The sequence below is a fragment of the Emydura macquarii genome, unplaced genomic scaffold (assembly GCF_026122565.2).
Source record: "Emydura macquarii macquarii isolate MOO-44397 ecotype Brisbane River unplaced genomic scaffold, CSIRO-AGI_Emac_v2 contig_1363, whole genome shotgun sequence".
Lineage (NCBI taxonomy): Eukaryota > Metazoa > Chordata > Testudines > Chelidae > Emydura > Emydura macquarii.
In genome coordinates this window covers 10291053-10363141 of record NW_027131500.1, presented here as the reverse complement: position 1 = coordinate 10363141, position 72089 = coordinate 10291053, and the positions used below count along the sequence as shown (strand labels likewise).

Below are 72089 nucleotides of genomic sequence, written 5' to 3'. Positions count from 1 at the left end.
TACAGTAGTAATACATTAACAAGGGAGTGTTCTCAGGATGAGGCCTATAACCTGTTATGAATAAGTTAGTTGCTTTAAATGAGAATATCTTGCAGTCTGCATTTAGTCTAATCATGTCTTATACAAAGAAAAGACTATTTTTACTATTACATCTTACTTACTAAATGAAAATGATGCCATATCAGTTCTTCCTTGAATGAAACATACACATCATGTACACTTACTAGGACTGAACATTCTCCATCAAAATATTTTTCAGTGAAAAAATGCAGTTTCTGCAAAATTGAAATTTTCTTCAGGAAAATGTTGATTTTGCTGAAATTTTTCAATTTTCCACCAGGAAAACTGAAATAGAATATTTTATTTGGGGTTGGGTTTACTTTAATGGAAACACTTTGGTGTGCTGAATTGAATCAAAACATTTCATTTCAGGTCACTTTGACATTAATTTGTTTGACTGGGTTGCCACAGTGCCTGATGGGAATTGTAGTCTAGGTGGCTCATCCTCCTTTACGAGGCTGTCTTCCCAGCTGGCCTACATCCTCCATGATGCACTGTGGTCTCCTCCTGATTGAACCAATGTGGCACATAATGGACGTCATATGATTATTGGTCATGTAGTCCATCTGGAGGGACTGCCTGCCCTCTAGAGGAGAACGGAGTCATGACTTAGACCCTGTCTGCACTTACCTCCGAGATTCGGCAGCAGTCAACGGGAGTTACGCAAGCTACGAAAAAAACTTCTGTAACTCCCATTGACTTCTCTGCTTCTCTTCTGCACGCCATCTTCACTGCACTGTGCCGACGGGAACCGCGTTCCCATTGACGCAGTGCTACGCCACTTCTGAAAGTGATCTTAGTACGTCGATCTCTGGATCGACTGAGCGGGTCTTCACTGACCGCTTAGTTGATCTAGAGAAATTGATCTGATGGTGGTAACTTTGCCGCCATTAGTGTAGCCATAGTCTTAGTATTGTAGCACTGGAAGGGACCTCAAGAAGTCTTCTATTCCAGTCCCTTTCACTCAAGGCAGGACTAAGTATTATCTAGACTATCTCTGACAGGTCTAACCTGCTCTTAACAATTTCCAGTGATGGAGATTCCACAAACTCCTTAAGTAATTTATTCCAGTGCTTAACCACACTGACAGTTAGGAAGTTTTTCCAAAAGTCCAACCTAAACTGCCCCTTCTGCAATTTAAGCCCATTGCTTCTTGTCTTACAGGTTAATGAGAACAATTTTTCTCCCTTCTCCTTGTAATAATCTTTTATGTATTTGAAAACTTATCATGTTCCCCCTCAGTTTTATCTTCTCCAGATTAAACAAACCCAATTTCGTCAATCTTCCCTCATAGGTCATGTTTTCTAGACCTTTAATAATTTTTATTGCTCTTCTCTGGACTTTTTCCACATCTTTCCTGAAATGTGGCACCCAGAACTGGACACAATACTCCACTTGAGACCTAATCAGCAGAGCAGAAGAATTACTTCTTGTGTCTTGATTACAACATTTCAACATTTCTGATCTGAATTTTTTTGGAACTTTCAGTTCTGGGGAAAAAAATTGATGTTTGTTCTTTTGTGCTGATTCAAGCTGAAAACAAATGTCAGAATATTAGAATTTTCTCATTTTTTAATCAGCTTTAGTACCTTCTATAACATTGTTGTGTGTTTGCACCGTGTCTCGCACAATGGGATCCTGGTGTATAGTTGGGTTCTTAATTAATTAATAATAACAACATAACATTTATGTGAATGTGCATTAAATTGTCTGGTTTTGTTTGTTTTTTTGTGAATCTTATTCTTATTCTCTTACTGTAATGTTGGTAACCAAACAGACCTTTGGAGGAGAGCTAGTGGTCCAGACTGTAAAAATAAGAACAACTACTTTTCCCAACTTTAACAGAAATTTTGATATAGCTATTTTTATGTTATCAAAATTAAACAAAGTTAAGTTTAAGCTATTTTTCTTGCAGTCCACGTGACCCAAATAGCTTAATATTTTCAAGATTTGTAATGGACTAATCTAAACCCATTTATTGTTCAGAAATATTTTAAACTGACAAATATTTATCACTGAAAAGGATTTGCTGAGCAGGTACTGTTCCCTATCGTACTTTCAGAGCATTTAAAGTGGCACTGAAATCCACTGTCAACAAACCATGTGGATCTCCAAATATCCAGTGGACAATCAGTCACACGCATTTTGGTCTGCATATTCTTCAGCTGATCATATATTAAAATCATGGAAAAAACATTTTAAAATCATGTGACCAGTGGAAGGAATTTTTTTCATTCATGCTAATGGATTTACATGGATAAATGGAGACATTTTTCACCTTTCTCATTATTTTAAGAAAGAGGAAAAAAGACAGGAATTGTTATGCTTAGAAAAGAGATGACTAAGGAGGGGTATGAGAGAGGTCTATAAAATCAAAAGTGGTACAGAGAAAGTGAATAGATAAATGCTATTTACCCCATCCCATAACGCAAGAACAGGGGTCACCAAATGAAATAATAGTCAGCAGGTTTAAAACAAAAGAAAGTACTTTTTCACACAATGCACAGTCAACCTATGGAACTTGTTGCCATAGGATGTGGTAAAGGCCAAAAGTATAGCTAGGTTAAAAAAAAATTAAATAAACTCATGGAGAAGTCCGTCAATGGCTATTAGCCAAGATGGGGAGGGATGCAACTCCATGCTCTGGGTGTCCCTAAACCTTCAACTGCTAGAAGCTGGGACTGGATGATGGGATGGATCACTTGAAATGTCTCTGTTCTGTTCATTCCCTCTGAAGCACCTGGCTTTGGCCACTGTCGGAAGACAGGATACTGGGCTAGATGGACCATTGGTCTGACACAGTATGGCTGTTCTTACGTTCTCATGAGACTTTTCTAAATATGCTACAGCACACTAAAAATGTTCTACAGAGCATAGCACTGCTCAGTTGCCTTGTCCAATGATATTAATGCTCCTTTTGATCTGTATTGATGCAGTATGTAAAACTGAAATGAACCAAAAAAGCAATCAAAAGAAATGCATTAAAAATGTATGTGAAATTTATCCTAGAATAATATATTTTGAAAGTCGGAGTGATTTACAAGAGGTAATGGTGTTTCCTTATGGTGGTTGGCAGCTTGAAAGAAGATTTCAGTGTTGTTAGTGACAGCTGGTGGAGCTGCTTCTTTATTAGTATTAATGATAAAGCAGAAGCCATTAAAAAGTCAATAGGCATTGAACAGTATCATACAAAATGAAGTCGTTTCTTCCATCATTATTCAGATTGGGTGAAATTCACCCTGTGCGATTGCCTTCACCTAAGGGTTTTTAAGACCTCAAAATCTGGATTAAGTGGTACCCCCACCATGTTCTTAGTCTAGGAATAGGCATCTCTTTTCCCCATAGGCAGTTTTGTCAGACTCAAGTGTTCAATAATTATGAGTCAGGCCCCCCAGATCATTTGACTGATTTAAAATCATGAGATTTTAGAAAGTAGTGATTTCGGCATTCTTCAAATTTGCCTTCTGGATTTTGAACCTTAAAGATAGACTTGGGTCACTTTTTTCAAGTTTTTCTCTGCAGCCATGTGTTCTATAAACTCTTTTTTCTTTTAAAGAAAAGATGAGATTCTCAGCTAATCACAAGATTCTGGAAGCTGGGGCTTTAAGAAACCCCCCCCAAATTTCATAAGACTTGAGATAAAATCACAAGTGTTGGCGTAGCATTTTTACTTCATAAGTAGGCCCCATAAAACCAATGTAACTGCTCATAGAGTAAGATCCTATTTAACTTGAGAAAGGATAGCAGAATCTAGCCAGCTTTGCCAAATTTGAAAACAATAGTTTAGCAATCCTGTGCCCGCTATCAAAGGGTTTAGAGATGTTATTGCAATACGTGTTATTTTCCTCATAAATACTTTATAGATCTTAAAGTAAGAATGAAAGTGAATGGGGGAGGGGAGGAAATTCAGTGGTCTGAAATGCATAATTTGCAGATCAATATGTTAGTGAGGCTATCATTTTTGTGTTCTTAATGTATTTATGAAAGCCAGGTATTGAGGTAAGTGCTCCAACTAACAAAGCAAATTACATTAAAAATGCAGTCTTGTTCAGTTTTGAGCTTTTCAATTGGAAATAATTGTTCACCTTCACAAAGGAACAAAAACTGATTTCAGAGACAGGCAATCTGTTGGATTACATCCAGTAATTTATTTTGGAAGCTTTTGAAATGCTATTGGCATTGAAATTACGATGAGCACTATATTCCTTAACTCTAATTACAATAAGCTTGATTGTATAATCCTCCTCCTCCTAGTAACTGCATTTCCAGAAGTAGATATTGGCCTTACCAAAATCCAAGCAACTTTAAATTTTCTGATTACATTATTAAAGCCCTAGTGTAAATTGTAAAGAAAGTAGATTTGCAATGCATCTTTATGGGCATAGTTTGAGTTGTCCAGGGAATGTGAAAATGTGAGATGTAAAATTTTATTAAAAAGTGATTGAAAAAAACATAGTATGACCTATAAACAGCACACTTGCCAGTGACAGCTTTGCTTGCATGGATTTTAAGAGCTTAAAAAACCCATCTTTTTAGAATGTTGACGTGTGTTCACAAAATGTTTATGGTTAAACTGCAGCCAAACCTTTCCCCTCTTCTATTTTCCACTTCCACTTGATTGCTGTCAAAGACTGTAAAATCCACTCAGCCTGAATAAATCATGAGTATTCAGGCTGATCAGGAGGAGTTGAGGAAGCAAAATCTACCACAAACCTTAAGTCAGGGCTAGGACTGTGTGCCCCAACCCTGAAGCTTCTATTCCATGAAGGCATTGTAGTCTAATGGAGAAAGCACTGGATTGGGATTCAGGAGACATGGATTTGATTTCTGGTGCTGCTACTGGTTGCTGGGTGACACTGAGCATTTCACTTAATTTCCCTGTGCCTCCATTTACCCATGTATAAAATGGGGATAATAATACTTAACTCCTTTGAGATGTGTGCATGAAAAGTGCAGAATGGAATAACAGCTGCAGCCAATTTTGTGGGCTATTGGGGCATTGGATCCATATAAATAAGGATCTAAGGCTCTAAGTACTCTGGCTCACACTCAGCTCACCTCCAATATATCTTTCTGCACTGGCCTATGCAGGGTCAGCATGCATATACCTTTTCCCAGCATATAATGGGTGCACAGGCATGCTGGTTTGGCTGCTCATCTAACAGATCCTCATGTAAGGTTTAGGGGATGCAAAAGGCCTTGTGTTTGCCCTAGAACCAGAAGAATTTCACTGCTTCAGATTAGGTACAACATTTTGTGGCTATCCATTGCTACAATTTAAAATAGTCCATACTACAAGCTACTTTTTTATTTGTACAGATACATATAAGGCTGTTTTTGTTGCTAAAGTGTTTAGTAATGTGTGTTCTGTACTGTTCAAACAATTATGTAAATATACACAATATATTATACCATTTTTCAGAAAATGGTATAGTGAGGATATGTCCTTGTAACTCTAGTTCATACTACTACTTTACTATAGAAGGTTATCTTTCTAATGGAATAGATTTGATGGAAGGCTTGCTGACTTCTGAATATGTCATTGTTACATTTCACTGGCTTTCTCAGCTTAACTATATATAGATATAGATAAAAAAAAATGTCACAATGACCAACCAACAGTGGGTCTACCAATATTTCTTGCATTTTGTAGTTGTGATCCATATTGATCTGATCTCTGCATTACTCTGAATGCTCTTTCAACCACCATGCTTTATTTCAGTTTCCCTAATTAACTCTAGTACCCTCTTTTATCTATTTTAGGATGTACCAGACTTCACTCAAATGTTTATTTTGGAACCTCTTGTGCATTTTTTTTTTTTTTTTTTTTTTTTTTTGCTGTTACCTCTGACTACAAATACCTGGACCTTTCATTGCTTTCTAAAATGACTTTGGGGGCAATTCCTATTCTTTCTTATTAGATTCATAATTCTCCCACTCTGACCCAAGACGCTCATTCCTTTTTTCGTCTAAGATATTCTCTCTGGCTTTTAGTATATTAAGGGTTATAACAATGCTTGAACCATTTCCAAACATGGTTATGTTCAAACATGGTGATTGTCATAGCTTCAGGGTAACTGCACCTTTATTCCCCCTTCTCTGGTCTGGTCAAAGTACATCCTCTATGTCTCAGGCCTCTAGCTTTCACGTCTCTGTGCAGGGTCTTTTCCCTCCTGACTAGAGGTTTAGGCTGCTGCTCCCCAAAACACATTATTGCCATCCCAGCAGGTGTGATTCAGAGTTGAGCCTCTGTGCTTTGCGTTCTCATCAAGGGCTTGAGCAGTATGGACCAGTGGTTATGAATAACCAAATAGCTTTTTCAAACCAGAGTATAGTTAATTTAATTATAAAATGTAACAGCAGAAACACTATCCAGGAAATAAGCCTGTTGGCTCCCCTAGGATGCCAGCTGGGCACCTTAGTTAAATCCGCTCCTCTATGAGGGGAATATGACAGTTGTAACTAGAACTGGTTGATAAAAGAAAAAATGGTTTTATAAAAGGTTTCACAACGTCAAAGTCATTTTTGTTCAAAATTAGATTTTTTTTGTTTTGTGAAATATTTTTTGAAAAAAAAATGAAATTTCTTTTTGTTGTTGTTTATTCCCCCCCCCCTTTTTTTAAATTTTTTTTTTGCTTTCAGTAGAATTAATGCTGTCCATGTTTTCAATTTAAGAAACTGAGGAAGTTGTGAAAAGTTACAGATTGTCAAAAGGAAAAATGAAAAGAGAAAGAAAGAAAGAAATTGGAAAGTGAAAGAAACAAACTAACTCTAGACATAATTCATTCTGCTGTACACAGTGGGGAACATGAATGGAAACCCCACTCCCAGAAATCTGAAAACCAAATGTCAAAATATTTAAAAAAATTGAAAATGTTGAAAAACTGGGAGTTTTTTGCAAAAGTTTACAGTTGGGGAGGGCGGAAGAGGGGAGCCAATTATTATCAAAAGAAGTTTTGAATGAAGAAATGCAAGCAGTTCTAGATGTAACATAGCTTCAGTCCACACACAGTTGTAAACCATGGGCCTGATCCTGCAAGTACTCCACTTCCAGACTCCCATTGAAGAAGTTGGGAATTTTGTACCCTGAACAATTGCAAGAAATTATGTTCAGAAACTCTACCAGAATCTGATAGCTGACTGTCTTTAGTTCTGTTTCTGTTAGGATTGGCAGTTTTATATCCTCCACTCTAGGCATTGCATTCAAAAAAGTTGTTTTAAAAAAATTATATTTAATACAGTTCTGTTCCTAGATCAAGACTTCTCACTCTTTCCTTTTCCTCTGTGTTTTCTTCCTCAGCTTCTTTGATAATTTGGATATGTTTCCCCAACTTCCCCTTTGAACTTTCTGTTATGTTTTGAGCATGCATTCTTATTCCGACAGAACTTCAAAAAAGGGTACTTTCCAAAATCCAGGAAGGACACCAACGTATAAACAAGTGTATGTGATCTGGTCTGAGAAGGCAAATTCAGATCATTGTCAAGGGCTGCAAAATATGTAACAAGAGAAAAAAACAAAAAAAATCATCATTACGTCTACCAAACTATCTGACAGAACTTGGCACTGGCAATGGTTAGCCACAAATTTGATTTTTTTTCCAGAAAGGACACACATACATTATTTTAGTGAATTACTTCTCCAAATATATATATATCCAGAAACTTAAGTCAATATTTGCAATATATGGAGTTCCTGAAGTCCTCATACCTGATAATGGGCCTTAATTTACCTCTAAAACATTCCTAGCATTTGTAAAAAACTTTAATTTTAAACATCGTACTAGTGGTCCACATTATCTCCAAAACAAAGGGGAGATAGATAGAGTGAGGAAGACTATAAAAAGACTTCTGCAAAAATCAGTGGGCCCATGAAAAGCACACCTGCCATACTGATTGATACCATTTGCGTCTGGATTATGTTCATCAGAACTTCTGATGGGAAGATTGACTAAGGATGCCTTTACCTGTGGCACCGATACAACTTAACCCTAAGAGGCATAATTTGCAGGAATTTAAAAAATGGGATATCAAAATAAAAATTTGCCAACAACAAAACTTCAATTTTCAGAACAGAAAGAAAGCACTACCTGACCTGAGAGCAGGGATCACAGCTTGGCTCAAAAGATCCCAGACATTTGGAACTATTTAGAACTTGGTAGAAACTCCAAGGTTCTATCTATTGGACACGCCGAAAGGACTTATCCATAGGAATCTGGTTAATCTTCAGTATTTTCCAATGTGATGAACAAAGAGTACCTGCAGATCCCAGATCTTATCAGGAAGTGAGCCCTTTCCACAGGGAACTCCATGCACAAACACAATGGAAATGAGAACACAGTCTGGAAGACTGATCAGACCCCATCAAAGACATGATCTTTAGAATATTGCTCAGAACTATTTAAATCCAATTGAAAAAGGGACATAGTGTAAGTAGTTTTAAGGAATTTGAAGTTTATTTTGAACTGTTGCATGTACGTATCCATTGGTTTATAATTTGTTTTAATCTTTCATTATAAAGAGAGGTTATAGGAGTTCCTGGTCCTCCACAGTTACCAGGGAGGACCAGGATGTGCTGCAGTGGAGATCTTAATTCCCTGGTTAGACGGTTCTCTAGATGCTTTTTAAAGCATGGCTCTGTGTCTGTCTCACACTAGATTTTGTCTTGGTTTCCTGTTGCTGATCTGTCTATCTATACCATCCCTGTGCTATCTAATCACTGACAGTATCTAGTGCTTTCAGGGTACTAGTGCCATAGCATCAAATGTGCTCTCTCCAACTGCTCACAATCTGATATTTCCACAGCCATAACTAGACCTAATTCATGCTCTAGTCAACTCTCATCTTCACCTTCCTTTGTGTTTTGTGGCTCCTTTACATTTTTGTTCATAGAGAAATCAGCAGCAGCTGCTGTAGCAAACTTTCAATACAAGAGCCCTCCTGACACCTGCAATTATTGACCATGGCAGAACAAACAAGTGCCCAGGAAATCTTTAACTTCAATTTTCTTGCCTTGAAGGAAAACCTATTTAAAGAAAACCTCTTGCATGGCTCATCATGATATGTAAACCTGAGGCATGTTACATTGTTATATTTCCCAGGCCAGCTCACAGAAGGGAAAAAAAACCCCAACAATTTACATTAATCCACAAAGTCCATTTCAGACTCTCTAATCTCTTTTGGACCAAAACTACTTCCAAAATCATCTTAACTGAGCTCTGGCTGTATGAGATAAGCAATAGTGCTGAGACAATCCTATTTCTTCCTTTCAACCTAAACATCTATACCTAAGAGCAAGTGCTCTGCCTGGCAAGATGAAATTTAGAATAACTTGAACAGTTTAGTAGAACTGGAGATGGGGGAAGGGCGTGAATGGCAGTACACAGACATTTACTATGGTATATAATACACTCTGGAAGATATATGGCAATAACTGTTTTATTAAAACACAACAACATTTTTTAAGTCAAAACTTAAAAGTAAAAAACCATGAGGTGAAAACTCACTCACACTCTGGGTCTTTTTACCCTCTACCTCTCTTGCCTATTTCTGAGTATTTATATCTTAGACTAACTTAACAGTGTTCTTAAAATTAATGTGAATCTTTTAAAGGGAGTGAAGTCCTTTGGCCACAAACCAGATGCAGCATACAGGAACGGTCAATGCAAGTTTTCTCACTAATACTGCTACTGTCAATGCTGTTGTGCTGGAAGCACTTCTATTAGATTTAATCTCCATGCTTTTGGCCTTTCTGATACTAGATATTGAAGATGGTTCATGAGATGTGGTGATATGGAAACCACCAATTCAGTTCATTGGGGCCACCTACCTGTCTTTTCTCAGCTTTTTCACAGAAGAGTGTTACTATTATAGGCAGCATATGTTAAGTTCTTTATGTTGTTTCAATGAGATTAAAGCAGGAGGAAATTCTTTAATGCATTTAATAATGTACATGCAAATTGGTTGTGTGTGTATTTGGGGATTCAGTCTCTCCTTCTTTAACACACTTCTCATAAACATTAAAATGAGAGATCTCCTTGAGCAAGAAGGAGACAATCTACCCCTATTAGTCACATTTTAACAATAGCATGTTGGTCAGCAACAGAGGTAAGAATAAAGGCTCATATCACCTCCTTCCATGGAGAAACTCATTCAAGGGAGCTCTGAGGAGAAAATTTTTGTGAGGATTTCTCTGTGGAGACCCCATCACATTCTCCCCATGGAAAGGAGGAGGAAGGTTGAGCCAGGCTTTGGCCTCAATGAATGAGGTAGAAGGTCCCTCCCCCAAGCCATCTCCCCAGCATTGTCTCACTCCTTTTCCCTATACTCAGCACTATGGTGAACAATGTATGGCAAGACTTGCTGAATTCATTAGTTAAAATGTATAAACCACTGCTCATTTCTCAAACAGAATCTTCCTGAGGTTTAAAATGTTTGTATAACTCTTTCCCCATTTTTGTGCTGGTTCAAACTATGTTGTTCAAACTATGTTGTCTATGCTGCAATGTAAGCCTGAGCTCCAGCTCCAGCTCAAGCCTAACCCACTTTGTGCCTACACTGCAATTGCACAATCCCCGGGGCTTGGATCCTGGGTCCCAGGATCCTGCAGGGCTGGAGGGGACAAATTTGAGTTAAGTCAGGACCCAGAGTGCAAGCCCTATTGCTTTGCATTGTAGACACAGCCTCATTTGACTCCGGTCCCAGGAGTCAGAAGTATCGCACAATTCCATCTGACAACTACTTTAAGCATTTCTACACGAACAATTTGCAACTCATTGTATTGAAAATGGAAGCCACCCCTACTTTGCAAACAGCAGCATCTTAGGTCAAAGTAAGCAAAATAAGTAGTCATAGGATAAGAGAGAAGGTCCTCTTCTGGATCAAGTAACTGGTTAAAATATAGGAAACAAAGGATAGGAATAAATGGTCAGTTTTCAGAATGGAGAAAGGTAAATAGTTGTGTCCCTCAGGGGTCTGCACTGGGACCAGTACTGTTCAACATAATCATAAATGATCAGGAAAAAGGGGTAAATTGTGAGGTGGCAAAATTTGCAGATGATACAAAGCTACTCAAGTTAGTTAAGTTCAAAGCAGACTGTGAAGAGTTACAAAGGGATCTCACAAAACTGGGTGATTGGGCAACAAAATGACAGATGAAATTCAATGTTGATAAATGCAAAGTAATGCACATTGGAAAACATAATCCCAACTATATATATAAAATTATGGGGTGTAAATTAACTGTTACCACTCAAGAAAGAGATCTTGAAGTCATTGTGGATAGTTCTCTGAAAACATCCACTCAATGTGCAGCAGCAGTCAAAAAAGCTAACAGAATGTTGGGGATCATTAGGAAAGGGATAATGAGACAGAAAATATCATATTGCCCTCAAGTAGATCATTCAATATGCCTTTTCTATCTTTAGATTCTGTGGATCTCTTCTATCGGCAACTATGAGGCTTTATCCTGTTTCTGTTCTGCTTTGTGCAGAAATACAAGAAGATTATATCATTTAAGAGGTGAAGCTAGAAATTATTATTTCTGTCTTTAAAATGAGGTCATTCAGATTATCTAAACACACTTTAGGGAGTCAATTCAGACCTCAGATGGGAGCTAACCTGAGGAGAACTGATCAGCACATTATTGTAATTAGAAAACAGAAAGCAAGATCCTAATGAAAATACTGCCTTTAATCCTACTGGAAATAAATTATCATTTTTCACCCTGACAGGTTGAATTGTCTACAACATGTGTATGTGCCAAATCTAAGTTTGCCTCAGAGCCTGATATATTGAATGGCTCCGATTAATCTAGGATTGTGATCACGTTTTGCATGGATAAAGCTCAGTCTGTTACATGCATTTGTTTAATGAAATGGTGAACAGACAATAGTTTCTGTTCACCTCTTCTACCCTGGTGTGAACCCAACATGACGTCAAAACCAAAATTAGTTTGAGTTCTCAAATGAGTATTTATAGTTTTTATATATATTAAATCCTCTTTAACAATTGGAAAAGTCAGTTCTTTAAGTCACCATATCAGATGCTGGGTAGTTATTCTGTACCAGAGTATAGAACTCTGCACAGAAAGACACTTTATTAGGTAGACTACTATTATATTAATGTGTGTTTCTTTAGTGGAAATAAAAATAATTTACTAATAAGACATGTTCTCCTTTTATTCATTAGGATTTCTAATTCACAATAATGAAGTTTACTATCCAACATAAATGACGTTTGTTAGTCTGTTTTTTACTGCTTAAATAGTGTAATAAATGTCAACAAATGACATTGAAAACATGAAGAAGCTATCTAGAGTGCCCTCATATTACTGCTTCAGCATCTGATGCAACACTTTTCAAAAATTTACTTTGCTGTCGGGGCCTATTTCAGAGACAGTGATTTCAAAAGCAGTGTGCAGTTCGCTACAGTTTACAGTTGTGAACAGAATTCTCACAGCATAATCTGTCAGATGTTAACTGGCAGATAATGTAAAACTTTTTTATTTTTCATGATTATTCCCTTTAACAGCAACACAGGAATGTGGAATATGCACCTCTGCTTCCTTCCCCCTGAATCTTTTAAAGTATGCTTTCTTTTTGGTTAACTAGACCATGGGTTTTTGAGTATTCTCATTCTGTTTTGAATATGGTTTTACATAACAAAAGGGGTGTGAGGAAGGAAAAGAAATTTCTTTTCTAATATGTTCCCCCCCTGAACTCTCTAGATAAGGCCAAACTTGCCTGTACAAACATTTCTTACGAAATGCAAGGCAAGCTGAGTTGCATTGAGAAAAAACCAACTTTTAAATAACTCTGCAGAGAAACGGACAAGAAGACGTGTATGAAAACTGCAGATGCAGGGACTTTGGTATAATATGCTAGGCAGATAGTCTGCTTTTTAAACAGTGAGACTAAACAGTGAGACATAACAGATGCCAGATTTTCTTAATAAAGTGAGTGAGTTTTTGTAATCTTTAGGATGGTGAGTATCCAGGTAGACAGACTGGCCAATGTGAAAGAAAGGATCAACAAGAAGCAAACTTCAACAGTCAGATAAAAGAGAACAGATGAGGTAAGTGATGTTATCATGGACTCAGGATGCAAGATAATAAGGACCCATGTTGTGTATATATATTGGTATTCAAAAAGCAGATTGAACTGTCAAATAGTAAATGAAGTAGTCATGAATATTAATATGTTATTAAAATCTACATGAATTCCCCAAAGACAGCTGAATGAAATGCCTTCACCCTTTTGCTTATTATTATGTGTAGGATGTGTACTAAATTCATTGGAATGAGTATTCCTTTTGTTCTTTGAACTTTGCTAACTCAGAGATACCCATTTATGCATTATGACAAAAAGAAGCAATTTTCTCTTGTCAAGTATGCTAGGCAAAAAGCAAACTCAATAATGTGAAACAAAAATTACATGTAAGGAACATCTACGCCAGTGACTGTACCTACGCTTGTTTGTGCTATAACCCCGCTATTGTCCACACCTAAACCTCTGTAGCATGTGGCTGAAGATGAATAGATGGCAAATAAGCTAGCATGTCTGAGGGGTGTGGGTAAGTGCATGCCTTAGTCTGTGTCATGGCCGTGTACTCATGGCAGTGTGGAGAGGGGTAAGGGTCATGTACCATGTCTTGAGTTTCAGTAGTCTTCTGCTCCCATTTCCACAGTGTACTGAACTCTTTTCTTTCTGAACCCTTACACAATTTATAAAGGTCCCTGTTCCTCCTTTTCACCAGAGTACTGAGCTGCACTGACCACATTAGAATAGCCTTCTGGAAAACTCTTTACATATCAATATAGGTGACCACGGATCCTGTTCCAAGAAGAGCTGCCTGACTTGCCAGCCACACCTGTGTGTTGATCAATGTGTGGTTGGAGTACACTGTCCTTCATGACTCCAGCCCAGTGATGGGAATGCATCAAGCACATAATAGCCATAGTCTTTGTTTACTTTATTCTTAAATTTATTTATATTTATTTGTTTTATATTTTATTAAATGAAAATTTTGTAAGATATATATTAGTTACTACTTGACCATCATTTAAGAGGTTCTCAAATATGAAAGTGATGGATACAGTATAAGACTCTCAATAGAAAACATCTTTCAGTATATTTCTCTTCAAATATAATTTAGGGGTGTTTTTAGCACCAAGGGTAGATAGATAAAAATAAAATCCTACTCTTTATCATATGCAGGGAAAGTCATTTTTTTCTTCTCAGATTTTTATTCCAAATAACATTTCATAGTCAATTTTTTTTATAATTTCTACTGATGCTTTCTTAATTTTTTGATAAAGCAGAGTTTTTTCTCTGCCCATTCATATATTTACTATTTCACAAAAAGGATTCCCATTTAAATGCATGAGTTTTATAACCAAGAAAAAGTGCTTATATGATATTTTACAAGATTACTGTTCAGATATGACTTATTACAACAACCTTTTTTGTTTTGATCAATAGTCGCATGTGTTATGAAATATGACATGATACAAAATTTGCTAGAAGGCTAATTTACACATGCTAATTATGTGTATTTTAATACTTGCTTCTACTTGCCACCTCCAATTTTTTTTTAAAGTTTTCTCATTGTATGAGCAAGATTTTGCTGTCATTGTTACTGTGGTGAAGTATAGCACCATTACGATACTCATTTCCACAGACTATGAAAAGTCTTGTGATGGCTGGAGTTAGAACCTTTTAACAGGGAGAGGAACTCATGTCAGTCTTAGCTCACAGACTTTATACTGCCCTATAAAATAATGTTGCCATATAATGATCCTCCATTGTGTTACAGAACTCTATCAGGACCATGCCAAAACTGGTATTAATAATGACTTCAGTGGAGTTCTCTGATTTGCACAGTGCTTTAATAAGTAGGTCAGAGGCTTTTTAACAGAAAACCAGAGGATTATGACAGTCATACGCTTCAATGAAAAAACTGGGGACAACTTCAGGCACTCATCAAAATTCAGCTTGCTGATAAACTCATTCAAGACATGGTTGGAGTGACACATTATATGGTGGAGGACATCCTTCACTGAAGTTAAGCAGTCAGTTACATAAAGGACCATGATATTACTTATGGCATTGATTTGCAGGCTGTTATGGGCCTTGTGTGCTGCTTATTAAAGCCATTTGCAACTTGTGTAGAGACTAGAAAATGATCCAGTCTTATCCCACAAATCCATTTTTTTTTAATGTCTCAAAAATCTTTGGAGTGAGAGTACAAAGGGAGGCAGTTATGCAGGAGACATCAGTTGGTCTTGCCACAGACATGGGAGGCAAACACAAGGATGATGCACTTGTAAACTGCTTGCTTGCACTGAGCGGAAACATCCTGCTGGTTCTACAGTTTAACCCAGTCACACTGGGCCAAATTTTACTCATAAATACTGTCAAAAATGCTGGTCAGTTCCATTAACATTAGTCAAATTACTTCTTATTTACACTAGTGGTCTGTTTTGTTTGCGTATTGTTGCATGTAGGACATAGCACTCTCTGGAGTGTCCTTTGTTACCTAGGCACAGTGGAATGAATTTGTAAAGCTGGGCCTAATCTGGCTAGGTGCCCCTATAAAATGCAGAATATTCTAATCTGCCACTGACTTAAATGGGAGTTAAGGGCACTTAGAAGAAGGAACTCAGCACCTTGGAGAATCATTCCTGCTTTTTTTACCTTATCTTTGATTCCCTTGTTTGGTGGGTTTAACTTAGAGCTTAATGTTATTTGCTTAAGTTACAGCACTTGATTCTCCACTATTCCCACAGGCACAGTGGCATACCGTGGGTCTCCGTCGCCCGAGGAGTCATACTTACATTGGTGCCTCCCCTTCCCCCCTCGTCGGCGCAGTGCCCTGTGGGAAGCAGTGGTGGTCTGTGGGCCTGTTTCCTGTTCTCGTGGGGGCTGCCCAGTGGTGTGGGGGGGTCGTGATGGGTTCTGGTCCCCGCGGCTCCCTCCTTGTGCCCCGCTCGCCTCTTGGTACGCCAGTGAAAGGGGGTTTCATTGCCCTTCTATATCCCTGACATACCCCCTCTCTTCCCTTATGCCAGGTGAGAAGGTTTCAGTTACAGGAGAATTCTCCAGTAGCAATATTTAGCCACTTTAGGTTTACTTTGATGCACATAAAAGTGAACTTGGTGAACAAGAGGATTTGGCCCATTGTATATAAGGGAGGTGTATCTGATGTAGGTTTATGTTTCTAGTCCTTGTTGCAGTACTGAAATATTATTCTCATCTATAGTTACTAATTTACACGTGTAGTCTATGTTATGATTAGCATATTGTCTAGCTATCATAGGTGTTTCTAAAGCACCTATAAACATAGCAATCTAGGACCATGTATGACAATTAAAGGGCCCAGTCTTGCAGCCCAATTAATCATGGGAGTAAGTATTAGCAGAACTGGGAAAAAGGAAGTACTGAAGCAAAGTAGGAATAAATTACAAATTAACCAAATATATCCATAAAATGTTCACTTCCTGCTGCTGCCTTACTTTGTTGTTCTTATCCATCCTCCTTTACTTATATCGATTTAGCATGTGCCCAGGAAGGACTATGGGATTTTTATGTGACCACACAATTTCCTAATTGATGGGTTAGCACAAATAGCCAGCATCCCTGGAATAACGAGTTCAGTAAACAATGGAACCACATGTATTTATCACTGAAGCAGGTACAGAGGCAGCTCTGCTCTACTGTTTCTGGCCCTGCTGTTACAAATGAGTCCTGCTTTAGCCCAAAAACAGAAAGCACAGATACACTTTCTGAATTTCCTTTCAGGCTTAGTTTCTGAGACCTGGCTTCTTTCCATCTGGGAGGAGGCCTACCTTTTAAGGACTGAATGTGTGTTTGTCAGGTACTCATACCCTCTCTGCACAGTAACTCTGTTACAGTATGGTTGAAGTCACTGTTACTGTACATATGGAAAGACTTTCAGTAGTATTTTTCTTTAAAAATGGCTAACTGAAAGGTACTCTGAAGTAGTGCTCTATGGTCATATCCCAAGGACAGCTTCCCAGCTTGCTGGTTATGCTATACTGCTTTTTTAGACACCTGTTTAAACATTTCTTTATGAACTCATCTTTCATTGTGAAGAATTCTATCTTACATTAAGCTGTTGTCATTTTATGGGAGTTGAAGTACAGTATCTATAATTTTTGTGATGAGTAATAGTAATTCTACATCTCTGAGAATATATCATCAGAGAGAAAAGCATTCTGGAATCAAAATAGCTTTCTCAACCAACATAATGGGGTTTCTTATATTTTTTTATTCATTTTCTAAAATGAATAAAAAAATCTTATTTCTTCTATGTAAAAAGGAGATCTCCTATTTGATATAAGAAAATTATCTCTGATTCACATCTAAGTGTAGATAGCTGGTGTATTATGAATGGACAATATGCACAAATTTACTATTGAGGACACATTAAATATACCTGGAAAATATACCTATGCATCTTTTACAAACACACAAACCACACACATGCAAATTGGTTAGCTCTGTGTGTGACTGGGTACTTAGGGATGGACTTACTGAATATGCCACACAAGGGCATTGTTTTTGGTATAGATATGCTCATTGCTTCTTCCTTTGAAAAGATGGTTCTAGGGGTTGCTAGTTAATATTCTTGCTGTTTGTGGAAAATTATTTCAAAGATGGCAAAGTTTGATTTCCTTATTTAAATGTATGTTATATTAATTTCTAGAAAAGCTAGTTTCAGCCCCCTCAGGTTCTGACATTGGGCAAGGTTGAATATTCTCAGGCCCTGGCTCATTCCTCCCTCTCCTCCTGGCTACAGAACGGAAGTGCTTCCTGTTCCCAGGCAACCTGTGCAAGACTGAAATCAGGAAGACGGGTGGCTTTTGAGAAACTGCTTTGGGGTGCTGGCGAAGGGAGGAGCAACTAGAGGTGGGATAGCTGAGGAATTATCTGCTCACCATTCACGTTTCAGATCAAAGGGCTAAAGAAATCCCTGAGATCTACAATTGGGGTTCTCATCACAGTTGCAAAGCTGGCCATCCTGTAGAGCTACATCTGATATGGTGCCTGCTGACATGAATGCTAGCAGTTTAAGTGTTTCATGGGTCCCAAACACCTACTCACATCCCACTTTCCTATGAGTAAGGCAGACCAAACTGGTGTAATCTCCACTGTAAATTGCTGCAAGAAGGTGCATATTAAAGTAGGGGTAACTTACATCCACCTATTTTCTTCTTTTATTACTACATTTTTCTCATCGCTCTGTGTGTGATTTAAAACACAGTCTGGTTATACTCAATGGGACAAATTAAAATATTGCTTTGAAAGTCTAGATGTCTTTAAGTAAATAAATTTCAGTGAATCTATAAAGAGTATGATTTGCTGTAAGGGTAGAGTTGGGTAAAATTTTTCAACAGAAACATTTTTAGTAAAGAATACAGATTTGGTGACACTAAAACATTTAGTGAATTCATTGTTGTATGCAATGTAGTTGTAGCCCTGTTGGCCCTAGGATATTAGAAAGACAAGATGGGTGAGGTGATATCTTGTTGTCCTATGATTGCAGAGGTGTTAACGGGCCACTCTACCTTGAATGGTCCTTTGCAATGTGCTAACTAGTTATGCTAAACAATCTGTTCCACCTGGCATTTTGCTTTGATGCTGGGAATAACCTTTCCCAGACTTGAAGAAGAGCTCTGTGTGGCTCAAAAGCTTGTTTCCGTGGCCAGCAGAAGTTGGTCCAATAAAAGATATTACCTCATCCACCTTGTCTCTGTTGTGAATTCATGTCAGTTTTGCTGAATTGTTCATTTAACCCTTCTCCCCCCAAAAATAATTCTGATAAAAATCGAAATGCTTTGTTTTGACATTTTTTAAAGGAAACATTGCAATTTTTTAATTTGAAATTAGTTTTTATTTCAAAACTTCCTTTTGTTTTATTTTAAAAGTTCAAAAATGTTTAATGGTCAAAATCAAAAAGAACATACAGTTTGACCAAAAAAAAATGTTTTTTTAACTTTTTGAAATTGCCCTCTGTTTCCATCAACTTATATGAAATAAACAGCTTATTCAAAAATATTTAAACTATTTTTTTTAACTGAACAGAACAAGTGATCTCCAAGCAAAATAAAATCTCTCATATCTCTGGCTCTTCTGCTTCCTTTTTTTTAAAGGGAAGAATGGAAGACTCCAGAGATCTGAACATGCATTTTAAGCTCTCTTGCTCAGTTCACTTGTCAAAAGCATATGCTAAGGTGGCAGTCCTCTCTCCGGTTGGGACCCTTGACTACTTATTCATCTCTCCATTTCCTGCATTAGATTCACACTTTTGCTTTCTGCATTCATTAACAAGTACATCACAGCATTCACCTTATGACTGAGAAGGCTGGCAATTTCTTCCAGGACTACAATACCACTCTTTAGCGAGGATATTGGAGACACAATCTGCAATGTATTCCCTCAGCCTAAGATTGCAAACCATTGCTCTTCCATGATCCTCATAGGTTCTGACAGCAAAAATTGCTTCAGAATCTAGATCTTCCTTGTGGCAGCATGGCAAACAACCAGACATAGAACTCAATCCTACAGCTCTTATTCATATGAGTAGTCCTTACTTTCACAAGATGTCTCATTCACTTCAGTGGCATTGATCGTGTAAGGGTAATAGGATTGGGACTGAGGGCTATAGGGCTAGCTTTTTTTTCTTCTTGGTTCTTTAGATATTCATGTAATACAGAAACTGACACGTTCCTCATTAAAAATCAAAATAAATCCATGAAATGCTGACAAAACAAAATGATTATGGTTATATCCAGTGAACAGAAAGGATATTACATCTTTACATATGCTTTTGAATTTAAAATACTTCATAATTTATGAATGACTATTATAACCTTCACCACATGCAGCACCCTCTGAAATTCACAGAAATCTAAGGAAAGCTATCACACCAAAATAGAACATAATTTTAACCTTTCTCTAACCCTCAATTTATACTTTTGTAGATTTAAAGCTAACCGTTAACTTTCTGATTTAAAATTGTAGGTATGAATTTTAATCCTAAAGCGATCTTTACAATAACTGCTTCAGAACAACAGATTTATAGATATAGTTTTCCAATATGCTAAAACATCAATTAACTCACAACTACTTGGCTCCTTCAGATTTCTTACAGCTGTCCTGGAAATCGTTTACTGCCCTGAGTGTCTACATGCACCATCTATGCATGCTCACAACAGCAGAGTGGGTCAAATTATTCGCTGAACTTTGTTATCCTTTGAAACTAAAGTTAGTCATTTGCTATACAGGTGAGATGTAATAAAGCAAAGGAAGAGCAGTGATTGGCTAGTACATGACTTATTCAGGGCTAGATTGTGAGTTGGACTACTCACCTTAAAGGGGGGAGTAAAATCCTTCTTACACGCTTACTTGGCCTACCCACTTATTCCTCCCCCAGAGCAAGTGGGTATGTAGTGATTAAGAGGAGTCGGGGAGTGAATAAAGCTTGGTTAATCTCCCCCAACATGCCTGCCAGAACAACTGAGCTGGTGCAGAGGGTGTTGTAATACCTGATGGTATCAGCCATCAGTAAATTTCTATCCTTCTTGAGAAAGGGGATAATAACTGAACTAGGCTTCACAGATGTATCTAAGGCACAATGCCTTTGGACTATTCTTGGGGTGGTGCTGTTTAGGAATCAGAAGTGTTTAAAAGTTCTCTAATTTCTCAAAATATATTTTAAATAGCTCCTTTCCTTACATTGTACTGCTTTGACTTTTTGGGTCATATCATTCCATTCTGAAGAGAAAAATTTATGAGGGGAATTTTGAGCAGTTCATCATGCAGCCTCCCTGACTCAACAACCCCTTGAAGGAAGTCCTGCACAGGGATCAAGGCACACAGCATTGCAACCATATGGCTATCTTAAGATCTGTGGGAAAGGGATAATTAATTCTTTCTCCCCCACTGCCTTGGAGGTTAGGAGAGGGAAAGTGCAGGAGGCACTACCTGAGCTAGTGAATGGCTAGGGCTCAGAAGTCATTGAACTCTGCAAACTTGGGGAATGGTATATGAGTATGAGCCCTGTTGCTCTGGCCTGAACCCTCTCTTGCACTTGGCTTAGCAGTTCACACTAGCAGTTGAAATGCCACCACAAAGATAGTGCTGCAGATGCTTGGTGCCTCCCCAGCATGGTGGGGTGGTTTTTTCCCCTCTCCTTTCCACAGCAGCTCTAGGACCTGGTGGGATAGGTCAAGAGGAAAGGTGTCCAGAGCATGTATGCATTCTGTAAGGGGTTGAGTTCCTTAATAAATCAGAGATGGAAGTGGTCTTAGGGGAAAGCATCCCCTAAAGAAGCTGGGAAATGGGGTTTGAGCACCTAATATCAAGTACAGCAAGAAGACAGTCGCCTTTCCCCAGCTCCTTGCTCCTCGTATGGTGGGGTCCCAGGAGTGGACTGGATCCAGTTGTGGAGGGGTGAGGGGCTGATGGCAGCCCTCTAACAGGTGGAAATGATTAAGGAAGGAACCATGGACTGGACTGTACAAGATATTGCTAGATAGTTCCCTGGTGAGTTACTTTAACAAAGTTGTGACCTAGTTAAACCACAGCCCTTGCATGTTGCCTTTCTTCCTGTGTATCCGGGACAACAGTCAAACCATTAGAACACTAGCAGACACTTGCAACAGTAGGAGGTAATTCAGCCTTCCCAGTGATAGCAATTTGCTTTTGGAAGGCTATTTGGAAAAAAAGTATGATAAAAAAACCCAGGGTAATCTCAGTAATATGACCATATATATTAATGCTACTCCAGCAGCTTGCAGGCATTCCCAGTGCAGTGACGGCTGCAGGTGCTGCTACTTTGGCAACAGTGGAGGAGAGGTCTTAGAATTTTCATGATCAGTTATAATTTTGATTTACTGCAGAAATTTTCCTGAGCAAAACAAATAGGAGAAAGGAAATGATGATTTATAGAAGTTTATCTCAGTCAAACCTGAAAGGCGTTTTATGGGACAAAGAAAAGGCATATGCTGGTTTCACTGAAGAACAGTGTGGCTTACTGAATAGAGCACTGGACTGACATTTAGGACACCTGGTTCTGGTCCTGACAGCGGGCTGCTGGGTGATCTCAAAAAAGTCACATAATTTCTTCTTGTCTGTTTCCCCATCTGTAAAATGGATAATGATACTTACTTCCTTTGTAAAGTACCTTTCAATCTACTGGTGAAAATTGCTATGTAAGAGCTAGGTGGTATTATTCTCTTTTCCACTGCCAAATTTCAAAGGGCTGCTGTAAACAATGGAAGTATTAGAGCTTCTCTAAAAAAGTACGCAAGAATCTTTATAAAGGAAAACATTAGGCAGCCTAAATATACCAGCTACCTCTATAATGATGCCATGTGTAATAGGGATGCATGTGACTTTAATCAACTGTTGCATTCTAAATTAATTAAAGTCTGGGCTAATGATGTCACCAATGTCACTAGCTCTACCACGGTATATCAATATTTTCAAAGGTAGCGAAGATACAGATCCATTTTCAACACGATTATATTACTTATTTTACTTTTAAATGAATTAGAGTAAAACAGCAATATATGCATCAGCCTTTCTTGTACCAGCTTCTCACCTCTGATAGGGTAAGAAAGCAAAAAGCTACTATTTTGACATTTATACAAATAATATTCTAAATATTTGAAAATGTACATTGTCATCTTATTTTTGCTGCATGGCTATTCAGTGATTATCATGTATTTTGGGGTTGCTGTTTGTTTTTCTGTTTAAATATATTTATTTATTGTATTTTTAATCAACTCTCAGAGACAGCTAGAATATAAGATAGATGCCTTCTGTTATTTTACAATTCTAAATAAATAAATCTAATCTCTTATTTTGAACGCTCTCTTTTTCCACCTTCTAGAAAAGTAAGGGAATGCATCTAATTGCAGAAGTATGTAACACAGATCTATGATTGATACCTCTGACACCATAGTCTGAAATTCAAATGGAAAAGGGCTTCAGATGTTATTTCTGCTAGCACAGTGAGATAGCCTTTCTAGCTGAATATTGAGGAATTCTAATTTAGGATTAGTTCAGTTCAAAACCAGGCATTGAATATAACAGGAAACCATTATTTTTTCCCTATCCCGGGATACTTTGGGGACTTGATCCATAGTATGGTTAAATGGATAGGGATAAAGCCCGTGCTTGACATCTTCTGATATGTTATTGGAGAGGAAACACAGGTATGCATCACTTCATTTGAACTGCCGGGGCAAGGAAACTGCAATGAGGGTGAACAGGTTACAGAAAAGCTTCTGAACCCTGTGGACAAGACTGAATTGTCTACAATATTTTTAGGAAGAGAAGTACAGCCAAAATGTCTTATGACGGTATGTCTATACTGACGGCGGCAAAGTCGCTGCTGCCAGATCGTTCTTTCTGGATCGATTGAGTGGTCAGTGTAGACCCGCTCAATTGATCAGGAAGTCGACTGAGTAAAACCACCCCCTCAAGTAGCGTAGCGCTGCATCAACGGGAATACAGTTCCCATTGGCACAGTGCAGTGAAGACACCCCGCAGAAGGGGAGCACAGCAGTCGACAAGAGTTATGCAAGCTACTCTGCATAGCTTGCATAACTCCCGTTGACTGCCGCCGAATCACCAGGTCAATGTAGACCAGGGCTTAGATTGCGGGAGGAGTCAGGTTTCTGGAATGTATTATGCTTATGCTAGCTATGGATCTTATTGATAACTGTATCTTTCAACTTGAACTAAATGAATATTTATGTAAATTGCCTTTGTTTCCTTAAAAAAGGAAATTCAAATTCAAATGCTGTAATGCTCATTTTAAAGCTTCCCAGGGTAGATCTCAAAGCTCAAAATTACTAGAGTATTCCAAAATTTCTGTTTGCTAAAAGCAGCTCCACAGTAGTCCTTTATAAAACTTTTGAAGCCTCATTGGTAGTGCAGAGCTATCAAAAATACAACTATATTGTTGTTACAGGTGATCGTGACTGGATTATACCCCTATTTAACTACCTTGATGTTAGAACAACTTGCACTCTCACTGGTTCTATTTTACTGCTTTATGAATGGTACTGAATGCTTATAATTCTTTGGACCTTTATCCATTTTGCTTAATCTATGAAAAGAGAGCTGGAAGTAAAGTCAAGCAATAGTTAACAAACATTGTGCATTCTAATGGATAAGAATTATAAATATTACAGGTAAAAATAGACATGTGGGGGGGGGAGAAATCTTTTAAGTGGAAGACATCTCATTTCACAGTGCGTCGTCTATCAAACTTTGCAGTGCAAGCGCAAATGTTCCCCAAATAATAACTCTGCTCATGTCATTGCACAATATGTCTTCTTCACAAACTAAATTACTTTGATATTTGCCCAACAAGTCTTCCAATTTCTCTTCAAAGACATCTGAATTATTGAAGGCTTATTTTCCCCCACCCATTTTTACTTTGAGAGTGAGAGCAAGCCTTCAGAAATGGTTTGGCAGCATGACCCTGACCATTAACATACAAATAATGTATAGCTGGTCTATATTTCAAGAGGTATGATTGGACCTGTAAAGGTATATGAACAAATCTGTTTGTTATTTAATCCTCATCCACACAAAAATAATCAAACTAGCACCAGCCTGTGAAAGATAAACCAATAAATCTTGGGAAGAACCATGGAAACCTTCAATATTTGCTTTGAGAAAGTAGTGAATAAAGTATATGTATCGGTTAAAAAATATTGATGGATAAACCCATCTTTTCTAAATACTGAGGCAGTGTGGCTGTTAGACTTTATTGATGCTGACATGATGGTCATTTTTATTTTGGCAACAAATCATAGTATGACAGATAAAAGAGTATTAGGTGATAAATCATCAGGGAAGAAGATACATATCACTTTCAGAAAATATCTTCTTTGCAGAATAATATTTACATGCCATTTACATATTAAATCAGGGAAACATATTGTGTAGTATTCTTTGGAAGCTAAACTGGTTTGTCTTACACACACACCTCTGTCTAAACTAACAGGGGAGAGGAGACTGGAGTTTAAACCAAAACATATTTCAGTAACCTGATTTTGGGGAAAGAGGGATGCATTGCATTTCTGCCACTGCTACATACCAAAAATGTATTCTGTGTCCCCATTTCTTAAATAAATTATTCAAAATGCTGAAACTACAAACTTTTAAAGGTACATTTATAAAGAGAAAGTGTGGTCTAGTGAATAAGGCACTATATTAAGTTAGGTGATCTGGATTCTATTCGGAACTTTACTACTGATCTGCTTTGTGATCTTGGGCAAGTCATTTCATCTTGCTTTGCTTATTTTCTTCCTACCCCTATGTCTGTCTTATTTATTTACTTTGTGAGCTCATTAGAGCAGGGACTGTCTCTTACTCTTATTTAGACTGCATAGCACGATGGGGCCTTGATATCTGTTGAGGCCTTTAGGTAAAATGTAATACAAATAAATAAATAACAATAACTGCACAGACTTGCCTTACAGATGTGTCATGAAGTACAATTTACTTTTAAAGAAGTGAAGCCATTTAATTCTACAGGAAACTCCCATGATGGGCAGTAGAGGGGGAGGATGTATGGAGGCCTGTTGGGCAGTGGGATCAGATTTACATGAGCTCCCTATCCCTAATGAAGCTTTATAGAGCCACACTGCAGAGTGGTGAGGAATCGGTCTGCACGCCTTCATGTGCTGACTTGATAACTAAGCCAGAGTGGATGTGAAACCAGGGGTTGGGTATTGGTCCTGCATTCCCCTTTCTCTTACATTACAGGGGGTCTGTGAACACCAATAACAGAGTGCTATATTATATTTGATCAAATGGAGCCAGGATTTTATCTGTACTGTTCAACACATCTAGACAATCCTCCTCATCTACAGTAATGGAATAATAGCTATTTTCCTGTTTATTCAGATCAACAACTCCACTACCTGTAGATCTGTGGTATTTTTTTTTCAACCCGCACTCTGTTTCCATTCTTTTCTTCTCAAAGCAATTCCCAGCCAGTTAGAGGAGGAACACAACCATACACAAATCTACAACAAATATGCATCTGCATAAGACCCAGGCAGGAAGACTGTTTTAGGCTGTGCTGGGGAAAACACATTCAACTGTAGTGACTACTATGTCCTAAAAAGTGTAGTCTGTCCTTTCCTTAATTACATTCTCTGTGAACTAACAGCTGCACAATATTGATGGATTCTAGGCATACCCCGTACTTGCTCATTCGTCATCCCCTTCATTATGGTGACCACCACTGGCAATGCTAGCCATCCTCTACTTGGGCTCAAGAAGCATGAGCAGACCCATTCTGTCTTCCTACATGTGTATGGTGTAAATGTATAGAGGGAGAAGATATGCACTGGAGGGGCTAGGGGTTTTGCTGTGCATTCTCCTCATTCTACGCACCCACTTGTGTACACCCTGCAAATCCTGCTACCCATAGACATCAGGAAGGGGTGAGAATTCCTAGCCAAAGCTTACAGCTCAACTCTGAACACTTTGACGCTGCTTAATACATACATAACAGTGGTTCTCACAATGGTTAACTGCAGTTCCTGTTGACACATCATAATCCCTTTTCCCTTCAGCCTAAAAAGAGAACTAGGTTAAAGTTTCTTTATAGATAAAGACATGTTATCAGTGTCTGTGATGAACAAACTCCACTATGGGTCAGAAGGGGTTAAGGAGAGTTTGTAGGCTCAATCAGCCTCTCCTCCCCTCCCCACACACACCTGCAGTAGTCATCAAGCCTTGAAAGAGGAGCGATTAGGGCTAAACCCAGATCAGCTGGGGGCTGACTGGGACGGAAAGAAGTTTGTTTGCACACAGTGAGAGAAGGCTGCCTGGAGTTAGGGAACTGAGCTGATCTCATCTCATCCCATCCCTTTCCTTCCTCCCTGAAGGAGGCTAGATCTGCAATAGGGAGTTATAAGGCACAGGGGAAGGAAGTTCACCCAGGTTTTTCTGCACTGGCAAAGAAGCTTGCAGGCTCATGGACTGTCCTGAAAGGGGAATGGAGAAAACTGTCCTGCTGCAGAACCAGCTGGGTGGTAGAAAGTGCTAAGAAGCTCTACAATGAGTCTGGGAAAGAGGCTTAGAGAGAGACAGTGATATACTAGTAACCTCGGAAGAGACTGTAGCAAAGGTCCAAGACAGGTTGAAGTAGGAAGTGATCCAAGGAGGCAGCAAGGATCTGCCTAGCCAGGGCTTGTCTGTTTATTAAAGGGTCCCTGGACTGGAACTCGGTGGAGAGGGTGTGCCTTGGTTCCCCAACTGGGAACTGGGTTCCCCACTAAAGAAGGCCGGGGGGAATCCTCTGTACACAAGGGATATGGATTACAGATACTAGGGATAAATCCAGAGTTGGATTGAAGGACCAACAAAAGGCTGATGGACTACTGTTTATTGGATTATTGGGTTACTCCAGATGGGGCATGACTGTGTGACCTGGCTGGAGAGTTGAGTCACAAGGAGCGGATTGCTGGAGCAGCTGTCAGCAAGGTAGACCAAAGGAGGATAGCATGCTATGCCTAGCCACAAGGTTGCACACAGCTTGGTGAGTCACACTCTTATAGTTTCATTATATGGTCTCATCTAAATGATGGTCTGTTCTCAATTAAAGGTATGTCTCTTTAAACTCATGTTTTTCACTTGGTATTCATGATAGTAAGGCACCTCAAAGCTGGTTGTACCCTTGGCTAACCAATTTCAGGGGATGGCTGGGCTGGTATACTGGGAAGCTGAAGAGTCCCCACCCACTCTATGGATGGCTCTCTACCTTTCAATAGCCTTGCCCTAAGCCCAATTCTATCTCGTTCAAGACTGAACCCAAGGGAATTAATGCAGCCACACTTCTTCTGAGCTGCCATATGGGAGATCCTTCTTCACACTGCACTGCTCACCCACTATACATCTGTTTGTAAATTAAGGAGGAATTTGGCCATATGTGAGATCTTGGAAAGACACTACTCTTAGAATCATAGAAAGGTAGGACTGGAAGGGACTTCAGAAGATCATCTAGTCTAGCCCACTTTGTTGAAGTAATACCAAGTAAACCTAAATCATCCCTAACAGATGTTTGTCTAACCTGTTCTTAAAAACCTCCAATGACAGGGATTCCACAACTTCCCTTAAAAGCCTAATCAGGTGAGCACTGGATCACTGATTGTAATATCTAACCTAAATCACCCTTGCTGCAGATTAAGCCCATTATTTCTTTTCCTACCTTCACTGGACATGGAGAACAATTGATGATCATCCTCTTTGTAGCTGTCCTTACCCTGTTTGATGATGGTTATTGGGTCCCACCAGTCATCTTTTCTCATGATTCTATATGCCCAGTTTTTTAACATTTCCTAAAAGGTCAGGCTTTCTAAACCATTTTTTTTTTGGTAGCTGTCATAGAATCATAGAATCATAGAATATTAGAGTTGGAAGGGACCTCAGGAGGTCATCTAGTCCAACCCCCTGCTCAAAGCAGGACTAACCTCTGCTATATCATCCCAACCAGGGCTTTGTCAAGCCGCAGCTTAAAAACCTGGATCCTCTCCAATTTGTCCATATTTTCCTTGAAGTGGGGGCACAGAACTCCACACATTACTCCAGTTGAGGCCTCACCAGTGCCAAATAGAGTGGAACAATTACTTCCCATGTCTAACATATGACACTCCAGTCAATACATGCCAGAATGATAGCCTTTTTTTAGGAACTGCATCACATTGTTGATTCACTTGATTTGTGGTCCACTATAACCCCCAGAGCTCTTCAGCAGAACTTCCATCTAACTTTTTATTCCCCATTTGATTTTTCCTTCCTGGGTATTGTACTTTGCCCTTGTCTTTACTAAGTTTCATTCTATTGAATTTTCATACCTATGCTCTGTTCTGAATCCCAAGGTCCTAACCATAGAGTTTAAAGCCAGAAGGGACCACCACATCATCTAGTGAGTCTGACTTCCTGTATAGCATAGGCCACCAACACGACCCTGGAACACGCATGCTAAACCCACCAATTTAAATGAGACCAAAGTATTACAGCCCACAGGAGACCAGAATATTATGTGCCACGAACAGAGAATAGATGAGACCAAGCTGCCCCAGTGCCTGAGGCCCTCGCAATGGCAGGGAAATGACGAAGTAAGAGACACCCAGATAATCTTGGCAAGTGGGTATGTGTCAGTTTCCTTTGGTAAGGGAAGAGCTGCTGGGCCATTTTTAATGCTCACAGTCACCTCGGTGAGGTACTATTTGAAATATTTGTACTAGCCTTGATGTCTGTAAAGACCCCCACAGTTGCAGAGATATTCAAAAGGGTCCTTACCATGATTACACTTGGACCTAGGATTTGATCTCAGAAAGTGAATGTTTTATTAAACTACTGGCAGGCTATGAAATACAAATAGAAGGGGAAACTATATCAGCTATCAGAGTTCACTGCTCAGAGCATTCAGAATGTGTGATCCTGCTAGGAATTGAGCACCTCACAGGAGGTGCTGAGCAACCCCACTTACTGCTGGCTTCAGGTACCCTTGATACCCACAGTTAAACCTTTAATTAGCAATACTCCGAGAAAAAGACATTTCTGTCCCTTATTATGTAATATCATTTGTTGGTCACTTTTGTTTGTTCATTACAGAAGACCCCACCAATTTGCCTGTTTCCTACCTCTGAAATGTGTTAAGCCTCTAATTTGCAGTCTATATTTTATGTATCATGATCTTGGAGCAGGCTGAGATTATCTGCTCTGTTTTGTGAGAGCAAATGCTTCTATTATAATGTCAGAAATTTGCTGATATTTGTAAAGGTTGAAGGAAGTATTTTGAAACGGTTATGTGGAAAAAAAATCAATCTTTGGGACTACAGCAGTTAGTTCATTAACTAATTAAATAACTATTTTCCTAAACTGAGGAGTAGATGAGACAAGTGCACAAACACATAAGCAGTCATATAACTTTTTGTTTTATCCATATTGAATTGGAAGTGAAATTCAAGTACTAGACCTCTTGGAGTCTGAATGGGATCTTTTGGTTTTGACCTGTAACCCCAAGTCACTGTTGCTGTAAGTTCTACATTTATTTCAACTCCGTGTGGATAGCTTTCCTTAAGGATAAAAGTCAATATTATAAATGGTGGATATTTCTCCTCACCCCCCATCTTTATAGCAGTAGCTCTCAGCCTTTTCAGATTACTTTACCCCTTTCAGGAATCTGATTTGTCTTGCATTCCCCCAATTTTCACCTTACTTAAAAGCTACTGGCTTACAAAATCAGACATAAAAATACAAAAGTGTCACAGCACACTATTACTGAAAAATTGCTTACTTTTCATTTTACCATATAATTATAAAATAAATCAATTGGAATATAGATATTGTGCTTACATTTCAGTGTATAGTATATAGAGCATTATCTGTATGAAATGTTAGTTTGTACTGACTTTGCTAGTGCTTTTTATATAGCCTGTTGTAAAACTAGGCAAATATCTAGATGAGTTGATGTACCCCCTGGAAGACCTCTGTGTACCCCCAAGGATACGTGTGCCCCAGATGAGAACCACTTCTTTATACTCTGGTCTTCCCAACTCAACTGATATTTTAAATTTGTTTTAGGTAATAGATATTTTTAAATAGAAGATATCTTAAATTCATTCAGTATAACCATGTATAGTATGTGAAAAATGCCCAAGGCCAACTTTTTTTTTTTTTTTAATTCTTAAACACTTCTTTTTAAGTGCATGTCACAGAGTGGCTGGTCCCTGTGATTAAATTAGGTTCAGCCACCTGGTGCCAAAACGGTTGCTCCCGGTTAACCAAATTAAGGGGGACGGTGGATGCACCTGGGCTGTAAGGGTAGCGCTTGAAGGGGAACTAAAGAGAGGGAGGATAGCTGCTCAGACAGCAGTAAGAGACAGTATCTCAGAGAGTATGGGCTGTGCCCAGATTAAGGCTGAGTAGAAGATTTGCTTTTTTTTTTTTTTTGTGTCTTTTGGAACTTTGTGGTAATAAAGAAACCAGACCCCAGGAAGGGCTTTTGTTAGATGAAAGACTGTGTTTGAAGTTTGTTTAAGTAGCCCTGAAGATGAGAGAAACTGGGCAGTGCATTGCAGAGGGCCCTCTGGCTATGAACAGATGCACGAGTGGTGGCCATCATGTTACAGTGCAGTTTTTCACTTTCCCTTCTTCTGTTTATAGCTCATTGATTGACGTCTAATAACAATACCATGGCATATCTCCAAGGCATTGGAGATTTCCAACTAATAAAGCATGAGCTTTTGAATATGAGTGCTCCAGTTTATTTTCAGGATAAAAGCTAATTTCATAGAGAGATTGGTTTTTAATCAGATAGGACTATGTAGTCCACAGAGAACTGATTTGGGGGTTGAATTAAAAACAATAGGAAAGCCTTGAACAGTGACTAAACAGTCTAATATCCATCACAGGATTTCTAGTGTTCATTCAAATTTGACTTAGCATCTCTACAAGCAACTGTGAAGCAATATTCTATAATAAATTCAATTATACATAAAATAACTGACCCCTATACTTAAAATTTCTTTATACAGTCCATCTGTGCCCCAATATCATTAATAAAGATTAGCAATACAGATTCATCCTGCTTTTCAGTCCAGTAAGTTAGCAACATGTAAAGTCCGTGATTAAAAAGAGATTCATGTTTTGATATTGCTTCAGATATGTCTTCATGCTTTCTAAATTAGAACTGACACAATCAAATATCTTTTACTTCTTTTGAAAAAAGATTAATTCCATTTTTAGTTATCAGAAATTTTGTTTCTGCCATAGTCATGCTTTCTAATAAACCATGTAACTATTTGCAGAAGAAACAAAGGCTGAGGTTGACAACTATACCTCTGAGGGGAAAAAAGGATTTTGTATGTTTTTGCAAGTTAGGAATATATTTTCACTTAGAAAAATTGTTCCTTGCACAACAGTACAGGGATATTTTCATGACTTTGTTTTTATGTCCCAGTTTCAGGACTACCGCTGGGTAAGCCATGCACAAAGAATAATATATTAAGTGTAAAGAAGTATGGATGCATATATTCTCTCACTTAGTGAAATGAAAATGTTTGGCATCCTCTTGTGAAAAATATTTTAAATGACTTTTTATAAATGAAATTGGAGATTCTTATGACAATGTAAATAAGAGATTTTCAGAACACAGTATATTTCCAGACAAAAACTGTGAAGATGGAGTTAGAGTTAAGTACATGTCAATAATTTAGGATAAAATACATAACAGGGAAGTTGTAATAATCCTAAATGTAAGTGGTATAACCCCACAAAATTCAGCTAAATTTAAATGTTAGGGTACAGAAATGCACAGATAAGGAACCCAAACACCATTAATTCTTCCTTATAGTGATACCATGAGGCAAAAAATCCTGAAAGTCTGTGTCGTTGGAATCATATTGATTTAAATAGGTGCAACTTTAAAAATGTATATTTAGGATTAATGGTAATTTTAGTTATCCTTCATAACTGAAAGTTTATCCTTAAGTAGAGGCTGGTTTATAAAATTTCTGTCAAACAATTTCATGGAGAATTGTCTTTGCAAAATGGTCACCATGGCTTCAATGGAGCAGAGGCCGGAGGCTGCCTTTAGCAAAGATGGTTACTGCCTCCAATCATTCCGAATGAGAATGAAGACAAGCTGTTCTGAGGGAAGATGGTGTTCTCTCTATGCTGTCAGGAGTCAGAAATGAGCACTGTGAGAAACAGGATAATAGAGCTTGTAGCAATGGTGGTTCTGGGCAGATGATGGCATTATTCCCATTGGGAACAATAGGAGATTACAACCATTCATTGAGGTTTTTTTCCTCTGCTTAATGAGACATTTTCATTTTATTAAAAATAATGGAAAAATTGCACTAATCCTCAAGTTATTTTCAAAAACTACACATTGCATCAGATGTACTCAAAAATCACTTATTTGCCAGTTTTTGTGTAGATAGAAAATACTCTCTTTAGAGGTGCCAAATTAATTTAAAAATTGGATTCTTTAACTCAAACTAATGGATTTACTTGTAAATTCTCAAGTCATTCTGTTCTCAGACTAAATACTGTAATTTTGGGGAGGATTTTTATACATAACAAAGAAACTGAATCCCTACTTGAAGTGCAAAATTCAACTCAGTCTGAATTTATAAAGCTGGGACTGGCTCCTCCATAATGAATGCACTGCACAGACCACAGTCACATACTTTACCAGTGGTGGTGATGAAGTCAGATGTTCAGCACATAGAGTGCCATTCAGTTTAGGAGAACAATGGAAAATACAAAATGGTGAAAAACCAAAAAAGATAAGTAGAGTGCTAGGACTGGTTACCTTTTTTGTAAACCTCACGCTTTCTTCAGGGTTTAGTTAGACATGGTCAATCTAAAAGCATTTGTGGAATAGATAGAAGAGGCACTATTCATTCTGACCATGCCTGCCATGCAATATTGTGCTTTGTGCTAAAGAAAAAGAAGCAACCAGTGAGAGTGCTAATTTTGTTTTTTCCTTTGTAAGCAGGCAAAATATGTCAGTATCTTCTTTGTTTTGAATAATTGTGATTATGCTTCACATTACTGTTTGATTTGAACGAGTTATCATAGATTACATTTCTAATCACTGCTGCAGGAGTGAGCAGTTTTTGTCAATATCTTTAGAGTCGTTTTCACTGAAACAACTTTCAAGTGAAAATCTGACACGTGGTATTGCGCAATGAAGCTGGCAACAATAAATTGTCTTGGGGAGTGGACAGATGGGTGCGGCAGGGATCTGACCCCCATTCTAATCTCCAGTAAATCTCCATTTTGCTAAGGCAGAGAAGTAACATTGTGGCTCACAATTCTGTGTCTCCTGAGCAGAAAGCTAGTCATATTTTCCTATTATGCTTTCTTTGTACGTTTTTCAGAGTGTCTGCTCTATGTAAAGGATGTGTCTAAGTCTAGTTCATTCAGCTGAAATCGCACAGGGCATTTCCCTATTAACACTGTTGCATGCACGGAACTTGGTACAGTATTGTCCTTTGTTGCTTTCCTGTCCTGACAGCCTGAACCTGATATGTTCTCGGATTTAAGGAGACAGTCAAGATGTCGTCATCACCGCTGTCTGATATGCCCTCTTCTTCTTGTACAAGACTGACTGAATCTTTCTGGAACCTTCCTCTGCTCTTGCATGAACTGCTATAATAGTTCAACTAGCCCTATTCCTTGAAATGCTGTACCTGTATGTACTGGCCTCTAAAGGTGCTTTGATACCCTGTTGTTCAGACTTTTGATTTCCTTATACACTGAATTATACACTGGATTTTTCCTTCATGGTAAGCACACATGTTCCACCATGTTTTATTAGCATAGCAGTAAAAGTGAATGCAGGTTGAGTGGAACATGTAGAACTCATACCTTGTTCTCCAATAAGACTTTCATCCTTTCTTTTGAAGTGTCTATGGCGTGCCCTGTGTCTAAGCATCTGTCTAATGTGAGACTGTTTTCCTGGAGCAGATGCTCCTGCAGGAGGTGATCCCAATTGCTGCAGACTATTCTGTCCCCATTTAGTGAGTCTGTGTAGTCCCCAAAATTTCATGCAGCAGCCAGTGTGCATCAGGCTGTAACTAAGCGGTCTAGCACCTGCCCTTCAGATTGGTCTCAAAGGAAAAACCTGTTGCTCCACATTTTCCTTCTGCTTTGGAGCACAATAGTTCCCCAGGGCTCCTAGTACTGCTGTGAGGCTTGAGGCAGTGGTGAGCTTCAGAGTGCTGCAGCCCTTTCTGCCTTATTCCCCAGTGAGGTAAAATAAGTTTTACTTTCTTGCTGTTGTCGTTCTCCTGCATGGCCAGGTCTGTGTACAGCTTGTACTCCTTCTACTGGGTTTGGTTTGTGTCTGCAAATTCCAGGGCGCTGTGGGGCTTCAGATAGAGTTCCATGATTCACGCTGCTGGCTGCTGCATTACAGAGAACTAAAAGCTCAGAGGCTGTCACCATTTTTCATGATGATAGACTGAAGCTGAATGCAGGTTAAACTGAACATGTGAAACATAATCCCTGTGCACAGCTCAGTCTGCATGCCTGCGCTGCTTCCAGCCTAACTCCTCAAGTTCCCTGTTTCCACTGGTCTCTCATCAATAAGACTCTCCAGGGAACCTGGGTCCTCTGAGTCCAGTTACACTGATCCTGATACACCCCTCCAGGCCCAGCAGTTGCAACAAAAAATTTGGTGGAAGTTAGGGGGAAAGGAAGATATTTCCTGGTCCCAAATTTATTTGGTTAGCGAATTATAGGATATAGGACTCCCACTCCCCAGGGAGCTCTACTACCTAACCCAGCTGGAGTGATTTCAGCTTTAGTTGCTGGGTAGGCAGGCTTGCACCAGAGTCGATTGAGTAGGCTGCTGCTCTCTGGTATGTATATAATGAAATTAGACACTTGTAACTGACCCATGCCAAATGGCTTGGGCGCTCGGTGCTTCGGCTAAGGGGCTGCTTAATTGCGCTGTAGATGTTCGGGCTGGGACTTTCCATCTCACAGGGTCCTAGAGCCCAGGCTCCAGCCTGAGCCAGAATGTTTACACTGCAATGAAACAGCCCCTTAGCCACAGCCCAGTGAGCCTGAGCCAACTGGCATAGGCCAGCCACATGTTTTTAATTGCAGTGTAGACATAGCTTGAGCTGAAACCACAGGGTACCTGGCTCTGCTGCTGCTCTATGCCATCTCTCTCCTCAGAAGTTCTGCTGGTGACCTGAGCCATCTGTTGCCTTGGGAAAGCTGCTAGTGCAGACTGGCCTCGGTATCTGTCAAACTGGAGCTGTTGGCACAGCTGCTCTGTGCCATCTATTGCCACTAAGCTGACACTACTGCCTTGAACCTGCCACCACTTTGCAATGTCTACTGTTTAGCAGTCTCAACTCTGCTCTTGGGAGAAACAGGTATCTAGGGCCCTTGACAGAGTCCTCATCAGAGCCATTTCCCCCTTCCCCTCTTAGCTTAACTCTCTCTTGCTTCCTTACCCAATTGAACCTGCCAGCAGTCCAGTCAGTGTGACCCGGGGCACATTCAATGTTGATGTTGTGTCCTTGTATTTCCCAACAAGGACAATTGCATTTTATTGCCCCAAACTCAAAACTTAACTGAATTTCAATCAAAATGCTACAAACTGTCACAAATCTGAAATGTAAGTGAGGCCTGGCCTTATCCAACTCCCTTTGCTCTCCAATAGATGCTAGCAGAAAGCTCCCTCAATAGTGGTGCCCCTGCCCATCTACAGTTCTTAAACCACTCTGGGCCACTTTTCTGCCACTTCATCAAAAGATGACAGTATATGTTTCTCTCTGAGACTGTCTATGCTACAAGGTAGGGGTGTGATTTCCCCAGCTTATGTATGTATACTCACAATAGCTCTCACCTAGCTAGAATAAGTATGAGTAGCAGTGTGGCCATGGTAGCATGGAGAGTGGCAGTAGGAGGCATGGTTTAGCCATGTCAAGTACAACCTGCCTGAAATCCATGGGTATGAATATGGCATAGCTAAGCCAAGCCTCTGCTACTGCTACCCATGCTTCCATCGCTATCCTCATATTTTATATTTGCACTAGCTTGATGAAAGCTAGCATGACTGTGTACATGAGCACGGGAATCACACTCTAGCTTCTAATGTAGATATAGCCTTAGGCTGCAGGTCACAGGGATTATGCTATGTGTATCAAAGTTAGTCTGATACATGCCAATACAAATCTGACCAGACTTCATATTTTTATTTGTATACATAAGCAGATCCTAACTTCTGCCTTGAATTAGGCACAAGCTGTCTCCTATGAACGATCATGGTCCCAATTCTGGCTGCAGAGTACTCATAAATTTAGAGCAGAAGAGCATGAAAATGGCTTTAAACTAGCTTTACATCCCAATGATCCAGGGATTCTCTGGGTACTGATTTGGTCTCCGGGCAACTCCCATATATGCCAAAGAGACTCATTATGATAGTTGAAGGATATCTGGGTGTAGGGATGCCTCTAACTCACCATCTTATTTTCTTGCCACATCTCTGCACCACGGAACCAGAGGATCCTTCTCTATAGAAGGTTTTATTTAATAGTCAGTTAAAATGGGTTAAGGGTTGCTTTTGAGTCAGGATTTTATAATGGGGGAGGTCCCGGATGATTGGAAAAAGGCAAATATAGTGCCCATCTTCAAAAAAAGGAAGGAGGAGGATCTGGGGAACCACAGACCAGTCAGTCTCACCTCAGTCCCCAGAACAATCATGGAGCAGTTTCTCAAAGAATCCATTTTGAAGCACTTGGAGGAGAGGAAGATGGTCAAGAACAGTCAGCATGAATTCACCAAAGACAAGTCATGCCTGACCAACTTAATTTCCTTCTATGATGAGATGGCTGGCTCTGTGGATGTGGGGAAAGCGGTGGACATGATATACCTTGGCTTTAGCAAAGCTTTTAATATGGTCTCCCACAGTATTCTTATCAGCAAGTTAAAATAGTATGGGTTGGATGAAGGGACTATAAGGTGGATAGAAAGCTGGTTAGATCATCGGGTTCAATGGATAGTGATCCACAGCTTGATGTCTAGTTGGCAGCTGGTAACAAACAGAGCGCCTTGGGGTCGGTCCTGGGGCCAGTTTTGTTCAACATTTTCATTTATGATCTGGATGATGGGGTGGATTGCACCCTCAGCAAGTTTGCAGATGACACTAAGATGGGGGGAGTGGTAGATATGCTGGAGGATAGGGATACAATACAGAGTGACCTAGAAAAATTGGAGAATTGGGCCAAAATAAATCTGATAAGGTTCAAGAAGCAGTGCAGAATCCCATGCACTGCTACAGACTGGGGACTGACTGGCTAGGCAGCAGTTCTGCAGAAAAGGACCTGGGGGTTACAGTGGACAAGAAGCTGGATATGAGTCAACAGTGTGCCAAAAAGGCTAATAGCATATTGGGCTGCATTAGTAGGAGCATTGCCAGCAGATTGAGAGAAGTGATTATTTCCCTTTCTTTGGCACTGGGGAAGCCACATTTGGAGTATTGTGTCCAGTTTTGGGCCCCCACTACAGGAACGATGTGGACAAATTGGAGACAGTTCAGTAGAGGACAGCAAAAATTAGGGGACTGGGGCACATGATGTATGAGGAGAATTGAGGAAACAAGGCTTATTTAGTCTTCAGAAAAGAAGAGTGAGGAGGGATTTGATAGCAGCCTTCAATTAGCTGAAGGTGGGGTTTGAGGGATGGAACTAGGCTGTTCTCAGTGATGGCAGATGACAACAATGAACAATGATTTCAATTTACAGTGGGGAAGGTCTAGGTTGTGTATTAGGAAAAACTTTTTCACTAGGAGGGTGGTGAAGCACTGGAATGGGTTACGTAGAGAGGTGGTAGAATCTCCCTCCTTAGAGGTTTTTCAGGTGTGGCTTGACAAAGCCCTGGCTGGGAAGATTTAGGTGGGGTTGGTCCTGCTTTGAGTGGAGGGTTGGACTAGATGACCTCCTGAGGTCCCTTCTAACCCTAATCTTGTACCTTTTTTTTTTTTTTTTTTTTTTTTTAAAATACTGATATTTGTCTCTCTCCAGACAATTATAACTGCAAGGAAAAATCTCCTTTAAATCTCCATTAATTTCAATTTCCCTCAGTATTTCTCTTAAGACATCTTATGTTAATACTGCAGTATACAATCTTATCTTGTATTTCTAAATACTATATTTTTGGTGAAAACAGCATGGTGGAGAAGTTCCTCTTGCAGATGCTTGAGAACCACAGTTGTAATTCATTGTTCTTCTCCAACACTAGTGCTTCTAGGAGTGAAATTCATTGTCCTCATCACTGACATGTTAAGATCCAGAGTACTGTCCCTAGCCACACCTATAAAGAGTCTGTATTAGAAATAGAGATGTGTGAATAGTAAATTATTCTATTCCTTTATTCCTGATGACTAGCAAATTATTTTAATAACCGACTATTCTATTCATGTATTATTTAAGAATGATTGGAAGTGAATAGCTGTCAAGAAGGCTCTGCAGCTGCAAAATTACTTTTATACTATATTGTGTTTACTTTTCGATGTAATTAATTTTCTCTCTCTTGCTCTTCACTGAGGTATCTGCCATTCAGCTGCCTCTAAGCTGACCCTTAGGTATACTTAGATAATACTTAGTATTGTCTTGCAAGTGTCTAGGACATATCTTACTTGCAGCACACTTATTCTCTTTTTTCACCTCAAATTAAAAACTGTTCTTCGATTAGCCATATCTGTTCAACATGAATCACAGGTCAGGGTCCTGTGCCCTTAATCTAAAATGAATTTTGCACAATCCCAATAAAATATTACCATCTAAAATCTAATTTGTCTAAAATTTTATATGATTTGGTGTCAAAGTTTTTGGGACTTATTTTGGACAAGACTTTAAATCTCCTATGCAGATCATTTATCCTGTAATGAATATTTTTGTCATCTGCATGATTGCTTACAGTAAAAAACGCTATTCTTTGCATCAATATCTCTGGAAAAAAGTTTAAAATAAATGAATAAAATAAATAAATTAATAGACACTGAACATGGTATTGCTTTCATTTGTTGTGCCTGTGACATGGGATTTTTTTCATAGATTTCTGTGATGTTCACAGAAGTGTCCACATTTTTCATGCTCAGGCTAGAATTTATGCTGCTCTGAACACTTCTCAGACATGACTAACTCTTTTCCAGCGGGTTACTTGGCCACAGGAAGAACCACTGTGAGATTAGGGGTGGGGATAGAGGGCAACGATCAATTCCATTTTAGCCTAGTACAGAGGGAGTGAAATATTACTAGTCTGAGTCGATAGCATTTTACATCCACTTTGCACTACTTCTCATTGGTATAAATGACTAAACAAGAGGGAGCACAAAGGTGAATTAGGCCCAGAGTGTACAACAATGGGGGAAATGTAATGGCTCATGGCATGCAAACAGAAGTTAGATTAAAAATATTGGAAGGCTTGAAGGCTGCAATGCAACACTACTGTATTTCTTAGTATCCAGAATAGCACACATGAACTAAAACAGAGATAAAGCAGCCTGCTTCCTGAAATGGAGGTAGAGCTCACCCCATCTTACTCTAGAACAGTTGTTGGCTGGTAGGTCTAGATTGCATGTTGTGCTATAGAGCCTCTTAGCCAGCAAGCCAGACTTGGAAAATTTAACTTTTCAATACATCATTGAAATGAAGGAGGAAAGATGGGAGATTCTTTGAGTGTTTCTCAGACGTATTCAGGATATTCTATCAATAATAGAATAAAGTCTTCTCTGCATGGTGCTTCAGTCTTCAGGAGAGGGGTGTAAATTTTAGTACAAACTAACTGGTTTGTGTAGACCCTACTTAAAGTTTCATAGTCTGAATAATGTAGCCTCTATCATAATTAGTGGAACTGGAGTTGGAAGGCCCGTGTTCCCTGGAGGGACTGTTATTGATGGGACAAAAGGAAAAGGGCAGGCAAGGGGTTGGGCTGGAAGCAACTCAGCTACATGGACAGAAAAGTCAGCAGTGTTGAACTAAATTCCACTTATTCAAAATAAATTGCATTCAGCATCACTTGTTGCAAATAAAACAGCCCCTTTGAAACAATACTATATTACTGCCCATTAGGGAACTTCTAGTGCACATCAGCAGGGGCTGGTTAGTGTATGATGTGCTAGTGTTTACGGAAATTTTACACCCCTCTGGTGCGGATTAAAGCACCAAACAAACAAGCCTTAAGAGTATAGGAGGAAAAAATACAAAATGGTCGCTACTACCACAGAAATTTAATTTTCTATAGCAATTTATACAGCTGCAGAGTGATCACCTCTTACTATTCTTTATTAATTATAACCATAATTATATTGGTATTGTTACAGATAAAATCAAAAACACAAATGCACATGAAAGGAAACAGCTCGGTTACTGTCTATGTTTTTCTATGATTATACCCCATGCTTGTAAGGTAATGTCTTCAAAGGGTTGAGTATTAATCAGCTCTGGACTCAGAATCTGAGGCAGCAACACCAAAAGTTTATCACCATGCTATTGGGTGGAGTTATTAGAGCCCTGCCACAGATACCAGAGAGGACTAAGATGTGTTGCAGGGGAATCTTAATAAACGGAGGGACAGCCCAGTCAGGGAATACTCCAGTTGTTCCTTAAGGCAGTGCTCTTTTTGTTTGTCATCACACAACAGTAGGGTTTCACTTTGGTCCAAAGCATAGCCTGAGAGTTATAGGTCTCTCGCAATATCTCAGAAATGGAAACCCTTTCCTGAGGCTGCAAGATTGGCTAGTTAAGCCACATTGTTTCTATCTGGCCCCGTTCTACCATTCCTACCCCCTGTGTGCTGGCACAGAGCAAGGCTTCATACCACAAAAAGGTATTCTTCTCTTGAGCAGACTTCTCCAAGTTTTATCACAGTGGAATTGAATTAGTTCCGTTGCCTAGGGAAGATCACACTCATAAGGCAGGAAGCAAATGTTTTTCATGAGAATGTCCACAGATCACTCAAGTTTCATTAGTAGTGGTAACCTGAGGCCAAATTTTCATGGGGCTCCTGTTGTTTACCCACATTATTTTCTGGAAAAAACATTAGAAAGGCATTTCATAGAGTATTTTTCAATATTTCTAGTTTCTCCCTCTGTCCAGGTTAGAAAACATTTAAAAAAAACAAAAAAACCCCAAAAAAAAAACCCCCACACACAGGCATCTCAGATCATTTTAAATAAGGAGTCATTTGTGTTCAGTTCTAGAAATGGGTACAAGTTTGTAGAGGGAGAACTTTTTCTATATCTAACTGGTTCACCCATCGTTGCCATTACCTAAAAGGATAGAGAATAGGTTTTTTATTGTAAAAAGAGAGTGGGCATAGCTTTAAATCTGGAAGCGTAAGGATCATTTGTCAAAATTTCACCTTTTATCAAATATTTTTGTTGTAGGTGAATTCTAAAGTTATGAGATGGTAAAGATTTTTTTTTCTTGGAAAATTCTTTTTGTCCCTTTAATAATACAACAAAGTTTCATCTGATATTATTCTCCATATTTTAAGTCTATTACTTTTAATGGTTGTATGTAAGACCATCAATCATCTACTTTCAACTATCAGTGGCCTCAGTATTGTTATACCATAAGAGGTGAATATTAATTGGCATGTATCTTACTGGCATGATATGTCAAATTTCCAATTTTCTTTGAGGTAATTACAGTATTTTACAAATTTCATTAATGGCCACTACTTGCCATGATCCTTATCCAGAACTTTGAATTAACAAATAATAACAGTACCAGTTTACATTTTAAAGGTTATTGCAATTCTTCATTTATTACAGTGCTTTTCCTTTCTTTTTTAAAGGGATAACCCCACTACCCTTAATTCATCTTCTGGTTACAAACTTCACTAAAGTCAGTAAATATTACCTCTTTAGAATCAATAGCTTTCAAATCATATGGTCTTAATTGTCAGCAAACATGTAAGTGAATTACTAAGGTTGACATCCAATTAACACAGTCTTTTACGGGTTTAATGAGCAGTGATCAATTTAAATCCTTTCTTTGGCACTTTTAAAGTAAGTATAATTGCATCTGGAATGAACTAGAGAGATTGTTGTTTAATTGATTCATAATAGATTCTTTAATTTATTTGGGTTGAGACAGGAGGTGTCTTTGCAGTGAAGGCCATAGGTTACTTAAATACTTTTGTTGGTAGTAATGTGCAATAAAACGTTAATTCCTACACTATGTAGGATAATAACAGGGTAAAATGAGAAATACTGTTTCATTGCTTGTTCTTATTTTTAGACATTCAATTAGTATCCTTATACCACTAAAATTTGTGGCTTTACTTGATTTTCTTTGATATACTTTTCTGCTAGTTGTGAGAAAAACACTGCTTGTTGTTTAGGTAACATTAGAGATTTGATAAAACATTTAATTATAGTTTTAATTAGCAAGCATGGCCTTCACATCACATGTTCATTGCATCTCTCTGCTTTTCAAAATTAGGAATAGTAGCTCTTTGTTGAGAAAAAGTCTTTGGGAAATGATTGATATATTTCTAGTCAGGCTGAGATCACCAGTTGTGTTCTTTATTAAAATAGTAGACCTGATTCTCCTCTCTCTCCAGTTCTACACTGGTATGACTCCAGTCATTTCATTGGAGCTATTCCTTGTTCATATCTGTGCCAGTGAGAGCAGACTCAGGACCATTAAATATAAATAGGCAAAGAAAACTTGAAGAGATGGTGTCTGATTCATATCAGAACGACTCTCCTATTGTAAGCCCTTTTGTGTAGGGACAACCCTTTTTGTTCTGTTTGTACAGGGCTTAGCACAATGAGGTCCTAATCCATGACTAGGGCTCTTTGGCTCTTCTACAATACAAATAATTATTTAATAAAAGTAATCTTTAGAACAGTGCATCTGCTCAGTCATTCTAACTTAATAGTTGTACTAATGAATTTAGTAGGACTTGCTATTTGGCAAAGATTAACTCTGATACTGACCTCACTTACACCTCTATACTGGTAACTCTATTGAGTTCAGAAGAGGTATCTTGATACACATTGATTTGAAATTAGTCAGACCCAAAGGTTTCAATTATAGGTTCTTTAGGTTACACATCTCTCACTAGATATAAACAGATGAATATTTATGGCACAGGTTCTTAAACTTCTTCAAAGTGGGCCACAAGTATTAGAGAGATTCTTATGGATATTATCTTTTCCATATAGAATTATGCAACCAACCTCCCTTTCTTTTTCCTGTTGTATAGTGTGACTATGGCAACTACAGAGTTGATATGTAAGTTACTCATTAATGAGTGGGTGTGAGTTTAGAGAGAGTCTAATTTGGAGTAACATTTACTTAGCATCAGAAGAAATTTATAAATTACACATTTAGACTTCCCCCAGACATGCCTAGATTCACATCTGAAATTGGCCTACTCTGTGTGAGTGATCCTTTTTTTGTGAGTGGTTGTCTGCACACAAACTGGAACCAAAATAACTAAGTTAGTTGTAATTCACACCATTAGTTATTTTGGTACTAGTCCAAGGGACAAGTGGGGACACTCCTATTTCAAATTAAATTTTACTTTTTTCCTGCCATAAATTAAATCAAAATAGAACATTCTTAATCCAAAATAACTAAAGGTGTGAGTTACAATGGATTTAGTTATTTTGGTTCCAGTTTGTGTGTAGATAAACCCTTAGTGACTGGCATTTTATAAAGGTCTTTGTTCTTCTGAGCTTTGTAGAAAAGAACTGTATAAGAAAATATTTCTTCTGCTATAGGAGTATCTTTTGAATGAGGATGTCTCTCTCTCTCTCTCTCTCTCTCTCTGCTCATATATGATGATGGGTTCTAAATTAGCTATTACCACCAAAGAATTATTTTCTTCTCAATGTGCAGCAGCGGTCCACAAAGCCATCAGGAAAGGGATAGACAATAAGTCAGAAAATATCATAATGCCATTTATAAATCCCCAGTGTGCTCAGAGCTTGAATACTGTGTCTAGTGCTGACCATTTAATATCAAAATAAAAATAAAAAAACATAGCAAACTTGAAGAGATTCAGAGAAGGGCAGCAAAGATTATAAGGGCATAGAATGTCACAACTAAACTGTGGAACTCATTGCCATGGGATGCTGTGATGGCCAAAAGTATAACTGGGTTCAAAAAATAAATGGTTAAGCTCATGAAAGATAGGTGCATCAATGGCTATTAGCCAAGTTGGTCAGGGATACAACCGCATGCTCGGAGAGACCATAAACCTTTGACTACCTGAAACAAAAACCAGAAACATAGAGACCAATTCTGATCTGATTTATTCTGTTGTACATCAAGAGCAACTCCTTTGATGTAAATGGACTTACATGAGTTATTTTAGATTTTCTGCCCTGTAACAGATGTGGACTATTGCCTAAAAGGGACTACTCTAACAAAATTGATAACAAATAAACATCAATTTTACCATGTTTGCATTCAGAACAAATTCAACTACAGATACAATGTAAACCACATATCATGCAGAAGATTTTTTTCCCTAGTTGTACAAGTTTTCTGAATTTATCTTTTTTCCAACATTTCTTATTACAAAATTATTATTATTAGCGGAATATATATTGTATCAGGTATAATTCATCTGGGATTTAAACATTGAGAAGAAAAATTGTTTCTAGGGAGTTAACTGCCTTACACCTAAGAAAACTGTTAAACTAGTTTTACTAACATCACATAGGAAAAGAGCTTTATTTTGTCCTCTTGCATATCTGTTTTTCAGTGACACTACACATTGTTACTCCTAGTATTCTGATACGCTGAGTATCAGAAATCCTAAATATCCATCATGCTTGATACCAATAATTTTCTGACACTCCGAAGCAGGAAGCAGTCTAAAACGTGCTGCTCATCTCTGATAACATTTTTATTTTTGTAGGAAAATTTTTAAAATGCAAAACTCAGTGATCATCTATGAAAGTTTGGATCAAAGTTCCAGATCACAGCCCTAGTTTACAGAGGTCCTGAATAACCTACTTATGCATCTGTTTATTTTATAATCAAATTTATTTTAGTTATTTTTTAGGGCACCCATGATCATCGTATCTGAGCAGTAACCAACTGAAATTTTGAGAGTATAGTGACTATTATTTTATTTATTATTTGTATTACCATAGACCTAGAAACCCTAGTCATAGACTGAGACGTCATTTTGCTAGGTGCTGTACAGACATAGAATTGAGATGGTCCTTGTCTGAATATAAATAAAATAGCTACTCGGTATATGAGCCATAACTAGGTATGTCAGAAGCCTGGAGACAGAAGGCATAAACTTGTATGCATAAAGAGGAACCTGAATCTATATTTTTATAACTAAATACATATATTTTTCAGAGGTGCTACGTACCCAGAGCTCCTGTTGATTTCAGTTCAAGTTGCGTGTAGTCTGTAACTCTTAAAAATACTTGAGTGTAAAAGTTTGAAAAATTTGGCCAGAATTTTTATAGTTGTGTTTTAAGAAATTATTAGAGCTAGTCAAAAAGTTCCCAGTGGAACAATTTTTTTGTTGAAAGAATGCAGTCTTACTGAAATCCAAATATTTTATTGGAACAATTTCAACATAATTTTTGATGGGGGGGTAGGGGGGAATCTAAACAAAACATTTAAACTTCCTTGTTTAGTTTTAATAATGTTAATAGTTTTTCAAGCTCTATGTAAGCTTGAAAACTCATCTCTCTCACCAACAGAAGTTGGTCCAGTAAAAGATATTCCCTCATCTACCTTGTCTCACTAATATCCTGGGACCAAGATGGCTATAACAACACTGCATATAGGAAAATCATGGTATCTAGGATTGCCACCTTTCTGAGTTCATTTAACAGGACAGGCATTTAACATCAAAACAATATGATGGCCACTGGCAAGGTACCATCCTAGTGCCTCCTGCTCTTGCTGATGCCTTACTTCCCACTATAACCATGACCCCCAGCGGCTATTTACTTCCCACCGATATCTTCATGACCTATTAAGTGCAATCAGAGGCATGCACAGGAATTAAAAAATGGCTGCTTTTGCAGGGGCACTTTCTGTGCCCCCCATGGCCTGTGGAGCTGGCTCTCCCACCATGGCCAGAGAAGCTGTTATTTCCCACCCTGGCCTGGGGCAAGAGGAGCTCACTCTCTCTACCCTGGCCCCAGAGGAGTTCTGTGCACCACCAATTAGTGGGGCTCATGTCCCTGCTTGCTCCCTCTGGCACAGGCAAGTCCCTGAGTTCCATATGGAATGAGCTAACTCATCGGCAGGCATTAAAAAGCAGTTTTGGAACCAGTTTGTCTTCACCTGCAGGCAGAAGATTAGTATCGTTGATGTACCTTTCTCCAAGTCTATACCCACAAGAAAAGTCTGCAGCATTTTCAGGAAGGCAAACAAACAGTTGCCTAATGAAGTCTGATAAAAATAAAAACTGTGAGCTATACACATGCAGAAAATTGCTAACATTAATATGATTCACCCTGAAAAATATTCTGAATCACTATTGCTAGGAAAGGTTCACACTATAGAAAGGTTTCACCAGGTTATACTTTATTTCTCCTCAGCATCTTTTTATACCAGAGCTGAATCGAGCCCATTATGAACATAATTATTGGAAAATATAAGTTGTGAGCTTGGGTAATCATGGAAAACTAACATTGGGACAATGACTTTCAAAGCTAATTAGCAGTTTGACAAACCTATAAGATCTGGTGGTCTCATTTTCAGATATAACTGAAGTCAGTAAGAGCTGTGGGTGCTTAGCACCAGCAAAAATCAGGCCATCGGAGACCAAATTCAGATCGATTGCAAGGAGATGTAACTTTGACATCAGAGATCATGCTTCTGTTTATACCATGTGTGATGTGACCACATTCTCTGTGGTGGGATTTTCCCCACTTACAGTGAAATTCAATATTTCCCGATTGAAACAGGAGTCTGAGGTAATGGGCTAGGGCTTGGGTTCTATGTAAGTGTTTAAGCACCGGGGAGGATTTTTTCCTCATCTGCATTTACTTTAGTTTAGGGATATGTTTGTGTTTTTGTATCTCTGATATAGTTCTAGAGTCATGGGTTTCGTGTGTACCATGTTGTCCCTGATTAAATTCAATAGTTTTCCTTGGTTTTATATACTCCACTTTATTTAGAAACCATTGATATTGCATACAAATAATTTTCATTTTGATTCTAGGATTTTGCTAATATCCACCTCAATGGAGTATTATGAATTGTAGATAATTAAAGCCTGAAAAACACTGTGAGGTTATTGAAGGTTGGAGGTATGAAGAACAGAACAGATATTCAAATTATTAATGACCATGTCCACCCTTGAATCCTGCTAGGTTTAAACAAATACATGAGAGGGGATCACTCTGGTCTTCTTGGCCCTAAAGAATAATAACCAAAATAGAGTGATGGTGTTAATCATTATAAAAGCCTTCTAGAGAAACCCTGTATGATCGATGAATTCTCCACGTGTGGATTATACCTGGTACAATTTAATGAAATATTGTGAAGACTCTGCATAGAATGTAAATTCATAAATAATGTGCTCTTGTTTCAAGGAAAATGCTTGGAAAGAAGGAATGAACATAGATACCTCAGAAGACTTGTTCTCCCACTCTCTATTACCTCATTAACTCTCTCTCAGGTTATTTTCCATTCTAGTCAATACCACTGATGCTGATAGCAGCAACCAGAATTGGTCACTGATAAAGGGATTCTTTACCTGTAGTAAAAAGTGTCAGGCTATTTCTAGATGGCTGAATATGGAATTGCGTTCACTGTTCTCTATATCATTGTTATTTTAAACAGAATTAGATTTTTGCCTTTCATTAAAGGCATTCCGTACACTGAAGCAATCCTTCTTACTGCATTTCCTTAACAACTTTTTTAGTATGTAGGTCACTTAGACAAAAAATAAAATAAAATAATAAAGAAATTAAAGTAAATGTTTTCCAGAGCAAATTTCTCTGAACCTTCACAACCATGTCTGAGACAATTGATTCAATATATTCTCTTTTTTTCTCTAAAACTCTGAGTTAACTGCAATTTTGTGTTAGGAATTAAATTAAATGTATTAGGAATTAAATAACAGTCTCAGTCATTAAACATTGCATGGATAGGGTTGAATAAGGTGAAATTAGGCTTTTCGGTTTCCTCGTTTACTGTTGGTTTATCCACAGCTTGCTGGATTCATGAAAGTGGTAGAATTTGAATTTTGTGTTGATTTTCTTGATGGTCTCTCCCTTCCTTTTTTCTAACTAAAAGCACAATAGTGATATTTTTAAAGAGTTTGGGGATTTGTTCTTCCTCTTTAGATTTAACTAAACTTCCCCTCTGAAAGATTTTCATAGTTTAAATTTCCTCCAATTGACTTTGGCAAAATGCCCCATCTTCTGCTCTGACACTTGGGTGTCATTTTACAGATTTTGCCAGACTTATCGCTGTGTGTTCTTGCTAAATTTCTGTTTCTTCTTTCCATTTTTCAGTTTTCCTTATGAAATGAGTCATCTTCATTTCCTAAGGAAGAAGCTTAACTCTCCACACCTCAGTGACAGAGGAGAAGACTGCATTATTATTACTAAGGCAAAGCCTGAATTTCTTTCTCATGGTCATAGAGTGCCATCAATTTAGGCTAAAGCCCACATTTAAATTAATGTCACTAATGTAGCTGGAACCTGATCCCTGGGTGGCTTTAAAGTTGAGGATTAAGGTTTTGAACTGACAGAGGAGGGATCTGAGCACAGGGATGATGTACTGATGGCAGCCTGGCCTGTTGAGACAGTGGGCAGCTGCATTATATACAACAAGATGGATTCTCTGAAGTGCTTCCACAGTTCAATCCCAGATACAGTGAGCTACAGTAATCAAATCTGGATATAATGATGTGGATCACTGTGGTCAGATCTTCATTTGGGAGAAAAAGGAGGGCGTTTCTTATCGACCTGCTGGGGGAAGAGGACTTTTATCAAGACTGGATGCTACCCAGATGTGTAGGTTTAGCGAGGAGTTGCACTGAACAATGAGTTTAAGGGGGAAGATCCCCTTTAGTTCTTCAACAAATTCCTTATCCCCCTACCACATCACCCTGTTCTTGGCTGGCTTCTGTTGTAGTCAGCTATTCTTCATCTCAGAGCTGGTCTCTTGTAGGCATTGTGTCATCCTTGTGAAGGAGTTATTTGCATCTCAGGATGAGATATATACACCTTGGTGTCACTGGCATATTGTTAGTAATGGAGCCTGTGGTGTTTCACAGGTTGAGGTTGAAGGAGAATGGAGACAAATGGCTGAGTGCCTAAATGTTAGGTTTTGCAATGCCCAGTCTAAGGCTATGTTTACAAGACCCTGTAGTTTGGACTATGGGGATGTGAAAAGCAGTGCGTGCAAGCATGCTGCACTGTAACTCCCTCATCTGGATGCTGTGGGTGCCAACTAAATCCTCTTTCAACAGAAATAAATTACCATGAAGTAGGTACATTTTAGGGATCCCTGCAGCATCGGCATATGGGAGGTACAGTACAGCATGCTAGAGCATGTAGTCTAAACTGCTGGGCCATATAGACAAGCTCTATGTCCTCTTCTTGGATCTAGCCCTATGTTTTAAAAATGAAGGACGTGGCTGAAAAGCAACTGGAAATAATTGTCTTTATCTAGTAAAGTTTTGAGGCAATTTTCTAGAAAAAATTACTTTTAGTACAAAGATTTTTTTTGTTACAAAAAATATAATTTTGAAACAGACAATTTTATCTTAATGAAGGCAGATTAAGCCAAGCACAGTTTCACAAAAGAATAACAATGCTGTAATCTTGAGCTGTTTGAGGATAATATACACTGAGTTCAATAGACATATTCTGTACAAAAACTGAACAGGATATTAAATTATCAGTATATAGAAAACAGCAATTCACTGCAAGTACAAATGTATGGTACATATAAAGTAGCAAATTACCATTAAAACGTCTCTAGGTTCAAAATCAAGGATTTTGCAAAGGCATTAGTCAATCGAAGTGATACTCTGTCATATTTTAGAATTTTTACAAAAGAAATCTTCAATGATGACACCTCAGGCAAAGTGCAGAACTTTGAGATCTGCCCAAATGGTGTGCCATAATGTATCATACATTTTACCTAGCAGGTTTTATATTTAAATTAGATGCTTTGGATACGTCTACACTGCATTTGAGAGCGAGCCTCCCAGCCTGGCTCCATAGATTTGTGTTTGCAAGGCTCACACGAAAAACAGCTGTGTGGACATTGTTTTGACCAGGTGGCTCGGGCTAGCACTTGGGTTCTGAAGCCCTCGTTGTCCCCAAGCTGCAACATCTACACAGCTGAAGTAGGTAGAATGCTAGCACAAGATCCGTCAGAGACCCAGGCTGGGAGGCTACCTCCCAGATGCAGTGTAGACCTTCCTTTTATGATCTAAATCCTGCAGTCTTTAACCAGGCAATGTCCCAGTTGATTTTAATAGATGTTCCCTGAGTAAGGATCAGAAAAGCTGGCCCAATATTTATACCACTGAAATGTCAAATTACTTCAAGGGGATAGTGCTAATTAGATAAGTTCAAAGGATTGGAAGAAGGGATGGCCTGATTCTTCATCGCTCTGTACTTTGTACAGTTACTTATACCAGTGCAAAGCAAGCAAAAAGTGAGTGTTAAATGCCACACCCACTTGGAACTCATATTGTTTCACTTTTGTGTAAATGAAGGTGAATCAGGCCCAGGGAATTCTCAATCCCAATTTCAGTTTGTTACTCATTCTAAAAGGTGGGCTTCCACAATTTATTCATGTTGAGTAATACCCTGCTTCATGATCTCATCGAAAATCAATAGGATTGCTCAATGAGTGAGATATTACTTAATATCAGTGAGGGAAGCAGAATCTGGTCCTTTGTGATCTTGGATATTATTCAGAGCTATGGGGATGGTCTAGCCAACCTTAGAACTCCAGACTTCTTAGTTTTCAATCACATGAATCAGTCAACTAGAACTAGTGCTTTTGTTACTCTTATTTTAAGCTATATACATAAAGATTATATTCTTTATCTGATCCTTAATGTAAATATACTATTATATCCACAAAGAGAAATGATAAGAGCTAATTAATAGAGCATTAATTTGCAATGAAAGAGGTGCTGAGGTTCAAGCAATTTTTTTACTTTCATAACTGATGCAGCAAGCCCACAAGTGCTGGGGCTATGAACTGCCAAGTTAGGGGCACAAATTAAGCACTGATAAGCAGTGCATGCATGCTGCAGAGGAGAAGGATCATGGAGAGTGCTCCCAATGGGGGAGACGGCAGAGGACAAAGCAAAGGAAGGGATAGCATAAGCTGCTGGTTCAGCAGAGTCCTTCAAGGAAATTTTAGGGTTTTCTTTTTTGGAGTTTTAGGGTAGAACTTTCAAAAGCACTCTGTATTGTGTTAACTCTACTGTCAATGAAATAAATTCAAACGCTGGTCTTCAATGGAGCAAACTTAGGTTAATGATGAGCACTTTTGAAAATCTTGACCTTATTGTGCAGTAATTACTGCAAGAGAAACAACCAAAAAAATTACATAACTAGGAAATATGGAGGACAAAACCCAGTTAGAGATATGAGCCAGCTTCATAACATCTGGATACAGGGTTCTGCTTTCTCTCCACTTCTGTGGTCTCTTTGAGTTCCCTTATTCTTTTGGTGACTTTGATTTGAGGCCTTCACTCTTTTCTTTGTTTCTCTGCACAGTAAACGCATGAAACCTGAGCAGAGTGTTGCTGCAAACCAAGTAGAAGATCAGTACTCTGCCACAGAGAGGTTCAGAAAGGAAAAAGGTCAGAGAACAGAAAACATGAGAGGAGGACAGAAGCCGGGAACAGACAATGGACAGAAAAGAGGGGACAAGGAGAGGAGCTGAGAAGGAAGAAAGGCGGATGGATGAAGAAGGAAAGAAAAGTGAGAAATATCTTGTTTCAAAAGTCTCTCTTCCCTGTTTTGTGGTCTATGTGTCTCCATGTTGCATTGGGAGGCTCAGGTTTGTCCATAAGTATAAGTCAATTTTAAATGGGCCAGATTCCCTGGTTCCATCTAGTGGTATGCGTCATCAGACAGGTAGCTGTTAGCCATTAGTGAATCTGGCATCCACTTTGAAACCATATATATTTTACTGGTTTTTGCATTTTAAATCCTATTTCTGAGATTTCTGGAGATTTTTTTTATTAGAAAATATTTGTTTGCTCTAATTCATCTAATTAAGGTGATTTTTATTGAACTGTAGTTTTAAAACCATCTCCCTGAGTTTTATTTAGACTCACTGAGATCTTCCCTAATTTTTCTCCACTAAGGTACGATGAATGCCTTTTAATTGTGTATATGTAAACTCAGAAAGGTGCCAGCAGTTAGATATGACTCCTTTTTTCTTTTTCGTTTTGACTAGAACTGTCTGTACAGAAGGAGCTCAGAATGCTTTTCAGCTGTTCTGAATACCCAGAACCCAACTTAAACTGAGTGGAAGCAAGTAGATAAAAAGCATAGAAGATAGAAAGCAAATAGAAGCAAGTTTATCTGCATCATAACATGGGGCAAAAAGCTTGCTTTGAAGTTTGTGAATTAGAAAGATCCTTGCAAAGTAAGACCATTTGGGTCTTTTTAAAAATAATACGTTTTCTGAAATACAGAAGGGAAACCTTATTTTAGTTTAATCCCATTTCTCTTGAGCCTAATGATTTTCAGATCTAATAGGGCTGGCATTCAATTACCACCAGCTAATTTTTAAACTTTTTGAACTCAACAGATACCGGTAGTTGATCCTTTGCTTTTCTTTTGTAGCTGTTCAGTGCTTCCCCAAACAAAAAGCTCTGGCTGTCCTAGGGCCTGATCCTGAGTTGCACTGATTGTCTCCTACAGGGTGCTGTTGAGGACCCTTCACACTCATTAAGTTCCATGGCAGGTGGAGACACTTAGCATCATTAATGTAGTGTTCCGCATACAGAAATAAAAACAATATTTTATAAGTCCTTTTAGCCAGATAGTACATTTGTAATTTCTCCTCCTTTTAGTTGTACTCATTTACAATATGTGCTTAGATGAATATAAAATCTTACCATATAAAATTATCTCATTTAGTTTGCACAGAAGTAATAGGAAACTGCACCTCTTCTTTAACAAGTGAACACATAGTTTATTTAGATGGGCCCCGGTTCAGCAAGGTATCTATGTACCTGCTTAATTTAAAGCATGTGAGTGGTTTCACTGAATTCAACAAGACTATTCACATGCTTAATGTTAGACACCTGTGGAAAGAAGATTCTTGTATGCTGTTGTATGAATTTTGCTGGGATAAATGGGCCCAGAGAGTCAAAGGTGTTAACAGCATCTTGTCATTGTACACCATTAATAGTTTCAAACAATGTTCAGAATACCTTGCCTGCTTTAGTATTCTATATATACCAGAAAATATAGGATGAAGGTTGGAAATGTATTCATTGAGATATCCAAAAGGAAGAGTAAATACAAGGCAAAAAGTATTGAATCTGAAATCAGGCAGTTATACAAAATAAACCTAGTTAAATCTATCAAAATCCCTTTTTCAGGGAAAAAGGTAATTGGTTAGCGTTTCTTTTCATATCAAGCAGTCTTTTTTGGTGGAGAAGAAAGGTTTAGTTCTGTTGTTTTGATTTAGAATGGGGAATGACAGTCACTTGCCTGCTTTCAAAAAAATCAGACAGACACAAGGGGGTAAAGAAATAGGATTAAAAAAAAAGTGAGGGAAGTATGGCCTTTGATGATGTTTCAGGATACAGGGTGGCTGGTGAGTCAAAGGCGACTGCTAGCAGGATAGCCCTGGCAGCTGTGTTTCTGTGTTCCAGCTTACCTCCCCATTCAGGGATATCATCTGATTAATCTGGTAAGATCCTGCACCTTTACCGGTCCTCCTTAATGTGAGCAGAGCTGGATAGGCCATCTTGTCTTGTGCTGTTGTCCTGCAGTGCAGTTGATTTCAGGATCAGGTGAAATACTGAAAGAAACAGGTAGGACAGGAGGAAGATAGTGGGGGGGACGGGGACTGAAAGGAACATATGAGAAAGGGGAAGTCAGAGCAGGACCTCACAAGGATCAGGCTGGGATGATAGCTGGTGGTGGTCAGGCATCCCCGCTGGTGTGCTAAGGTCTCCGTGTCACAGTGAAAAATCCCTTAGCAGCTGCTGTAGTAGAGGTACTAGTAGTTTTTCTCTCCCCACACCCCCTCTCTTTTTTTTAAGGGCACCCAAAAGGAGTGGGGGGTGAAATAGTCCATCCACTCATTATTTTTCTCACCAATTAGGCCTAATTTTTTAACCACCAATTTTGGTTCATTGATTTCTGTGTCCACATTTCTGTTGTTTACCATGCATGTTTTTAACACAGTCCTTGAACTAGATCAGTAAATGTTTTTAGACTAATTCAGTTTCTGGCCCAGTTATTACAGTGCCCTTCAGGATCTGGCCCTGTATATGCAGTGTCAATTTCTCAATCAATAACCATATACTACAAGTTATTATAATGTTTGTTTTCTTTACCTCCTCTTATTTCAATTTATATTTTCTGATTAACTCAGGATTACCTATCAAGAGGGTTGGTCTATTAATTATTTTTATGTGATCAAATAAAGTGGCACTACTTATCACCAAAGCTTTCCACTTGACCAAATATATTTTATGCACCTAAACTACCATCTTCATATACAGTTTTAAAATTTAGCACCTTCTTCTCATACCTCAAATTATTTTCTAAGGTTATGTCATTGTATATTCTTCAAAAATATTATGAACCATACATAATGAGGACACTTTTTCTTAAAATGTGTAGTGTGGCTACTCTATTCGTTAGCCCAGTGTTTCCCAACTTGTATGGCGTCATGCCTGAGCAGGTGTGCCACAGAATTTTTTGAAAAACTACTTGAAGAGTTCTGAATTGGCTCATGAGTTCATTTGGAGACTATATGGTGGTGTGCCTCAAAATAATTAAAGGTAACAAGGTGCGCTACAGCAGAGAAAAGTTTGGGAACCACTGTGTTAGCCTATATGTACCTGCGTTATAACATGCTTTTTCTGTTGTATAAAGGCAAAGTTAGTAGACACAAATGTATAAAATAAAAACCCTCTGAAAGGAAATATAGATGCTTTAGGATTGGCATATTATGAACATACATTATCCTTGGTGCTTGTATTAAATGTGATGATATAAACTGACAAAATATAAAATCCAGCTTTGTCTTCATATACTGTAAAAATGGTAAGCACTAGATAGACTAAATTCAAATAATCTTGTTGACTTTCATCTCATTTTGAACATTGGGAAATTTAACAAAAGCTAACAGCCTAGAGATCATAGTATGTTAGGTCCCCCATCATCTTGCAGAGTAAAAAAGCTTTAAATGACCTTCTGAAGAACACATGAGAAAATTGCCTACTGTAGATAACAGAGTAAGTATAACCAAGGACAGAAAGGACATATAATTCTGTATAGTGAACTTTTTACTGGCTAGTGGCAATCTATTACTGACAGTTTGAGGCTGAATGAATATCAGACAGTTTTACAGAAAACTCCATCTTCCACATCTAAGGAAAGCCAGGCACCTTTTGATTAGGGCTGCATCAAGCTGTTCACCAGAGATTCACACTTTTGCAAACAAGACTTTTAGATAAGGAAGAGTGAACTGGCCTTTTGGACAGTTCCACATACAGCTCAATTAATTAATTTCATTTTAAGTGGGCCCAGCCTTCCTGAGGTTCTTTAAAGAAAGAGGGCTCCCAGTCCATGCCCCTATCACCTACTATCATGTTCTTACATCTCAGCTAGCTTGATTAGTGTTCCACCTAATACTGAAAAGTTGAAAATTTTACTCCAGTACTGGTGGGCTGTGGTATTTACTGTGTATCTCGCAGGCTAGGGTGCACATATACTTGTAGTAAGACTTTTTAAATAACATAAAGAATAAACAACAAACCACAGGTGACATGACCATTATGAAACTGTATAAACAGAGGTTTCAGTTCAGTGTGAGCTTCAGCATAGCTGAAAGAAATGGGCCAAAATTGTCAGTGCTTTATGTGGTGTATTTGGATTCCTGTGGGTCATGTCACCTGTGACTTGTTTTTTGTTTTGTTTTTTATAATTTGTTCTTTAAAAATATTACTAGAAGTGTGTGGGTTTTTTGTGCTTACATAGAGACGTGTGTGTGTGTGGCCAACGCAGTCTTGTTCTACTAATTCTTAACAGCACCTTATGTAATATCTCATTACCATGAACAAGGAGGTAAGCCTTTATATACATGGTAACTACTGAAATATACGTAAGTATAGAATACCAAATGTAAATGACTAATATTTATGTAATAGGTGAAATTCATATTAGATAAGCTAGAGAATCTGCTACAGAAAGGAACCAAGTATTATTATACTTACTCACGTCTCTTACAGGACAATATAAAACCTTATGATTCCTTGCAAATACTGGGCTTATTGTAATGGGAATTTAGACCCCATTACTTATGGATAGTGTGCATTATCTCTGGTTCACTATTATTTGATATTCATGCTCCTGGTGGCAGTTCAGTTAAGAAATGGTCTTTCATGTTGGAATACTTTCTCCCACCAGTCTGCTGGTGGAGAAGTAAGCTGCAAGCTCCTATGGCGGGCTGAAAAGTCTGTATGGAAAATTGGAGTGGTGAGGGTATTTCAGAAGTGCACAGTGTCTACAACCCCACATCCATGGGGAGCTTGGCATCCAGCTAGAACAGACCCCACAGTGAATAGCGCTGATAGGGAAAGTGGCATTGCAAGGGCATCCACATTGATTCAGACTATCTAAGAGGCAGCCTTTGCCCAGTGGTGCTTCTAGGAAACCCTTGACTGTGCTTTACAGCTCCTGTCTTTCAGTTTAAACATGACTGCTATCTCCCTCAAGATCAGCTGGCACAGGAACAGGGGTTGTAAATTGCTCATTCCTCATGCCAGCAGGTCTATTTGTGTAGTAATTGTGCAATATTGGATAAAAGAGGTTCTCAAACATTTTCGTTGTGTGGACTCCATGTTAATAGAGAATTCTCATGGACCAGGTTCCCTCACATTTGCAACCATACAACATCCCCATGACACATTCAGCAATTGTTTGCAAGGAAAATTAGAACTAGGAAATATTTAATACAACTATAGCTTTGTTTTAGCAGCAGCTGGAAACAAAAGGAGAACTAGCACTAAGTAACCAGCCTTACAATCATAGAAAATTAGGGTTGGAAGGGACCTCAGGAGGTCATCTAGTACAACCCCATGCTCAAAGCTGGACTAACCCCAAGTAAATCATCCCAACCAGAGATTTGTCAAGCCTAACCTTAAAAACCTCTAAGGAAGGAGATCCCACCACCTCCCTAGGTAACAAATTCCAGTGCTTCAGCACCCTCCTAGTGAAAACGTTTTTCCTAATACCCAAAATAACTTCCCCCATGGCAACTTGAGACCATTGCTCCTAGTTCTGTCATCTACTACCACTGAGAACAGACTAGCTCCATCCTCCCTGAAAGCCCCTTCATGTAGTGTAAGGCTGCTATCAAATTCCCCCTCATTCTTCTCTTCTGCAGACTAAACAAGCCCAGTTTCCCAGCTTCTCCACATAAGTCATGTGCTCCAGCCCCCTAATCATTTTCATTGCCCTCTGTTGGACTCTCTCCAATTTGTCCATATCCTTTCCTTTAGTGGGGGATCAAAAACTGGACACAATATTCCAAATGCAGCCTCACCAATGCCAAATAGAGGGGAATAATCACTTCCCTCAATCTGCTGGCAATGCTCCTACTAATGCAGCCCAATATGCCATTAGCCTTCTTGGCAATGTGAGAGCACATTGTTGATTTATATCCAGCTTCTTGTCCACTGTAACCCCCAGGTCCTTTTCTGCAGAACTGCTGCCTAGCCAATTGGTCCCCAATCTGTAACTGGGCATGGGATTCTTCCATCCTAAGTGCAGGACTCTGTCATTGTCCTTCTTGAACCTCATCAGATTTCTTTTGGCCCAATCCTCCAATTTGTCTAGGTCATTCTGTATGCTATCCCTACCCTCTAGCATATCTACCACTCCCCTCATCTTAGTGTCATCAGCAGACTTGCTGGGTGTGCAATCCACTCCATCCTCCAGACCATTAATGAAGATGTTGAACAAAACGAGCCCCAGGACTGACCCCTGGGGCACTCCACTTGTTATCGGCTGCCAGCTAGACATCAAGCCGTTGATCACCACCATTGAGCCGGATGATCTAACCAGCTTTCTACCCATTTATAGTCCATTCATCCAACCCATACTTCTTTAACTTGCTGATAAGAATATTGTGGGAGACTGTATCAAAAGTTTTGCTAAAGTCAAGGTATATCACATCCACCATTTTCCCCATATCCACAGAGCCAGTCATCTCATCATAGAAGACAATCAGGTTGCTTAGGCATGACTTGCCCTTGGTGAATCCATGCTGAGTGTTTCTGATCACTTTCCTCTCTTCCAAGTGCCTCAAAATGGACTCCTTAAGGACCTGCTCCATTACTTTTCCCGAGGTGAGGCTGACTGGTCTGTAATTCCCCAGTTTCTCCTCCTTCCATTTTTTGAAGATGCACTAAGTGACGAGCCTTCTATCCACATAAGTGCTTTGTGAATCACCAGTGGTCCATGGACTACAGTTTAAATGCTCAGATCTAGGATATTGCATTCTGTTTCTTAAATTCACTTGCATCCTGAAAATTATTTTTAAAATGTATTTGCATCTGAGGTGAAGACTAGGACTTACACAAGACACAATGGGTTCCCAGCCCATCAACTTTGAGAAGCTGATGTCATCCTAATTTTACTCTTTGTAATGAATATTGACATGAATTTATAACCCAGCTGCTGCTATCCAAGTATGTCATGTATTTCTTTTTTCTTTATAATTATCATTTTTTTAATCCTCCATGTAATTGTAGAAAGGAGTTCACATTTGAAAATGCACAATCTACGTTTTCTTCCAAACTTCAAAGAAGTGCAGAATTAGCACTAACCATTTACTAGCTACTGTATTTAGTCTTCAGGATAAAAGCTTTTACTTTCAATAGTGTTTGAACTGTGATTATATATGTGAATAAACTACTCGTTGTTAACGAATCATATCTCAAGTTCTCATTTTGCTCCAGCACTGCAAAGAAACTAGATTAACTTTTTTTTTTTTTTTTTTTTTTTTTTTTTTTTTTTTTTTTTTTGCTATAAACATACTTCTTAGAATAAGCAATAGGAATATGAAACTTTAAGGGTTTTGATTTGAGTCATACCTCTCACCATTCTAACTAAGTGTGACACAATACGGAGAACATATTCAAAAAGTGTGATCCCACCTGTTTAATGCACACAAATGAATCCTTATTTCATCAAATATACTACTACAGATTCAATGGATTAATGAAATATTGTTTTAAACTAGAATGTTTCTCAGTTTTTACTTTTCTTTCCTTTTATATATTTTTCCTGCACATTTTTCTCCTCCCTACACATTTGCTGCTGTGACAATCAGGGTCTGGACACCACTGGGGGAGAATAGGGAGCCTGAACCCCAAATGATAAGCAATTGAATCAGCTGATTATATGCTATATTACTGTATTATAAAAGTGTATCAAGTAAGATCTTTTATGAAAGCCAGTGACACAGTAGTGATTAATATCATTGGTAAATCTATGCCTTAACACTGTATGTGGAATTATAGATATTCCCTGATATTATGCTTTAAAGTCTGTGACCAAACCCAGGGAGAAACAGGATTTCCCCCAGACAGGAGGGAGGATAGGTAGATATCGATCTCCAATATAAATTAAGCATTATGGAATCAAAACAATGGAAACCCCATTTGCACATGATTCTTCAGGGGGATGTTAAATCACAGGAGACTGCAAAAATTAACATGGCCTCAGCTGCCTGGTAGACCGAGTAAGCTAAGCCCCCCAGAGGGCTTCCTGCCTTAGAAAACAAAGATAAAACTTTGAGGATATAAGCAGAAGGAAAAAGTCATAATGAGGGAGAGATGATTGCAGACACCTTATTAATAACAATACAAGTACCACCATGTTCAAAGCCTTTATTAAAAAAATCCTTTAGAATTTAAGAGAATTTTAATATTTCTATACATATTCTGAATCGCTCTCAATAATTTGAAAGAGAATCATAACCCAACTATAGAATTCTGTAGGATGGTTCAAAAATCCTGTAGGAAGATATTTGTTTTGTATAGGCTTTTAAAAGAATGCTATAGATTTTATATTTATTAATTCTATAGCATTTTTTCACAAGGGAGTTTAAAGACCTACTAGAGTTTCCCATCCCGCCTCTAATCTTGTTCAATATGTTAAAATCACGCCGACCCCTGACTACATTGTATAAGGCTATGTCTTCACTGATGGCAGCAAATTCGCTGCCATCAGATCGATTTTTTTTCTCTGGATCGACTGAGTGGTCAGTGAAGACCTGCTCAGTCGATCCAGAAATCGATGTATTAAGACCACTTTCTCAAGTGGCATAGTGCTGCGTCAACGGGAACATGGTTCCCGTCGGTGCAGTGCAGTGAAGACAGCGCCCAGAGCAGAAGCAGAGAAGTCGACGGGAGTTATGCAAGTTTTTTGCGTAGCTTGTGTAACTCCGATCGACTGCCGCCGCATCTTGGAGGTAAGTGTAGACAAGCCCTTAGTAAAATACAAATTATGTAAAAGAAAATCTTGGTGGCTTGACGTAATACTCCGATGTGGTACAGCATCCAGATAGCTAGTGCCCATAGATATCAATGACAGTATTCAGTGAAAGCTGGATCAGTCCCTTGGTAAACATGCAGTCCCCTTGGGGTCTCCAACAACTTAATCTCTCTTCTGGTAGGACCAATGGCAAAATGGTACTAAATTTCACTCAATGTGTTCTAAGAGACTTAAGGGACAAATATAGATACACCAATACTAGGGCAAGTTTGTTTCCCAGGGCAAGAGCTTTGCCAGCACCTCTGGGATGTGGCCTCTAAACCCTGTAAGGCACTAAGCACTTGAAAAAGAAGCATTTGTGTAGAGGGTGTTCAGGCTAGACATCAATGAGTGAGGGTAAGCATATATGAAAAAAGGATCAGGGTCAATGCAAGGGCTAGTGGATAGGATAACAGGCAAAAACTGTGGATACATTGCAGTTTAAAGTTCTGAATACAGGAGAAGGGAAAGAATTGGTAATGGGTAAGGCCTGGAGGAATGAGGAAGCATGTAGAATTTATTTTAATTTATTAAAATTATATAATGTAAGTTAGAAGTGGAAAGCCACATAAAGTTTAAGGACTGGTTAGGATTATAATAGGAGGAAATAGATTAAAAATGGAAAAAAGTTACATGCTTTTTCTCAATCTTCTGTCTGCTTATCTAGTTAACTCCTTAGGGGAGATGCCTGTTTTACTAGATGTATAGACATTTCTTGCTTACTCATGTATATTATGTAAATATTCAGAAAAACAATAGAAGGCCAAAAGCTACATTATATATTGTATCTACATGTTTCATTCAGGGTTGTATCTTTATATACTCAATTGGAGAAAAAATTCACAAAGAGAAAGCATGCAGTACAGAAAACAAACTGGCAATCTAATAGTCACATCAAATGTGTTATTCACTGAAAAGAGGAAAAGCTCAAAGTGAAGTTCTGAGTCTGTGGCTGATGGTGCCTCCTGAGAACCCTTGTCCCTCCCTGCTTCCCCCCCCCCCCCCCTTGTTGATCTGCTCCTCAGTGTCTTCACTAATTCTTTGATTCAGGAAGACAGACGTTCCTCCGGGGTTAAAATGACACATGATTGACTAGCATATCCCACACGATACCCAGCATGGTACAATACAGCACAAGATAGTCCAATAGACCATAAATGCTGTTTTATAATAGCTTTTCTCCTCCTTAGAAGAACTATAGTATAATCAATGAAAGAAGTGATATTGGAATCCTGATACTTAATATTACACTGGGTTCTTGCAGTTTTCAAGCTCAAATTCATAATGTTAACATTTCCTGAGATATTCTCTTTGCAGTTTTTCTTAGTGAGGCAAGCAGAAGTTCATTTAACAAAACCAGAAAATACAATGATTCTATAAAGATCTACACTCCAGTTTGCCAAAACCCAATATCCTCCATCTTTGGAGCACCAACTATTCAGAAATTAGACTCCTTTGCCTTTATTTCATAGTCCTGCAGTGTGTGATTAGCTGCGAAAAGCAGCCCATTATATATGTCTTCCATTCTAGCAACATTCTGTACAACTTCCCACATCTAACCAGGAGGAGATTCCATTATGGGCTCCATCTCTCCTGGATGGTGAGAATAAATGTGATGTATTGTTTACCTCAGAATATGAGATTTTATTTTCAGGAGCTTGAAATGAACAAACCAGATTCCTCCTGAAAATGTCAGACGTCATTTCTGCACTATCACTCCTAGCAAAGCTTTGGACTTGTACATTTGTAAATGAATAACCCTTCTCACTACTGAGAAAATAAATTTTGTCTTTAGCCATGAGAAGAGCACTACTATTTAATTTCAGTAATTTATGATTTAATGGTGTATGGAACACTAACAGAATAGGCATAGTCAAAAAGGTATTTAATTTTTGATTACTTTGAGTCCTTTTTATAAACATTATAGACAGATAACTGGTTTTCTTTTAATTATATAAATATGTTTGCTGGAGCCTTTGTTACATTTCTCCAATCATTTTTCTGGTTTTTCTTTCAGTATCCTATAAAATGTCCTTAGGACTCATAGCCTGGCATTAAAGCAGTTAATCATGAAAGATGGTCAGGGATATTTGATTGCATCCTTGCAGCTAGAACCAAATGATAATTAAATCTCTAGGTCTTTAGATATTAGGGCTCAAACTGAGCTAGTCTGTCATCCTGGCACCTCTCTTAGGATGTCTACTTATGCTCCAGAGTAGTTGGGCCATGAAAGCGTGAGAAAGCCACCAGGATAGAGTCAAAGGCACCCACCTGGGATGTGGGAGAGCCAAGATCCATTGTCCCTGCTTCAATAATTCTTTAATTATTTATCCACAGTGGAGCAGTTTCAACAGGAGACATTACCACCTCAGAGTATCCCATAATCAAGTGGTTAGAGCACTCTCTTTAGTGGTGTGGGAAATCCTTGTTTAATAAGAAGGGGAATTGAGCCTTGGGTTTCCCACAACCCAGATGAGTGCCTAGCTGCTGGATTAATAGTTCTAAAGTTGCTGCCACCACCACCACCATGTCATATACCAGCCAGATTCTGAATGGGACCTGATCTGGTAGGCAGTCTCTGAGCACACAATGTGGATTGGGCCCTGGAGGGCATTGTAGGTGCTCTTTCACCTCTCTTCCCCCACTTGTGGATAGCTCTTTGGCTTTGAGAGATAGTAAGTATCCAGATACCTAGAATGAGGCAAAAGGGCACAGGGCCGAGAGGAAAAAACTTAGATGTATGGGGAACTTCTACTGTGAAAATGTAGGTGCCGAGTGAGTTTAGGCACCTACAGAGTTCAATGGCAGCGAAGCAGGGCTTTTGTGGATTGAAATGGATTTTAAAACTGGGATTTAGGCTCCTAAGTCTAGATTTTGGCACCCAATACTTATATAAAAGATTTTTAAGATGCTCTAGTCCATATAAGGAGAAGAGCACCAGAGACAGCATTTAGCCACCCAGCTGAAAAGAAGGCAGAAAGAAAGAGAGAGAGCGCGGGGGGCGGGGGGACATCATGGATTTTATCTGTTTTAATTAAAATAACAAAAGTGGTGACAATATTATGATGTTTAGGCATGAACAAAAATATAATTAGTTTTAGGTTAAAGGATTTTGATAAGTAGTAAATAATAATAGTTTAGAGCAAGTTTTAGCTAGAAATCTAAATTGGTGGCCACGATGATGTAGAGCGAAACAAAATAGAGGTGTTAAGAAACTGACCAGCAGAAAAAAGGTAGATTGGGGTGAAATAAAGGTCACTCCTAATACCTTAAGGGGGAGGGTCAGTTGGGTAGGAGGGAGGATCTCATAAAGGTTCAGTTTGAATAAACAAGTAAAATCTAATTAGCATATCAGACAACTGGTCGAAAATGATATTACCCCCTAGGAGGGGAAGATGCTGATGATTGACATTAAGAAAGCAACCAATCAGGAAGGGTCGGAAATCACATATAAGGCAGAGAGCCTTAATGAGTACAAGCCATTGGATGGTCGGGAGACGGCAACAACGGCAGAAGGCAGCAGTAGCAGTGACCGCAGCAGCAGAAAAAGATAGAATAGAAGGACCTAAGATTAGACAGAGGGATTTGATCAAGGAAGGAAGTATAACTTTTCTTAAGATAAGGAATGTATACAGATGATTGTAAATAAAGCTGTATGCTTGAGTTTGAATGACCTCCTGCCCCACCCATTCTGTGATTACCTGATCAACACTCATAGAATGCTAATTTGTAGTACTATTATTGAATGTGTTATATTACTTTATGCATATGTATAAGAGAATTGTTTGTTATGTTGTAATAGGTTTGGTAGTCTAATACAGTATTGTATTAAGGCTTTTATACATATGTATGAAGGATTCTCTCTCGCTCTCTTTGTCTCTCTCTCTGTTATATGTTGCAACATTGTATGTTTCTCATTCTGCACAATTAAGTAGTTATAGCATTGTAATATTTGTTGAGAGAAGATTATATTTTCTTATGAGTATTGTATTGCAGTTTGATGGTTTATATTATAGTATTCTGTATTGTCTTAAGCCATTTATTTCATATGTTACATAGTTGATTTTTGATTTAAAATTGTATTAGAATTAGTATTTAACAGAGACATTTTGTTTTAGAAGAAATTGCTGTTCAAGTGTAAATCCTTTGAGCGGAGGGCTGTATCCATGTCCTCCCAAGGGTAAACTGAGGCAGTCAGGTCTAGGGAGTTTTCCAGGGGTCTAAAAGTAAATCTATGGTAAACCTTGTAAAGCCCTTAGGGCGGACCACCTCCTGTTACCTGTTTATAGATTTAAGGCTTGTGATTGGTCCATTAGTATACTTAAGCCATTATAGGGTCCCTTGAGTCCAAATTTTGGGGTAACAATAACTTTGAATCTGGGCCTGAGTCTCCAGCTCTTATGGATGTGAAGAAAGCCTTGAAAATGTGAATGGAGTGAATGACTGGGATTTAGGATACATGGATTTTATTCCTGGATCTGCCACTGATCTGGTCTTTGACCTCGCACAAGTCACTTCTCCTCTGTGTGCCTCTGTTTCCCCTTTCATCTTGCTTCTCTTGTCTATTTAGACTGTTAGTGCTTTAGGCAGGGGACATCTTTTACTATCTATGCATAGTATTTAGCACAATGGGCCCTGACTGGGTCTGTAGACTATAGATATTAATGTAATACAAATAATAAGTAATCATCATGATATTATGAAGACAGGTCTGAGTGACTAATCATTATGGTGCCATGGATGGATGGGCTTCAGAAAGCCATACTGACTTACTTTGCAGAAGCAGCTACCTTCCTCTCCAACTGACCTGATATGGCAGTGAAGTTGGGAGAGATTTCCTAAATTGCTTGGCTGCTTAAACTGCAGTCATAGGAGCATGGAATATTCCGCTGCCTGTCTTGGGCAAGGAAGCGGCCTCATAGGCTATGAGCTGCAGACATCTGCTTCCCCTCCTCTGAGATCCTATGTACAGTATGCACGCACGCACGCACACAGATGCTCCTCTTGAGAGCCACTGTGAGATAGTGTGCTGTTGCAGGTGTGGTGTGAATGTGGCTAAAGATAAAAGATGGAGTGTGAATCGCGGGTCGGATACAAGGTGATTCTTTTGGATTTGGATCGGATGCGGATCCACATTTTTGTATCTGCTCAAGACTCTATTTATTTTCTCTAGATTGCTATCTGGTATCTATTGGTAGAATAAAATGTAATGACAATTATGGTTAATTATTGGTTTCTAAGAATTACATCAAGTTAATTTGCAGGAACAATTTCACAAGATTGGAACTGCCTTTGGCTCAAAGCAATGTAATACTTACACAAAGAAATTACTTACAGAGAATTGGCAATAACTCAGCAAGCTTCTTCAGTTCTTATACAGAGCCTTAGAATAACTGTGAGAGGCTGAAAATATGGATGAATGGTTTAAAACAAAACAAAAAACACTTCTGGTGAACATTTTTATTTACGAGCATCTGAAAAATATTAAATATAGTTTTGCAAAGTCATTTTAAAGTAGTGTGTCAAAGTCCTCTCTGATGTAACTCTATGGAAGTCACTCGAATTACAGGAAGGATGATTTTAGTTTGGTATTTCCAAATTGAAAGAAACCAGGAATGTGATAGTTTTCTGTTAGATGCAATAGAAATTTGGTCTATATTACGTTTTTGTTAGTCAATTACATTTTGAAACATTTTGAGACCATTTGAGCTGCAGCAGATTTCATTGCAAGTGTTTGCAGAATACTGCATCCTAAACTATAGTCCACTGAAACTTAGTAAATGTAAGAAACTGTCAGAAGAGATATATCTATTAAATTTGCTCCATCAAATCCAGTACTTCAAATTCTCAAGATTAGCAATCCTCATTTACAAACTGCTGAAAGATGACAATGTTTTTCAGTTTTCATTTCCAGTTTGTGACAGCATCAATGGATTTGTCACTCAGCACTTGGTTCTTCCTGCACCATCTTGACAGAATTGGGAGGCAATTATGCTGTTTCACTGTTAACATTAAAACAAAACAAAAAAACCCCAACAACTTCACTATAGTGAACTTCTTCACTATATTCCATAGGTGAGTGAATGTGTTGGGAATAAAATCCAAGGTCATTTAAGCGTCTTGTGTTTGAAAAATAATAATTAAAAAAAATCTCAGTCAGAACATCATAGGCCAACTGCAGGGTTCAAATATGCACTACAAAGTTGTGATAGTGAGGTTGAATATGCCAACAGACTTCTAGAGGGCAAGAAGAATAGCGAATCACACTTGACTAATGATTCCTTTTTGGAATTATTTTAATAAAGGTGATTTCCAAATAAAATCTAATTTACAATCATATATAATCATTTTTATAGTCTTAATGTTCTTAAAAGAACCTGCAATTAATGCAATTACTTAGAATTATTTACATAAAAAACCACTAATATTCAACTTTAATATCTTTCCTCTCTCCATGTGTAGCCCCTTCTTTTCTAATAAATGTGGGGTGAAAATCTGACCCTCTTCTCTGCCCTCCAGTCCCCAGATGTGAAGGAAAAGACCTAGGGTGACAACGACGCTATTAAAGCCCTATTCTGGCTGAGGAGAACTTCTTTGGTGCACACATTGGCCATAGGCTGGCTGTAAGGACACCCTCACAAGCCCGGTCATAGGAAGTGTAGCTGGGAATGTGAGAGCTGAGCTGGGAGGCATAGCTGGGATAAGCCAGAGCTGCAGCAGTGGTGTTGCAGACATTTTGGGCAACATGACTGCCATAGCAGCTCCAGATTATGTATGGGTCTTCTTCAGACTTCAGAGCAGCCCAGGACTGTGTATGTGCAAAGTGACTTAACATCTGAATCTCACCCATTTGTTTAAGTGATGGAAAATGAATTTAGATATATTAGCTTCACCCATCTTATTGCCACATCAAAACTTATTCATATCACCAGAACTGCAGCTTATAGCCGTCTGCTTTCCAAGTGGCAACACATATTCAACTAAATGGAAAAAATGATTAAACTAAGGTTAAAGAAAAATAGTAAAATAAAATAAAGTCAATTGAAGTCAATGGCACTATGTCAGTTTTTACCAGCTGAGGATGTGGCCCATTGTGTTAGGTATTATGCAGTAAAATTTGTCCAATGATAAATCAATAATAAAGATACAGAGCAGTTTACATTCTCTGACACTGGGATTTCATGTTTGCTCTTTTTGCAAACGGTATCCATTTTCAAAAGAAGATGATTGCCAGCAGAGGTCTCAGAAATTTACATTTGAAATTACGTGACTTTCAGAAATATTTCACATAAGTTTTTAAATAATGAGAAGTACTTCTCATTAGGTGAACCTAAAACCTGGACACACTGATTTTATATATCTGTGTGTGTGTGTATGTGTGTGTGTGTGTGTGTGTGTCTCTCTCTCTCTCTCTCTCTCTCTCTCTCTCTCTCTCTCTCTCTCTATATATATATATATACACACACAGATATATAATATAATATTTGCAATAGACTAATGAGTGGATGAGGAGATGATCAGGTCAGCTAGGAAGTTGGAAAATGCAGGTAAAATAATCAGATGCACTGACAAAGGGAAACATGCTAGTGAAATGTATTTTTAAAAGCTGAAAAGGAAAAATGAACATGATAGTCAATGGAATTAAATATTTCAGAGAATATTTTCAGGGATTTTGTATAGAATTGTGAAATCAACAGACAACGCAGTCTTGGGGCTTTGATATTGATTGATTATTGGTCTAATTCTTCAGGGATACAATTTTCTCATTAGAAGTTAGAGGGAGTTTAATAAGAATAAACCTGCATATTGACCCGACAGGTTAATGAGTCGGTTGGAAATTAAGGGTTTATTAAAACAACAAGAATATAAAAACTAGATTGGGGGGGGGGTACGGCTATTACTTTTAGAGCAAGTTTTAAACGAAAGCTAAAAGGGAGAGAGGAGAGAAAGGGTTAATGTCTTACCAGCATCAGAAAGAGCTGCAACATGACACCCAGAAGCTTGCTGAACAGCAGAAACACAGAAAGACGGCTTGTACGATTCGATACGCGCTCGGAGTCAGTCGGGAGAGGGAGAGATAGGGACAGGCCAGATGATCAGTCTGGTGGACGGCGAGCTCTCTCAACCGGAGCCTGGGGCGTGCCCTGGTTTTATACTAGGGGCTTCAGGTAGCCAAGGTTGCTCCGGATTGGAGGGGAGATATTTGAACCAGGACAAACCTTTGGCTGGGTGATGAGGCAGCTGCTCTCGGTCACCTGGTCAGTTTCAGGAGGGGTGAGGAAATGGCCTAATAAGGTCAGTTTCAGGAGGGGCGAGGAAATGGCCTAATAAGGCCAGGTCGAGGTTTTGCTGATGCACCAGGTGGTTAGGTGGGGGCGAGAGGTGGACATATCAGGTACTGTGTTGCAACACATATGAAGAAAGATCTGAAAGCAGTAGAGATAAGAGAACTCAAAGTTTGGGATAAAGGACTTCTTCCATGTACCTTTTTTTCAAAATGAACAGAACTAGAGGCTCCAGTTGTACTATTTGGGCCTGATTCACCGCTGTGTTACACATGTAGGTACAACAGTGTACAATTGGAGTAAGTGAAATATCAGGTTCTTTGTGTTTATCTGCTTTTATTTTGTGTCTTAATGAGATTGTAGACTCTTTGGGGGCAGTATTCATATCCTTTTATTTGTTAGTAAAATGTTGGTTCTAAAATACTAAATAAAACTAATGCACTAGATCTGGAGAGGCACTAAGAATGTGAAATTCCCATTAAAATCAACAGACATTTTAGATGCTCAATACTTACTAGGATTTGGCCTAATAAATGGAAAGAGCAAAATTTGCTGTAGACCATCTTATCAGAATAAAACAAAGTTTGTGAGATTGACAAACAACAAAGTTCATTTTCCCCAGTTTCTGAGGGATTGCTACTTTTAGTTGCTTATTTTGAACTGTGAATCTTGTTTGAATAAACAGTCTGAGAAAATGAGGGCCTGTGTGAATGCAAATGAAGGCATTTATGAAAGCACTTTACTTTGTATTGGCTCTCTAAAATAAATAACCTGTCCCCTTTCCCCAAAAGAGTTCTGTTTCAAAAAAGACATTTCTGTTGGTTGTGGGAAATTGTTAGAATTGGGCTTGGTTGTAAATGCCTTTGTTAGAAAACAAACAAAACTTACAGTCATTGGCACATGATAAGGAGAGTTATAGTACCAAACAGAAGCTACTGTATTATATACCAGAAAGAGAAAAAAAAATGAGCTTCTCCAAATTTGTTCATTATTGCTAAATTCTTTTTCCACAGTAGCTGTTTCTTGTCTTGTGTAGTTAATTAGCATAAATATATTATTTTAGGTTAGTGCTACATTTTAGCAACAAATTCTGGTTCTGTACATCAGCTGATAGTGCATATGCTTTTTCATTGGTAAGTGTATTTATAATTCATGAAAGCTGCTGCCTTTGACAGATGTGGAGACTGAAGTATGCTTTTTGGGTGAGCACTAAAGTAACGTAAGAGCACATATGTTGTTTTTCAACAGAACTTGTGCTGCTGAGTCACTTACGCATTTTTGATAGCCTCATCCTTTATCTATGGGACTGTTACAACAGGAGATAATGACAGTTCAAACTTCTCCACATAAGCCTACTAATGTGCTTCAACCCTGTTCTGGATGAACCACTACAATTCTGTGTGCATTTTAGCAAGCAATACTTTTTAAACTGTGTGGTTTAAAGAAATAATTTTGCTTTATAACATTAGTTTCCTCAACCACAGGGCAGGTTTGAAAACACTTTATGGAAATGCCGTTACGTATTATTGGCATAGCCCCTAAGTAGAAAAAATTGTATATTATGAAAAATTCATTAAAATCAGGGCAAATGTAGCATTCACAATTGCAAAAAGTGCTCATTACCTTGAAACCCTGCTGAGAGGCTGTGAAGGAGAGCAAGAGAACAATAAGGAAAGTGGCTATTTTGCATCCCACATAGCTGGAGGGGTAGCTGTTGAAATGATTGGGTTTATTGTATCAGGAACAGAATATCTTCTATTTAGATCTTCTATTTGGGTTTTTTTTGTTTGTTTGTTTGTTTTATCAAGATTTTAGAAAGACAAGGTGTTAGGGCGCACAATAAATCGTCACGCGAAATCAGTGTAGATTGACAAAGGCGAGGCCCTGAAAGCAATGCTAAGCTTTTGTAATCATTAGAACAAGAGTTAGGCCTCTCGGGAGCAGGGCCCAGACACTTCCCTCTGACAAGCTTAAGCCCAAAGGAGGAAGTACCACGGGGTCTGGAAAGTCCCGAGATGAAGTGTAAACCTGCTGATGCTTGGTCAGTGGAACAAGTACTATTTTAGCTATAAATCAAGTAATATCAGCATTGTGATTAAGCTCTTCTGCAGCAAACAACTAACATCACCTTTTTTCCAGAAAGTCCCTAATTAACCACCAATAGACTAATGGAATTTAAGATAAGGCCCAATCCCCGTGGGGATTGAGACAAACGTCACCTGCCCTAGTGATAGCAAAAAGGATATAAGAAAGCCTAGGAGCCCCCTCCTTAGGGAGACTCTCCGTGGATCCGCAGAAGATTGTAATATTCATGGTTACATAGGACCGAATTCCAGACTCACTGGAGTTTTGCCATTAACATAACTGGGATCAGGGTTTGGCCCCTATTGCACATTACTCTGCATAATTACTCTGCAT

The 72089-nt window shown here is 38.6% G+C and overlaps 1 long non-coding RNA gene across 1 annotated transcript; it reads left to right on the top strand.

Annotated features, from left to right (window-relative positions):
* The first annotated feature begins 26907 nt into the window (after positions 1-26907).
* Positions 26908-53674, top strand: LOC137155461 (uncharacterized). Its single transcript, XR_010920477.1, has 3 exons — positions 26908-27657; positions 52363-52569; positions 53443-53674. It is a non-coding gene; the product is annotated as an uncharacterized lncRNA (long non-coding RNA).
* The last annotated feature ends 18415 nt before the right edge of the window (positions 53675-72089 follow it).